The 72089-nt window shown below is 39.2% G+C and overlaps 2 protein-coding genes and 1 long non-coding RNA gene across 6 annotated transcripts in view; 2 read left to right on the plus strand and 1 right to left on the minus strand.

Annotated features, from left to right (window-relative positions):
- Positions 1-17970: 17970 nt before the first annotated feature.
- LOC145781847 (uncharacterized) lies at positions 17971-30682 on the plus strand. 4 transcript variants are annotated; one of them, XR_014290792.1, is made up of 5 exons: positions 18035-18078; positions 19658-19772; positions 29155-29221; positions 30036-30145; positions 30610-30682. It is a non-coding gene; the product is annotated as an uncharacterized LOC145781847 (long non-coding RNA). The 4 variants fall into 4 exon arrangements; XR_014290794.1 differs by lacking the exon at positions 19658-19772 and having other exon boundaries at positions 17971-18078; XR_014290793.1 differs by lacking the exon at positions 18035-18078 and having other exon boundaries at positions 19651-19772.
- Positions 30683-30916: 234 nt separating this feature from the next.
- LOC145782578 (phosphatidylinositol 4-kinase type 2-beta-like) lies at positions 30917-56013 on the plus strand. Its single transcript, XM_082594390.1, has 9 exons — positions 30917-31059; positions 31322-31405; positions 42394-42538; positions 50459-50599; positions 50907-51035; positions 51784-51928; positions 53261-53425; positions 53994-54127; positions 55243-56013. The coding sequence occupies exons 1-9, from the start codon at positions 31022-31024 to the stop codon at positions 55462-55464; spliced, it is 1203 nt and encodes a 400-aa protein (XP_082450516.1). The 5' UTR covers positions 30917-31021; the 3' UTR covers positions 55465-56013.
- Positions 56014-62963: 6950 nt separating this feature from the next.
- LOC145781791 (A disintegrin and metalloproteinase with thrombospondin motifs 6-like) overlaps positions 62964-72089 on the minus strand; it is a 14865-nt gene continuing 5739 nt past the window's right edge. Inside the window, exons 7-21 of the mRNA XM_082593462.1 lie at positions 71515-71558; positions 70834-70939; positions 69763-69909; positions 69508-69649; positions 68677-68784; positions 68047-68256; positions 67836-67938; positions 67558-67694; positions 67321-67444; positions 66110-66193; positions 65650-65813; positions 65205-65473; positions 64563-64767; positions 64263-64442; positions 62964-63742 (exon numbers count right to left, since the gene is read on the minus strand). Coding sequence (XP_082449588.1) covers positions 63476-63742; positions 64263-64442; positions 64563-64767; positions 65205-65473; positions 65650-65813; positions 66110-66193; positions 67321-67444; positions 67558-67694; positions 67836-67938; positions 68047-68256; positions 68677-68784; positions 69508-69649; positions 69763-69909; positions 70834-70939; positions 71515-71558 — 2290 coding nt within the window. The 3' untranslated portion in view covers positions 62964-63475. The remainder of the gene's footprint in view (positions 63743-64262; positions 64443-64562; positions 64768-65204; positions 65474-65649; positions 65814-66109; positions 66194-67320; positions 67445-67557; positions 67695-67835; positions 67939-68046; positions 68257-68676; positions 68785-69507; positions 69650-69762; positions 69910-70833; positions 70940-71514; positions 71559-72089) is intronic.

Raw genomic sequence — 72089 nt, forward strand, 5'->3', positions numbered from 1 at the left:
TCACCAAGCAGTTAGACAGCCTTCATCTTAATTCAACTTATAAACAAACCATTCTCATACTTAAACATATACTTAAATATAAACTATCCTTATGTACGATAAATAATAACCTAAATAATATATATTACCACATTGATGACCCCGCACGTAAGTAGGTTTTTAAAAATAAAAGTAAGTTTACAAGATAACCAAAAATATGGAGACTCTGGTAAGTACATTATGCTACAAAACTTTTATTTCAAGCTCACAATTATTTTGTAAAAACATGTCACCTTTTATCATTTCACGCGTCGATTTTTTAACAATTTTTCTGTAGCGTATTGTAGCCTACTTTTTTAAAGCACCATGCCGGCAATTTATTGCTTGTTAAACGTAACTGATTTTTCTTGTTCGCTCAATAAAGCGAATCGTTCAACGGCAGACTACTCCTTTCAGCAGCCGATGTCGACAAATTATTTAATTTTATGCCGAAACGCCAATTGCCAATGTAATGTTTTTAAACGTTGCTTAGATAAAGCCTACTAATTGCCAACAAGTTGCCTTTGCAGGGAAACATAATTATGTAATTTTTTGTAGTATTATCGCAGGGTCAAATGTTACTTAAATACTTAGCTCATTTTAATATACTTTTTTTGCAACTAGCATGCAACTAGCATGCAACTACATGCAACTAGCATAGAGATTACGAGGTTCGAACCTCAATCTCATTTTTCTACAGACGTACATGTGCAGGCACAGCTCTGCAAAGCGTTATGGTGTCGCTTCCAAGCAACCATCCGTGAGTTTGTGCGTCTTTTTACTCCGACAAGGAGATCTCCGAATAGGAGAAATCATTGTGAAGACTTTAATTCACAACTTTGCCACCCTTATGTTCTCAGCTGAAGCATCAGTTTGTATAACTCTGTGGCGCAAAGACAGGGGAAATTATGCGAAGCCACCCAAAGAGGTTGTAGTTTTCGTGTGCCCCAATTTTTTTTAATATTACTAGGAGCTAACATGATTTAAGAAACGTTGTTTCTGTTTTTTGTTTCCATTGCACTACTGTCTATGCGCAGTTTTGTTTTTTTTACCCTGTAATGGAACTTTTTGTGTAAGCTTGCTTGGCATTTGGACATATATTTTCTTTTGTCTCTTGAGAAGGCAGAATCGCTGTCACGTGTTCTGGTGCTGAGATCGACAAAACAGCACTATCCATCACACTTAACTTTTACTCAGCAAAACCATCCATTGATGACATCACTCGCCTCGACTCAACTGACACTATATAATTTCTTTCATTTGTAATTGTGTATCGAAATATGGCTGATCAACGTTGGATAACCGTCTTGTAGCATATTGCTGAAAATCTTCCCGACAACCCATAGGGTTGACTGCAAATCTTAGTGTTCAGTGTTCACGTTGGGTGAACAGTTTTCGATGTTTTATTGTGTTACTGTATAACGTTTTTTCTTAACAGTGCTATTATCCCCACAAATGATGTCACACGCTGTGAACAACAGTGATGGACCTTCGAACCCCGGAAATGTAGCTAAACAACAACCTTATCAATCAGTGACGTAATCCGGCGAACAGTCGACGGGCAGCTCATGTGATTCAAAGCTGCAATATCTTTCGTTTACGTTGTATTTTAATATTGTAATTACGTAACTTTTTACTGTAGCGTTTGTGTCTTTTTAACAGCGCCAAGCTGTTGTGCTAAGACGAATGGTCTTAAGGATTGTCCACTCCAGCATTCGTCCATTTGTTTATTTTGCAGTCTGCAGAGCAGCAATGTAGGTTATTTTTGTTTGTTCTAAATACATGTGACTGTTTAATCAACCATGCAGTTCCTTGCAGGAAAGTTGCAGCTTCTTCCAGTATAGCCATTTCAAGTACTTTGGAATGAGGTGCACCTCAGCCACTTTGGCAGCTCTTCGATGTCTGGCTATATAAGATGGCCTACCTGCGTTTCAACAGTTTTTGCCTCCACTGCAGGTTATATTACTTCGTTGCAGGAAAAATGCAAATATTGCATTAATACGAAATCGTTGTCTTTTTCTCCACTGCCTGCATCCTTTCCAATGCAGAACCAGACAACCAGTGGTTGTCAATTTCAACCTTTCTCTCTGTATAGGTTGTCTGCTAAGCGTTTTTGTTTATTGTGTATGGTTGAATATGACTGCGAGTGGCATGCAAATGCGCGCATCTAACGGTTGGCATGGCATGTTACTAACCTATTTAACCTATGTTGGGCAAGCATGCATATGCCCACGAAACATTAGTTTACATACTGTATGAAACAACCGCATGGTTTTGAATCATGTAGCCTACTGCACCTTTTTTATTTCTGTGTTTTGTTTGCAGTTGCTGAACGACTGTTAAGACTTATGAACATTTACGATTTTGTGAATGGTATTTAGACCTGTCGATGCCTATGTTCTTTTGTTTTAATTAGTTTTGTTCGCCTTTCAAATCGTATCTTTACATGTTGTACAGGTCGACTTATAAACCAAGTCGCTCAATATTTTAAAGTTGAACTTGTAATCAATTTGCTTTGCCTTTTTCAGAAATCTTACACCACATTCATTCATGAACACCAGAAGGACGTGATTATGCGTACTGCCGCCTGAAACGAAAAAATGCTCCAGAGCCACCTGCACTCGACTCTCTAGCGCCTCTCAACGAATACAAAAAGCCAAATGCCAACAATTAAATGCTACGACGACCTCAATGATCTCTAGCAAACCAAAAGGAGACAAGGCTGCTGCTGCATTTGCATCAACTCAATCGGCATAGTCTGCTTTTCAACAGAAAGAGCCAGACAAACAATGAATGCCTGCTACGGTTTGCAACGGCGCTCACAAACAAAACAACCAATTCTTTTATGCGGTGGACTCTTCTTATACAGCACAAACTCAGACATTCCTTTGCGGAAGGCGGTGGAACCACGCAGAATCACTTCGCGACACGATATCACAAACACAACACCACATTATCATCATAAACACTAAACATACCTATTTCATACTATGTCTGTTACAATTGTGTTAACGTTTTTAACTCCTTAAATTTGAACTAAACTTGGTACCCTTGGTTCCAATTTAGCCCAAATTTGGGGGGGCCTCTGTAGCGATCCATTATTTCATCGTATAAGTTTTCCTGCCTTTTACTAAAGTTCTGTAATTTTCCATGCAACTGCTCCCAAAGAAAATAGAAAAAAGGGCGCACACAATAAAATGGTTTGTTCGTCCTTTGACGAGAGCTTTATCACATCAAACCAGCTCAATTAGACAAAGAGCTCTATCACATCAAACCAGCTCAATTAGACAAAGAGCTCTATCGCATCAAACCAGCTCAATTAGACAAAGAGCTCTATCAAATCGGACCAGCCCAGTTAGACCAGTTCAGCTCTCAGAAAAACATTAAATTGATTGTTTAATTAAAATGTAATAACTCGTGATAATGTTTCATTATTCTGCAATTTCATTATTCTGTACTGTTTAAATTCAAATTGTGTTATAGACCTACAACATTATACGAACACCTTCTGATAACTTGAAATTATAATTCGAATAACAATTGTGTGGAAGTTAGATTTCATGGAGTCAGATAGCCAAACTAGATAAGTTAGATAAATAGAAATTTCACCAAGCAGTTAGACAGCCTTCATCTTAATTCAACTTATAAACAAACCATTCTCATACTTAAACATATACTTAAATATAAACTATCCTTATGTACGATAAATAATAACCTAAATAATATATATTACCACAGTATGTTTGAAAGACAACTGCGAATGTGTTGCTTTAGTTGTTGAATAACTATCTGTACACGCAATTAGAATGTATTGGAACTTGATTATCGCTCTGCGTGGCGCAGAATCGAATGATAAGTTTTTTGTCACGCACGTTGGAGAGAGGGATATTACAATGATATTGCAGATTGTCAATTAACTTCGTATTATTCTGGACGACAACTGATCAAAATCCTACACTGTTGCCAAACAGCCCTCTTGAATTAAATATTTTTATTCATTCGCAGGAATTCAGAATGATAAAGATACGCAAGAAAAAGCTGCTGATGTGCAATGAATTATCCATCTGTCAATACGATTTGATGTGGCTTGTTTCTAATAAATGTGAAAATATAAGAAGCTCGTCTGTTACTTTGCTTTGTCACAAAGGGAGTAGTGTTGCTTATAAATCCATGTTGCTGCTGTTCTTTCGCCCAAGGATTAGCTAGGTTCAACAATAAACTTTTGGTGATGAGCGAAGTTTAGGTACAGAGACGTTTGGCAAATGTAAATGCCAATGCTGTTCAGATGTTTTATGCACCAGCTAGCTTCGCATGGCCAACCTTGGTCAAAGCGCGGGCATCACAATAGTCAATAGGTCAGATGAAGCAGCGTCATGGTGCATAAAAGTCAACCAGAATTTAGGCGCCAGATGAAGCAAAATGGTGCACAAGCCATCTTGCCAACGTTGGCAAGATGAAGCAAAATGGTGCATAAAACATTTTGCCAATGTTGGCAAGATACAGAAGCCAACGTTGGCTAGATGCAGAAGTCGACGTTGGCTAGATGCAGACGCCAACGGTGGCAAGATGCAGACGCCAACGCTGGCCAGATGCATCCAAATGGTGCATAAAACATTTTTCCAACGTTGGCAAGATGCAGAAGGCAACGTTGGCAAGATGCAGTAACCAGCGTTGGCAAGATGCATAATCCAATGTTGGTAAGATGCAGAAGCCAACGGTGGCAAGATGCAGACGCCAACGCTGGCCAGATGCTGGTCACAGCGGTAAACCATAATTTCTTCGTGGGAAAATTGTAACTTAAAGTTCCCGGATCCTTTCGTCTGCATATAATGACCGAAGAAACACACACTTGAACTTCTTTTCAAACAGTGTATTTCTGTAAAAATTAGCCCACGGCTACCAAAAACGAGGGGGTGCAACGCGTACACCACTGAAAACTGTCACTACAGAACAGATTACTTGGATAAAAGACGAAACCTTTGTCCAGCTAGCAAGCACTAAGCCAACAGTTAAATGTGCGGCCAACTTTCAAACAATCATTTTACGAATGACCAGAATAGATATCAATATCTCAAATTCACGTAGAAAGTAACTGTGACGCAATAAATGAAAGACAATTATGAAGTCATTCCAACAGGTGTTTAAAGCTGATGTAATATTTCCTGTTTAAACAGGCCCAAACAAGTCCAAACAAGTTTGACACAAGTCTATGAACGATGGTGCAATTTTGGCACATTTTCTAGCAACTTCCATGACGTAATATTCAGTAGACTTGAACGGTTTTATATGACGTTTGATTTGTACAGAGATTGGCCGTAACATAGCGGCCCCTAGTTATGACAGTCTAACATGGCATAACTAAAAAAGAATTGAAGGACAATCGTGAGCCAATGAATAAAAACACATGATACACAAATTGTTTGAATCACTCACGTTTAAGTTAATACGCAAATACAAAGGGCATGCAAAGAATGAACAGCAATACGAAATAATACACGATACATGAAATTGGTACCATAGGTACACGCTAAAATGACGCTATATACAATGGTTGCGCTAATAACCGACTGTTCCGGGCTCAGACAAGGGTCGGCCACCGCAGACAAAACCAAGCTCAAACCCTAACACTTAGGTGTTCTTTACGGGGGCGAGGCACGAAATATCCCTCAACACGTAGTCTACTTTTACTTTCCCCGTACTCTCATCATAGTTGCAGACGGCAACTTTGGCTCTACGAACCACAGGCTTCCCTTTCCTAATTTGTGGAACTACCTCATGCACCCTCCCAAGTTGATACTTCCCACGTTTACCAATGTCTTGGAGAGAACCTACCACTACAAGTTGACCAGGCTCCAAATTCTCGGCCATTTTTAGCCATTTTTTCCGGCCCTGAAGACCTGGCAAGTAAAAATCGATCCATTTACTCCAAAACTGCTGAGAAAGTGACAAATTGAACCGATAATCCCTTCTTAATTGGTCACGATCATGTGGTTGCCCAACAGCACAGTATGGGTCTAAGTATGGGGTCAAAAGTGAGGCAGGGGTGATGACAGTAAAATCCCTAGGGTCGTCACTCAAAGGTACCAAAGGGCGTTCGTTCACGATCCGAACGGCACTACCTGTGTACGTAAGCAGTTCAATAAAACTGGGCTTACGTATTGAAGAGTCCAAAATGTGAAAAAATGCAATTTTAAATTGTTTAACCATTGCCTCCCAGGCGCCACCTTGCGCCGGAGCATACGGAGGTATAAATTCCCAGTTTATCTCTCTCTGTCTCAGGGCGTTGTGAAATTCAGCTGATTCTATCAACTCGGGTAACTTCTTAGATGCTGCCTGAAAGGTACTTCCATTATCGGAATAGATAGCATTAACCTGCCCACGTAAATCTGTAAACCTTGTAAAGGCAAGTAAAAAATCACTCAGCGACAATGACGTAACCAGCTCAACATGAATAGCGCGAGATGCCATACATGTGAATAAGAGTCCCCAAGCTTTTTTGTGACTCCTACCTTCAACAAAGGTCAATGGTCCAAGATAGTCCAAGCCGCAATCAAAAAAGGGTTTCCTATGGGCAGTTGTGCGAGACAAAGGTAAATCAGACATGAGCTGCCTTATAGGCCGAGCTTTCTCAATCGCACATACACCACAATCATTAAGATACCTCTTCACGGAAGCATTACCATTAGCGATCCAAAACTTCTGTCGCGTAGACAACAAAGTGTGCTGTACTCCACAGTGCGCATTTCGATTATGATGCGACAGTACAACAAGCCTAGTGAAGGGGTGCTTCGAAGGCAAAACAATCGGATGCTTTGCTTCTAGAGAAATCTCGGGAGAATTACTTAAGCGCCCTTCAATGCGGATTACACCACCATCATCTACACAAGGTCTGTACTTTTTAAGTGAACGCAATCCTTTCAAGCGTTCCTTCTCACGTTGCGAAGCGCCAACACTACCCCGCTTTATCACTTCCTCAAGTGCATCCGGCGATCGTTTGGTCATTAAATGTAACACATCGCCATACACGCTTTTCTGAACAAACTTCACAGTTAAGTCTAAGGCTCTATTAAGATAAGAGGCGTCCAGTTTTGGCTTCATAAAGCTACGCTTTTTCGTTTTACAGCACAAAAATTCAACAAAAGCAACCAAATAAGCAATTCTCTTTTTCATAACATACAAAGAAGGTGCGGCCTCGATCAATCTGTGAAGGCCACCCTGTCCAACGTCAAGCGACCCCTCTTCGTCACGAAGATATAGGCTATGGACAGGTACTGGAGTGGGGTTTTCTACAGATGGAATTTCTTCACACTGATAGAGAAGACTAGAACCATTTAACCACAACTCTCGAGACTCTTTCTTTGTAATAAGATTTGGCCTTGTGCCAACATCAGCTGGGTTCATATCGGTAGGGCAAAAACGCCAATCCTGGGCTCCAGACAACAATAAAATATGCTCAACTCGACGCGTAATAAACTTATTCAAACGTAAATCAGGGTTCTTAACCCACTGCAACACAGTCCGAGAATCACACCAAAAATACTTACTGCAGTCGGGCATCTTCAATGCCTCGTAGGCCTGCTTCACGAGTCTTGCTGTATTTAAAGCGGCAACAAGCTCTTTCCTAGCTATCGGCCAAGAAAACTGATTTTTTACAACAATGGTAGATTTACCCAGAACGAAAGACACACTCGGAACTCCGTTAACCAGTCTACGTAAGTAAACAACAGAAGAGAAAGCTTGATTCGAAGCATCACTAAACCCATGCAATTGATATGAAACAATATCATCAGGACTGCACACACCAGAGTTTGCAAAATACCATCTCGGTAACGAAAAATCCTTAAGCAGGTCCAAAGAGCGAAGCCACGACTCCCACTCTTTAACAAAGCTATCAGGGACCTCGGTGTCCCAATCAAACTTGTCTATCGCCAATTGCTGAAGTATAAGGCGTGCTTTTAGAAAAAATGGCGCTCCAAAGCCTAGCGGATCAAAATTTTGTCCAAGCTGACTGAGCATACTTCGGCGCGTGTGTTTAGCTAAGGGCTTTAAGGAACATGCGATACGCATCTCGTCAGACTCGGTTTGCCACACACAACCCAATGTCTTCGCTGATGGCAAAGTCATATTTTCAGTCTGAAAGTCAATGTCACGAATCAAAGGTGAAAGCATCTCATTATCCAAATTTGACAAGACAATCATAGACTCCTTGTTAGCACTCCACTTAACAAGTTTAAACCCACGGCTATCAAACAAAGCAATTGATTCATGAGTGATTTGCTGAGCTTCCTCTAAGCTATCAGCCGAAAATATAAAATCATCCATGTACATATTATTTGCAATATTGCAGAGAGTCAATTCACCAGCACTGCTGGGATTCTGCTCGATCATTTTCTTTATAGCCAAGCAAGCGATATACGGGCTACTCTTTATTCCCCAAGGGTGTACACAAAAACGAAATGGTACAATCTTTCCACTTTCAAGGTCATCATCTTCAAACCACAATATGCGAAACAAATCCCTTTGCGACTCAGGTAACTTTATTTGAAAGAAGCATTTAGTCACATCAGCCATGAGACCAAATCTACCAAGCCGAAATCTAGCCAAGACATCTACCAGAGGGTTTAACAAGTCAGGACCCGAAAACATTACATCATTAACACAAGTTCCTCGAAATTCAGACTTGCCATCGTAAACAATGCGCTTTTTTAATTGTGACGTCACAAAGTATGGTAAATACCATTCAAATCCCTTGACATTTCCTGCTTCACCAGCACGCTCAATATAGCCATTAGATTTAAGATCTTTCATGGTGTCAGTAAGGAAATCACGAAGTTCAGGTTGTTTTAAAGCCTTCTTTCTTAAAGCAGCAGCTCTATCTGACGCCAACACAAAATTGTTAGGTAGATCAATATCTTCCTTCAACGGAACAGGTATCTCAAATCGACCATCTTTCAACTCAATATTCGGTTCGACAAGTTCTCTAGCCAAATTATCATTGCGAGACAATTCACAGGTTTCATTTTGCAAAGTCAAATCCTGAATGACTTTATTCAGGTCTGCTATTTCCATATCGCGAGACTCAATTTTACGCTGAAAGCCAGAGATGACATCCGACTCTGAAGACGTCTGCACTCTGCACACTTTAGCAACGCTTTCAACTAAGGGTGACTTACCACCACAAGCCAACCAACCGAGAGGAGTGAGCAAAGCATGCGGTTCACTACGATTGTCACCAACACGCTCTTCTTTTGCACACATCAAATAAGCGTTGTCGTTGCCAATCAGTACATCTACAGTACTACAATCATTCAAATGAAACATATTCACGTCATGAAAATGACGGAAACCACTTAAATCTTGTTTATGGGGTAAAGTTTTAACATCGTCAGCCCAAGCTGGGTTAACCACCGAGGTTATATCACAAAACAGTTCATCAGTCTCTAACGACTGGATGTTGAGTTTAACAAGGTCAGCACAAGTAGGTTTCTGACCAGCCAGAGTATCCATTTTAAACGACGCTTTATCATACGGTTTAAGACCAAGTTCGCACACCAAGTCACTCGAAACAAAGGTCAACTGCGAACCAGGATCATGCTGACAATACACCAACTTCGATTTGCCAGTCATTGGATTCAAAACACGAGCAGCAGTAACGCGGTTAAAGGCTGCTTTAACATTTCCAATCTTAACATTACGCACAGGAACTCTGGCACCAGCCTCATCTTTATCGACCAAATCCAGAGAATCACGTGACGTCACATAAAAATCATGCAGAAGAAAATAGTGTTTCCTATCGTTGGTAGGTCCACACTTACGACAGTTATTTGCATGATTACAGTCTCTAACCATATGCTGGCGCAAACAATTCAAGCATTTGCCAGCTTTCACAATGACATCTCTCCGATCTTTAGGTGTCAAGCGCAAAAATTCTTTACAATTAGACAAAAAATGATATTCAACTTGACCACGTGACGAACAACAAAAACACGCCGGTATGTCACTATGTCTGGCCACACCGCCGCGCGGTGCGCCAACAGCAGTCGAGTACTGCGAACTCCCTGAAATCACATTATCATGGGGTTTTACCGACGTCTGCCTAACCGGACATGAAGGCAATTTTCCTTTGCCAAACTTTTTAAAATGCTGCGACTCACCAGAATCGCCCATTAGCATAATGCTAAAATCAGTCGACTTGCGCGTTTCCTCCCGTACTACAAAATCAAACAAACTCTGAAAAGTAGGTTCCTTAGTGCTACCATACTGATCACCTAAAAAGTCAAGATAACGCTGCTTAGCGTCAAACGGGAGTCGTTTAGCCAAATCCAAAACAAAACGTCCTTCTAATTTATCACGCTGACCATAAGCTTTCGCGTAAAGCAAACACTGCGACAATTCATCTTTAAACTCTTTCAAATCACTGGAAGAGATAGAAGTCAATTTGCTACCATAGCGATACTTTCTAATTTCTGGTTCTGCGAAAAGACCTCCACGAACTCCAAAACGTTGGGACAAGCGAGATAACGACATTTCTATCCTGTCTTCCTCTGACAAGCCAGGAGTGTCGGAAACCAAATTAGCAATCGTTTGTGCAGCTGTTCTAACACAAGCTGCTTGCAACAAAGTCAAACGAGTTCCCTTAAAGGGCGAAGCTGCCATCAAGGCCATAACACGATTTTTAAAGAAGACAAATGGCATATTATTACCATCGTAACCAATCAAGGCCGCCTTATCGAAGAACGTCCTACTATTTTGGTATTCAAAAAAGCAATCCTGCTGTTGAGAACTCGATTTAGCGGGAGAAGACAAGCTATATCCCTTAAGGGGCTGAGTGGGCTCAGTCACATGCACAGCCCGATCACGATCCTCACACACGTTAAAATCAGGAGACGCGATACGCCTCTCACAACCACCCAAATTACGTGTAGCTGGGCGATCAAAAACTAGCGGCGCAGAAAACTGTGAAGGGGGCAAAGCATTACTGCTAATGGCGGCCCCGTGACCTGTACGCTCTGGGGGAGGAGTTCGGTTGTAATTTGCAGGCCTTGGCTCTACAGCCTTCGGAAGACCCTTAGCCGCGGCCCCGAGACCTCCTGAAACAGCTGGAAAACATGTGGATTGTACAGGTCCACTTACGGATTGAACAGGCGTGTGGAAAAGGTTAGGTAAATTAAACTGTGATTGATGTTCACTTCTGGAATGCCTAGAAGAGCCCTTCCTAGAACTACGCCGGGAGCCCAACTCAGAACGATATTCAGCTAAAACTACCTCTTTACGTTGTTCGGCCCTCAACTGAGCGTCTTTGAGTGCGAACTCAGCAGCTCTAGCTTCGGCTCTCGCGGCGGCCTCAGCAGCTCTCGCTTCGGCCTCAGCTCTCGCGGCAGCCTCTGCTCGTGCGGCCTCAGCAGCTCTCGCGTCGGCCTCAGCTCTCGCGGCAGCCTCAGCTCGTATGGCTTCAGCAGCTCTCGCGTCGGCCTCAGCTCTCGCGGCAGCCTCAGCTCGTATGGCTTCAGCTCTTGCGATGGCCTCAGCAGCTCTTGCTTCGGCCTCAGCTTGGATCTGGAGCTCCTCTCGTCTTAACTGTAGGTTAATTTGTGCAACTATCCGTGACGAGCTCTCAGACATCCTAGTGCTTACATTTGAGGCGCTATCCTCAGGATGTATGTCAGCATCCAACCTATCTGAGAACTCACTTTCTTTTTGTTCGAAGTTATTTTTTAACGAGTTAAATTCGGGATCTACCCTATCACGAAGTTCTGCCAAGATTGCAGAGTTAACAATTTTACTCAAAAGAGCATGGAAATGCCGTAATTCCTCTTCTAAAGTAGATAACTTAGATCTAAAAATTAACAGTTCCTGCTTATCACTCAAAGAACCTAGGGCTACAGAAAGTTTCCCAATTTGAGTCAAAATATCCCGTCTAAGATGCCGGGCCTCTCGAACTGACTTAGCCTCATCGTTAATGGGTCCCTCCCCAGAATGGCCTGCCCGACCGCAAAGAACATCATCAGGCTTAAACTCAGTCGAGTCGACGGCGGTCGAGTCCCTGTCACCACCGAGTGTAGACATATTAAATGTTAGGGCTAAATTTAACAATTAAAAAATTAAGTTACACAAACACACAAAATTACAGTAGTTATAAAAAACTTAACTGCAAAGACCGTAAAAATACAAAAAAGAATTTAAATGCACGATACCGTAGCTGTACGAGTATGTGAAGTCCAAACGTCCACAAAACTTGCTTGGATTCTTCCACTTGAATCTTCAAGCACAGATGGATTGCCTTTAATCTTCTTTCTTGCCAATGAATGTCAAAGTTATTTTTTTTTTTTTGTACCAAACTGAGAAGAAATGTCTTTAATTTTCTTTGCTTCTTTAGACTACCAACCAATAAGATCTTCTTTTATTATTTCTTTGCTTCTAAGTGCTTCTTGGCCTACCAACTAACTAACTTCGTCTTTTTTATTTTTTATGGTCACAGCGGTAAACCATAATTTCTTCGTGGGAAAATTGTAACTTAAAGTTCCCGGATCCTTTCGTCTGCATATAATGACCGAAGAAACACACACTTGAACTTCTTTTCAAACAGTGTATTTCTGTAAAAATTAGCCCACGGCTACCAAAAACGAGGGGGTGCAACGCGTACACCACTGAAAACTGTCACTACAGAACAGATTACTTGGATAAAAGACGGAACCTTTGTCCAGCTAGCAAGCACTAAGCCAACAGTTAAATGTGCGGCCAACTTTCAAACAATCATTTTACGAATGACCAGAATAGATATCAATATCTCAAATTCACGTAGAAAGTAACTGTGACGCAATAAATGAAAGACAATTATGAAGTCATTCCAACAGGTGTTTAAAGCTGATGTAATATTTCCTGTTTAAACAGGCCCAAACAAGTCCAAACAAGTTTGACACAAGTCTATGAACGATGGTGCAATTTTGGCACATTTTCTAGCAACTTCCATGACGTAATATTCAGTAGACTTGAACGGTTTTATATGACGTTTGATTTGTACAGAGATTGGCCGTAACAGATGCATCCAAATGGTGCAAAAAACATCTTGCCAACGTTGGCGTCTGCATCTTGCCAATGTTGCGGCCACCTTCTTGCCAATGTTGCCCCAACAATCAATGTTTACTGGGCTACTGCAAAAAAAACCAACTTTGGAGTAAAACTTGACCGGCAGTTGACCTACAGACCCCACATCGAGTCACTCCATGCCAAAGTTACCTCGCGAAATAACCTCTTGAGAAGCCTAGCAGGAACAGGATGGGGAGCCCGAGCATCAACCCTGCGTACAAGTGCACTAGCCTTAGTCTACAGCTCAGCCGAATATGCCTCAGCTGTGTGGAACCGCAGCAGACACACAAAAAAAAAGATGGATGTATGCATTAACGACACCTTGCGCATCATCACTGGCTGTCTCCGTCCCACACCTACTGCTTATCTGCCAACTTTGGCTGGCATTGCTCCTGCTCATGTCCGTAGGGAAGAAGCCTCTCACAAACTGGCTTTGCATGCGAGACTCGATCCTCAACACCTTCTCCACAATCACTCCCAAACAAATGGACCAGTCAGACCTCAAAGCCTATCATCAAGGCGCCCATTCCATCGATATGCTACACAACTTGTGGATAAGAACTTCAGCTGCATGGAAACATGGGCCCAGGAATGGAGCGAGCTGCCACATATTCCTCCCCAGTTTTCAGTTATACCAGCACTCTCCATCCCTCCTGGAGCAGACCTTTCAAGAAAGGCATGGGTCACATTGAACAGGATCAGATGTGACGTTGGCTGCACTGGAGCTAATCTGTTTAGGTGGGGGTTGCATAATTCGCCGATATGTGTCTGCGGAGCGGTAGAACAAACAATGCAACACATACTCCACGAATGTTCCATCTTACGGCCCCGAAGTGGAATCACTGGTATTCGACAACTGGACCCAACTACCGTATCAGGCATTGCCAATCTAAGCTACTACAAGTCAAACGAGAGAAGAAGAAGCCATACTGTAGAGTGTAGACTATCGAAACCAAAAGTAAGCTACGCTGGTTGGAAGCTATGCTAACGATTTTGTTCGATAAATTAGGCTGGCATCCTCATTATCTGTTTCGTTAGCGTATACAGAATGTCAGCATCCATCATCACCATAAAAAGCGTTTAAAAACAACTAAATAATTCGAGATCAAAAGCAGCTGCGATAGCGTGGTGAATAAGCTACTCAGTTGGGCTTAGGCATTTGTAAATCTGAAACATAAAAACTTGTTGAGCCAACAAAATGTTTCAGGATTGTAATTTGTAATTACCGTGTTGAGTTTATTCATATGTATCTGTTTGTTATGTTGATGTAAACATATGTTATTGATTAATTTATGACTCCAGTCATGCCAATGCAGTTCGTAGCCTACAGATGTTGTATTTTATTTGTAATCGACTGAACATATTACTGTATTATCGTAATTTTCTTCCTTGGGTAGTCATAGCTAAATGAGAAAAGGTTACAAAGGCTAGTTTCCTTTAATGCTGTACGTACTAAACAAAAACGTGATTGACATAAGTTATGACCACTGAACCGTAACATGGTAGTGCCACACACTCTATCAATGGGCGTGGACATTAACATAAAAATGTCACAATGCATCATTTTAATGTTTGTTCTTTGATAAAAATTAAATGCCCCCCCCCCGAAAATATTTGCTGGTTGCGAGCCTGCCATAACTCATAACAATGTGCAAGCTTTAAGTTTAACTGAAAGCTGATCTGTTACCCTTTCCAGAAGTTAAAATTACTTGTGTAAGTTGAGTCTCTTTGTGTGATTTTAAGTTAATTTTGTGTTGTTTTCACCACGCAATATAATGGACAAGATTTTGGCAATTGTGCTGGAAATCCGACGAGCATCTGGCAACACAAGATTTAATAAATCCTGCTTCGGTGTTGGAAGACTGCTTGTCTAAAAAAAAAGTTGCCAGATTGGGCTACTTATCGCGAATTGGGCTACTTTTAATTCGCTTTGCGACTTGAATTTAAAAGTTTGCAATTTTTTGACATTTGCGACTTTTTGGGCTACTTTTTACTTCCCTTAAGTTATAATGCCTAACAAAGACGAAAGTGGAAAGAATCACAGAATAATCGACTTGCATCACGTCTCTCACTTTCGAGCGTTTTTACGTTTTTCTCTTCTATCTTTTTTTGGTAAAAATGGCGTGATGTCCACGTGAACTGTTCCTAGCCAATGGGCGACTTGCTGAGTTACCCAGTTGTTTTGTTTGTTTGTTTTTCATATCTTTATCCTGCATTGCGGGAAAGCGGACTTGAGGGTGAATGCATCGGTGCACGCTTTCCGACGTACACCTGACTGCAATGTCTGTTTCCTGGTTGTCTACTCTACTTATGACTTAAATTTGGTACTACCCATTACTCGAAATCGATCACTGGTAGAGGCAATTATCGTAAAGTTTGTTGCCCAGAAAAACAACAGCAAGTGCGGGTGGCTGGAGTCGAACATGCAGGCTCTCGACTCTGTCTCGACTGCGAGCCCAACGCGCTAACCACTCGGCTACTGCTGTATTGTAGGCTGTAGCCTCTATCCGGTTCTATACGTTTGTTAAAATGCAGAAGTTTCCCAGGGGATTTTGTAAGTAGTTGCTATTGTTAGACTTAGAGAGTGAATTTTGTAATAGACTTATTTTTCGGAGTTAAGAGTTGGGTTTAAGTTTGAATTAGTAAACTTTAGACAAGATATGTAGGCCTATAGTTTAATTAGACAAAGACTAGAGGTGTAGTGGGTAGTAATGTAGCAAATCTTATTAGCCTAATGTAGGCTAGCTGTGACAGTCTTATAATATTTTAAGTCAGCAACAATGGTAGCACAATAAAGGGAGCTGGTATAAAAGTCCCCCCCCTGGTAACTCATGACAAAGAGGAATTGACCAAAACATGTGGATTGAAGTGTGTGAACAGTAAAGCAAAGGTGAAGTAGTTTTACCCTATATGTTTGGTCAAGTCCTGTCTTTGTCATGAGTTACCAAGGAGGGGGGGACTTAAATACCAGCTCCCAATAAAGCTAATAGAGTGACGTTAAAACTAATTTTGTGACAAGTTTTCCTCTGGTTAGCGCTACCCAGCGCTAAACTCTTCTCGTTAATCTTTATTGTTGGTGTAAGCATTATTTTGCATATATTTCAGCTCTTGTAGTTGATAGTTCTTGTGATCTTTCCGATTAGCCTACTGACTGTGAATATAATCTTTTTTCTGTTTAGGTAATTTAAGGTTGTAAAGTTTAATTGTAAAGTAGGAACTGATATACTATGCAATGTTTTACAATTGGGACATGTTGGAAAATTATGCAACATATGTACAAAATGCAATTTTTCTTGAAAGAAAAACATCGTGCAGAAATTGGACTACTTTCAAATCCATTTTGCTACTTTTTGTGAAAAAAATCTGGCAACTCTGGAAAATAAATGCCTACTATAAAATACAGAATATAAGAGGAGCCAGTTTACCTATTTAAGTACCTCTGTGACAGTGGGTAGTACTAGGCCACCGCACCAAAGCTTTGATTAAAGAAGCAAGCAACAACACCAGAAATCAAGTAAATTGTGCATGCAAAATTGTTAAGGCCTATTACAAAAATATATTCAGTAAGCAAATCCGCATATAGACAACACAACCTTAGACATGAAATATTTTCCAATTTTGCTAAAATCCATTCTTTATTTCACCTTACAGCACTGAAAGCAATATTCATTAAAGAAAGTGGCTGCATTTACGGCGCCGTAAATACAGCCGTTCCATGCCTTTTTTTTAATCTTTACGTCGCTTTTACCGCGCATGCGAGCTGTTGCTGGAAAAAAGTGCGTATATAACTTCTAAATTCAACTGCTTTTGCCAAGTGAATCAGTGGCGCGTGCGTTCTTTGTCTGGCTCATACTTGGAAGGATATGAGTTCAATTCCACCAAAAGGCAATTTTTTTTTAAACTCAATTCTAACCCGAAGTGACTCAATCGTTAAGCTACGTATTTTTGTGGCCGTTCAGTTTAGTTTGTTTTTAGTTCTGACAATCACAACGAAAAGACAGTATATATATGACAAACATAACAGAGGTATAGATTTTTTTTTACTCATTTTAATTGTTAAAGAAAAAAAACTCACTAGCCTTTTTTTCTCTGTTTTAAATTTAAAAAAATTGTTAAGGTGTTACGACAAAAATTACCTTTCGGTGGAATCGAACTCATATCCTTGCAAGTATGAGCCAGACAAAGATCGCACGCGCCTCTGATTCACTTGGCAAAAACAGTTGAATTTAGAAGTTATATACGCACTTTTTTTCCAGCAACAGCGCGCATGCGCAGTAAAAGTGACGTAAAGATTAAAAAAAAGGCATGGAACGGCTGTATTCACAGCGCCGTAAATGCAGCCACTTCCTTCATTAAAACGTTTGATCCACACTTATGCTCGCAAAAAGAATTTGTCTATGATGGTATGTCTTAATAGCTTCCTTAATCTAGAATTACTCTACGTTGATTATCCAAAATTAATTTGCTGTATTCTTTTTTTCTATCTATATATTCCTTACTACATTTAGGTATAATTTGTTTTGACGACAAGCCTCTGAAAAGAGTCAAACGAAAACAACTGCAGCTTTGAGTTATGAAAAACAGTCTATCAAATTTCTGAGTTTTTTTCTATGGGAAAGGGTTGTGCATCTCTTCAACTCCCCTATTTTTGACACAAGTGTCAAGCATTCACTGTCTTTTGCTCATTGCAAATGTGATTATTTGTTAGTTTACATATCATTTAGTTGACTTCTTTGTGAGAGCGTGAGTCATTGCATGTGTAAAATACAATGTTAATATAGCAGTGTTTCTGTTCATTTATTTTTGGAAAGGTCTTGGCTTTCAACATCAGATATTTTGTTTAAGCCTTGTTTTGTGCGAACAAATTATTACTGAATTTTTCAATGAATAATGTCGACTTCAAAGAAGACATTTGGCAGCAAATTGAAGAAAGAAACAAAGTTTATAACAAGTTTTCACAATTAATAAAGCTGTGTAAGTCTTCCATGTTTTCTATGAAACAGCTAGGTCAGGGTTATTCAACTGGAAGATAGTTGCAGTCTCTTGATTTTAGCTTGATGGGCTGTTGTTATACCAAATAAGCAGGTGCACTAGATATTTTTCATGCTTCTATGTCACTATCTACAAAACTATGGTAAACTACTATACTAGATTGTATCTGTTTACTTATTTACAATGAAATCTAGTAAGAAAAAGTCATTTCCTGGGAACTTTTACTGTCAATCTTTAGGCTCTGCTTGCTGCATCAAGCACTTTGTTTATAACCGCTGCATCTTATTTTTGTACTTAGATTGCTGATGTCATTATTTCATTCTCAGCTCTAATTAGGTTCAAACAAATTCAGATTCATTTCTTATATACTGTACTTTGAGTATATTATTACAATTTAAAAAGTTATCTGCATAACAATAATGTACAGTCGTTCATTAGCAATGAAGATTATGAAGTTACGTTTGTAACACACATAAAGTGAATAGCCTACCGGTACTGAAAAGTTTGAGTGTAATAATTGTAATTACAAAGTAACAAGGTTTCCCTTATGCAGTTTTATTGTTGTAATATCATAACTTGTCACTTTAACATTACAAACTTTGAATTTTAATGCTTTAATGACCTTATATTTCACAATAGAATCTTGACAGTATTTACAACTCTTTTAAGAATCACACAATTTCAATAAAATTGAAACTTGTGCAAAAGTTGAGCAAGTGAGAACAATATTGGTTATTTTTCCCAATGTAACAAAGCCCTGAAAAAATCACTTCACTGAACCTGAGTTTTAAAATAACAATATTGTGCCAAAATTATCATATTTTCACACAAAGTTAGTTGATCAATATTTTATGATGTCTGTGACAGCCAAAAGGTAGAATTTTTAGCCTTGTTGAAAGTTATGGTAGATCCACAATTTAACTTATATAACTCAGCAGTGTCTAATTCAAAAAGATTTTTGTTTGTGTTGTTACCTGATCTTCGTAGAATAGAAGTCAGGCACTTCACTTCGGGTTTTTTTTTTGCTGAGACTTTTCTGTCATTTGTCTGAAATGACTTGAAAAAATTCGGTCATTTTTTATTTATTTTGGTCATTTTTTCTGATGAAAATATTTCTTTTCAAGTAGCTGATACCAAAATTTGCACTTCCTGGCTGGCTACAACATTAACTTTCACTGAGAAACGTTGTCGTGTTTTATCTCGAAAGGGACATTTTGACCGAATTGACTATATATTTTTTCGGACATTTTAATCGAATTGACTATACTTTTTTTCAGACATTTTGCTAAAAAATCGGTCAATGACCGAAAAATGACCGAAAAAAAAACCCAGCTTCACTTAATCAGTATGCTGTGTAAGTGTGTATGTTACAGTTAAGATCTTGTTATGATGTGTGAAAGTCAGTTGTCCTCACATTTCTCCACAGTTACCGGTATACAACAGGATAAAAGTTGTAATTATTTGCATGAGTATTCATGTTTTGAATTGCATCTTGCCTAGAACTTGATGGCACTTCTAGCTATGGCTTTTTAAGCTAAATATTTTATAATGATATTTTTAGATACAGAAGTATGTGAAAGTAAAAAGACCCTGGAAAAATCAATCTTGAACTATAAAGATGAGATTGAAAAAGTCAAACATGAAAATCATCTTCTTCTTACTAATCTTGACCTAGGGTAAGAACTCTCTTTACTTTGTGAAGAAAGGGGCGTTCTTCCCGGCTATCAGCACAAGGCTGAGCACTCACTAGCAGGGATGCCAGCGACAGATTTCCAATAAACTTAGATTGTGTGCTAAAAAAAACCCAGGTCCAGAAAATATGTAGCAAAGCGGTTAAAAAAACCTGCATGTGCTTTTAGCACCACTTGCTTTTCATTATTTCATATCTATTTTTGCAATCGCACTATCAGGAAATGCTTTCCTAGGCTATAAACATCAACAAGATGATTAATGTGAGTGAATGGTACATGATGCTCAGAAAAATAACCAGCAAGCAATGCTTCTGCTTTGGCAATTTGATCTGACCGCGTGGCTAAATTTTGTGTTAAAAAAGTATTGATTTTCACATGAGACTTAGCAGCACTGTAGTTTTGTTTGTGTTTTTCAGTCTTGCTGTGAGCTAACAACATTAATATATTAGCATTTTTCAGTATGGCTTTGCAACATTTCAACATTTACAATATTCATAACTGTTGTTTTTATTTGAAGCATCTTCTTTCATTTGCAACCAATCTTGTCATTCAGGAACTTTTAGCCAGTCCTTTTTGAATGATTGTCCATGTCCATAGCCACCGGCGCCGAGTCCCGGGCGGGTGGGCCGCGCCCGCCGGACATTTCAGGAATTAAAAAAAAAATTAATGCAATTTAAGTCCCAAAATTTCTGTAACCATCTGCCACCTTCTGATCCTAGCCTACTTACCTTATTCGCAGGGTTTTGTCGCCATATGATAGCCCCTACTAGACCTACTAATTAAGCTATCAGTTTTCGTCAATTATTGCCATTGTAACATTCATGCAACGTTAAACAACGTTGATTCGCCGTTAAGCGAGCAAAAGTGTCCGGCCGCGCCGTTTGTCTCCACTCTGCCACTCGTAGCCCAGTGCTATAAATTAAATAAATTGCGCAAACATGCGAGGAACTTCATTTGCGGCAAAAGTCTGACCTCAATTTCCACTGCTTTTACATCGTTTTAACATCGCCAGATGTTTTATCGTTGTAAAAACTGTAGCATTGTTCTTCAAAGGAGTAATTTTCTCTCAAAAGACGTTATCAATTAACTCTGCTGCCAAAATGCTCTATTTTGTCATCTCAATCATCACAGTTGCGTCTGTTACGTCACTGATAAGAAATGTGCACACCTGTTGGTTTGGCCGGATGAAACCGTTGGTTGTCATTAGTTGCAATTCAGCTCCTTCGTTATATAACTGTTCTAATTGTAAATCCAATGTAAGCTCGGTTCAATAGCGCAGTTTATCGCTAAATGGCTTCTCGGGAGCTGAATTGCCGTGAAATCGCTTCTGCGTTGCATTACAGCATCTTGTTTCTTGTCTGTGCGCCCGCTAGGAGTGACTAACCCACCGATGTATTGTGTGTGTGTTATCGTGTTGTATCAACAATAGTAATGTAATTATGGAACTAGTACAGTATTGCAGTTTTCGTCCCGCAACCCGCACATACCAATCACAAAAAATATGCGGAACTGAATTACCAGGACCAGACATTGTTGCGTACCAATTACATTTATTACTTGTTTCCAAATCGTGTTAGTGGAGACATATACTTAAATGTAAAACTAGGCTAGCCCAACAACCTCGCAAAATCGCCCTTTTGAAAAACACACAAAATAACCTTCATGATGTGACAGCGTGTTCGCCCAGCTATTTTGAAAACTCGGCGCCTATGTCCATAGCCTACCACAATTTTTGCTTCTTTTTGGGTTTTTCATTTTCATCACAGTTAATAACATTAGATCTACACCAACAGTCGTATTTGAGTCTTATAGCTTAGGCAGCCTAATACCAATACCCCTGAGAAGCGTAATAAATGATGACAACTATATGTAACTTATCAATTAAAACCTGCTCACAACAACTTACTACACTACTGTATACCAGCTGTACCTCACTGACTAACTACAGTAGCTGATGCAAAAAACATTACCTTAAAATCATTTTTGTGTTGCAGTGTGGACCATTTACCGAGGATCCCACTGCTTTAATACCGTGCAAGCTCTGTACAAAGTTAAAAACCAAAAAACCTAGATTTACCTAAATTTGAAAAAAAACAACTTAAAACCCAGATGTGGTCAAAAAAACCCAGATCTAGGTGGAAAAACCAAGGTCTGGCATCCTTGCTCACTAGTACAGCGAGCAGCTGCGATTCGCCAACCATAACGGTGTAGCTTCCACGCTAGCCATTCAGACCATCCAATCAACAATATGTTTCTCGGCAGCCGATTTGTAGCAAGAATTGACAGCGATAGACACGTGTTTCGCCCATGAGGCTGGGCTCATCAGTATCGCACCGTATTCTGCCAAAAAATTTATTCGACCACCGCTTTACCAGTCAGTTTAACTCTTATCTTTGTGGAAACAAAGAAAGAGCCAACAAAACCAGCAGGCGCCAGGGCAGAGGACATTGTGAAGAAAGGGGCGTTCTTCCCGGCTATCAGCACAAGGCTGAGCACTCACTAGTACAGCGAGCAGCTGCGATTCGCCAACCATAACGGTGTAGCTTCCACGCTAGCCATTCAGACCATTCAATCAACAATATGTTTCTCGGCAGCCGATTTGTAGCAAGAATTGACAACGATAGACACGTGTTTCGCCCATGAGGCTGGGCTCATCAGTATTGCACCGTATTCTGCCACAAATTTATTCGACCACCGCTTTACCAGTCAGTTTAACTCTTATCTTTGTGGAAACAAAGAAAGAGCCAGCAAAACCAGCAGGCGCCAGGGCAGAGGACATTGTGAAGAAAGGGGCGTTCTTCCCCGGAATGGCCCGTTTCGGCGAGTCCGATTCGGCGAGTTCCCTATTCGGCGAGAGCCTTTTTCGGCGAGTGCCCTATTCGGCGAGTTTTTGAAATTTTTAAAAGGAAATTATCGGGTACCGTAGCCTAATTACAATTGCCGTTTTTACATCGTTTTAACGTCGCTAAACGTTGAAATCGTGCAGAAAGGAATAAAAAGAAAATGTTTGAACTATTAAATTAAAATTCGTCATGTCAGTTCAGTTATTTTTATTTTTGACCATCATATCAAAAACAATACACGTCAACATAGCAAAGGTAGAAGCGACAAAACGCGAACGTTAAAACGTGCTTGAATTCGTCATGTCAGTTCAGTTATTTTTATTTTTGACCATCATATCAAAAACAATACACGTCAACATAGCAAAGGTAGAAGCGACAAAACGCGAACGTTAAAACGTGCTTGAATTCGTCATGTCAGTTCAGTTGTTTTTATTTCTGATCATGATATCAAAAACAATTCACGTCAACATAGCAAAGGTGTAGAAAAAAGTAGAAGCGACAAAACGCACGTTAAAACGTGCTTGTGACCGAAGTAAGTTATTGAGTTGAAAGAAATTTGGCAAGGTTGCATCACCTTCAGGAAAATTTAAGATATGAAGGAAAAATAAAACAAAGAAAATGTTAGAAAAAAAATAATGTTTATGTCTATAAGTTAGTACTTTTGAATAGGTAAAATCATAGGCGCCTAACTATTTTTTTGGCCGTGGGGGCGAAAGCGTGGTTCATCAGCAGCAACGTAAATTCAGCGAAATGTCACGCAGATGGATGACGTAATTATGTTGTCACACTAGGATTGCTTTTATTGCCACACTCGGAGTTATCGCTGCGTTCGACCTACCGTTAATTATTATAAACAAAGCTCGACCAAAACACATGCTATGCGTCTGCGTTGGCTAGCGGTTGATGGACTGCGACTCTTTAAGCTAAGCACAACATAAAGTTTAGCAACGAACTAGATTTATTAGCAGAAACAAGAGACGAAAAGGTTTACTAAAAGGTATACTGTAAATGGAATGAAAATACAGTACTAACTTGATCATATGCTTGAAAATATACCTGTTGAAAGCAAAATCATTCATGTTTACATCAACTCAACAGCACGTCACCTTTAATAAATTTAAAAGTTACTGACATCCGTAAACAGCCCTTGAAAAATAGTTACAGAGAGACGTTTGATTAAGTTTTCGACTTGACATTGCTCCCTTTTCATTACAATATCGCAACTTATGGTTGACCAGCTTTCAAGTTCCAATTCGCTGTAATAAATACGCCCGTTTTCGTGTTGCAGATGAAACAAAAGATGCGCATATTCCCCGCCTTTGATCGGGTTTCCATGGCAACAGACGTGTGTGCGCCATGCAGTTTGCGCGAGTCCGTTACTGCGTTGATTATGCCGCTTGTGCTACTGTGCGCAATGCGGTTTGTACCAGCCCTTGTTACGTTGGTTAGTGGTAACCTCGGGCCGAGACTTCAAGTTCATTTTCACAGCAACCGATTCACTGCGGCGACAATTCTCTGCAGAGGTTTCAACTTTTCAAAGCGACAGCGAGGCTGTTTGCAAGCGCATTAAGTTAAACGCACGCTGCGTCAACGTAGCAAATTATGTTGTTTTTGGGTGCATTCAACATCTGATGACATTGAATCGACGCAAAATGGTAGATTTTTGCTATGTCACAGGCAGCAAAATCAGTCATTTTTACATTGATTCAACGTCTGCAGACGTTAAATCAACGTAAAAATGACAGATTTTTTTGGCTGGGGTGGGATTGTAGCATCGCTACTCGTTCTAGTGATTATTTACTGCAAAGTTGTTGCGGTTTGCATTTAAAAATGTTTTCCTGCTGCCGATCGCTAGTTCATCTATTGTTTTATGTATCAATGCCGCATAAAAAGTTGCTCCCACGCGGAAATATGCGTGGGGGCCTGGTCCCCACGGCTTAGGCGCCTATGGTTAAAATGATTAGTTTGGATCAACAAATGTGTGACCTACACTCCTACAGCTTAGATTGAAAGGAAATTATCGGGTAGGCTACCGTAGCCTAGTTATCCCGACCAGCAAAAATTTGTTCCAAGAACCCAGTTAGCCTAACAGTTAATTTTTACATTGTAGTAACAGAATGAAAAGGCTAACCAAGTGTGTGGCCAGGGCTGCGATTTTTTCTTTCTTGTCGAACGACCAAAAATTCTACGCTTGTTTGTCGAATAGTAATATAACGTCACAAGAGTCAGATTATAAGCGTTTGGTCGCGAGTTACCGCACAAGTTGTGTGGTATCAGAGTCACTTACTTTAAGTTTTTAATCGCACGCTGGTTGAGTGATTCCATCTACGACGGCAAAAACATTGCCGTCGCCAAATCAACACACCTTGGATTGCTGCGACAATTGCCGTATGCTTTAGTGTTTAATCAAACGAAATTTTATGCGCTTCTTCATCGCGTGTCACACGCGGCAGCCCAGAGCATCACGCAAGTTATTTTATGCGCTGACAATGCTCTTGTAAACTGTAAAAAGTTTGCCACCTTATGAATACTGGCTTAATTGTTACGCAAATGTTATTCTTTCATCGAATGCTTATTGTTTACCGGTGTCGTTGCGAATATAAATCATCGTGAAAGAAGATACAGTTAAAAAGTGGAATTTACCTGCTATAGATTATCAAACAGAAGGAAAAGTTAGTGTGGTATTTTGCAAAATTCGTAAAGAATTTTATGACGGAAACAAATCGAAATTAGAAAAGCTACGGGGTCAAGTTAAAAAAGTAATACGAAATTAGATAAACGGTTCTTCGGCAGAAAAGAAAAATAATGCTTCTGATCATATGGCATTGCGCGTTCATGAACGGGCAGTTTTGCGTCTTCAAGTATTCCAGTGACGATGCGACAGCTTCATCCTCCCATACAGCGTCTTATGATTCCGATTCTGACAGCTAGTTCTTTATCAAACAGACTCGTGGTTGCTCGCAGTATCTCAATTGTGCCGAAATTATGTTAGTGTAAACGTAAACCGAGGCAATCATCTCGCAGTGAGATATTAATTTGTTACCGGTACCTGGTTGAACAATTAACGTTATTTTATGATAATTCAAAGTCGCTAGATGTGGAATTAATGTAAAACAAACGTAAATTTCTTCTTGAGCATTGTTATGCAGGCAGCAAAATTCGTTATTTTTGCATTGACTTCACGTCTGTAGACGTTGAATCAATGTAAAAATGATGATTTTTGCTGTCTGGGTACGCAATGTAATCCGCCAGAAAAATTAAATAGATTTGTGCTGACTCGAACGTTGAATCAACCCAAAATTAACTTACTTTTCTCCCTGAGTTATTTAACGTGATTTAACGTAACAGCGTGCGTATCGCTACTTTTGGTATTATTACATCACTACAAATCAAACAGTGCGGTCGTGACTCGTGGTAGACTACTCTAGTATATTTTTCGCTTCTCGTTTTTTCGATTCAACGTCTGCAGATGTTAAATCAATGTAAAAACGACGGGTTTTGCCAGCTGAGTTGTGTGCTTTTGTGAACGCAAATGCAAAATCGCCCATTACGTAATCACAGAAACTTTTTTAGTGGATGGAAGTCAAGTTGCAACCCTGTTTATCTGTCTACTATTCCTTATTCACATTGCAAAACATTTCTGCAAGCTTGGAACAACAAGTGCATAAGTCAGACATAAATACAAACTTGCAAACACGTTGACAATTAAAGTAGCCTACTTCGGTTATTTTATCTATAAAAGAAACCTGTTGTGTCGAATAGCACGAAACGTGTGTGGCGAAATGTTTGATGCCAGGCGTTGGAACTTCGATCAAAGCATTCTCCCGCAGTGTTCAAAATGGCGGCGCTGACGCCTTGGGAGTTTCTCGTGTGAAGCGTCACTTTTAGACCTTGCTTTGAAGTAGGCTACCTGGCGCAAGAAAGTTTACGTAAGTCAGCACTCTTATGATTGCATCACGTGATGCCCCCCCCGATTGTTCCTCGACCTGACGACGTTTAGTCCTCTCTCAGTTTTTTTTTTCCTTTTTATTTTCCTTTTTTTTCGTTTTTTTTTTCGTAAGGCACGGCGTTTGTCGAATAGTGATGGCGCGTGTCGAGTGACCTCGTCACCGAAAAAGGCAAAAATCGCAGCCCTGGCTATCGTTTTAACGTCGCTAAACGTTGAAATCGTGTAGAAAAGGGTGTTTTGCTGACTAGGATACGTTGAAACTGAGAAACATTCACAGAAGCCCTACGATACGTTGCATTTTTAAGATAATGTATTCAGACGTTGAATCAATGTACAAATGAAATGTTATGCTAAATGGGTTCTTGGAACAAAGCGTAGGGCTTCTGTGAATGTTTCTCAGTTTCAAAGTATCATAGTCAGCAAAAGCTTCCTTTTCTACACGATTTCAACGTTTAGCGACGTTAACACGATAGGCCACACATTTGTTTAGCCTTTTCATTCTGTTACTACAATGTAAAAATGAACTGTGTTCTTGGAACAAATTTTTGCTGGTCGGGATAACTAGGCTACGGTACCCGATAACTTCCTTTCAATCCAAGCTGTAGGCCACACACTTGTTGGTCCAAACTAATCATTTTAACTATTCAAAAGTACTAACTTATAGACATAAACATGATCTATTTTTTTTTTTTTTGTAACATTTTCTAACTCAATAACTTACTTCGGTCACAAGCACGTTTTAACGTTCGCGTTTTGTCGCTTCTACCTTTTTCTACACCTTTGCTATGTTGACGTGTATTGTTTTTGATATCATGATCAGAAATACAAACAACTGAACTGACATGACAAATTCAAGCACGTTTAAACGTTCGCGTTTTGTCGCTTCTACCTTTGCTATGTTGACGTGTATTGTTTTTCATATGATGGTCAGAAATAAAAACAACTGAACTGACATGAAGAATTTTAATTTAATACTTCAAACATTTTCTTTTTATTCCTTTCTGCTCGATTTCAACGTTTAGCGACGTTAAAACGATGTAAAAACGGCAATTATAATTAGGCTACGGTACCCGATAATTTCCTTTCAAAAATTTCAAAAACTCGCCGAATAGGGCACTCGCCGAAAAGGGCTCTCGCCGAATAGGGAACTCGCCGAATCGGACTAGTCGAATCGGACTCGCCGAATCGGACTCGCCGAATAGTAGCAGACCCGTTATTCCCGGCTATCAGCACAAGGCTGAGCACTCACTAGTACAGCGATGGAAGCACTCACTATGGCTAGCGTGGAAGCTACACCGTTATGGTTGGCGAATCGCAGCTGCTCGCTGTACTAGTGAGTGCTCAGCCTTGTGCTGATAGCCGGGAAGAACGCCCCTTGCTTCACAATGTCCTCTGCCCTGGCGCCTGCTGGTTTTGTTGGCTCTTTCTTTGTTTCCACAAAGATAAGAGTTAAACTGACTGGTAAAGCGGTGGTCGAATAAATAATTATCTTACGCTGCCTTCGCCTTGTAACGCTGTTCTTGCCCGCTCGGATCAACCTCGCTCTGCTTTCAACGCATTGATCAACACGATGCAGCCTCAAAATTTCCACCCCAATTTTCTACTTTTTTCTGGTAATGTAGCCTATCAGTGCCTCTGGTTTCAATCGCTAGCCTCCCCGACCCAGCTGGGCGAACCTGCGTCAACGTCTGGCCAGTGCACATCCGTGCTCGCCGAATCAAAGCTTACTCTTCTCCAGTGAGTATGTATTACATTCCGACCTATATTTTTTGTTTCTATTGATTGATCGAGCCTCTGCTCCACATTTTTGTTTGAATTTTGTTTGCCACGAGAGCCAAATTATCCTTAAATAGTTGACTCTCTTCCTCGTGGTAGACCCCAATTTTATCCGCTCTGCCTACTGGCAGACCGGGTATAAGAGTCAAGTACCTGCGCCGAGGTCGCGTGAGGGAGACGTGGGCGCCGCCCGGCGGTCAATTACTGCCGGTTCCAGCGTCCACACGTGACGGGTCGCCCGGCCCGTCGCAGGCCATCTTTCTGGGCAATGCAGAAAGAGCCTGTCTCCCTGGCCCGCTCCGCCATTCTAAATTTGCGGACGGGTCATGTAACGTTTTCGATCCACACTCTCCCTCCACAGGTACCTCGACTCCCCAGCCTGGCCCCCGCGACCTAAGCTGGTGGACTTACCCCTCCGGGTGCATCGTCACCCCTAAATCACGCCGCTCCCCGCCGCCGCGGGGTGTGGCAGGCCGGTTTCTGAAAGTCTTCGACCTGGCTATGTTTGTTTGTGCTCTCTCGCCGTGTCAATTATTTGTACCCGTGCGCTGTTGATGCAAATAAAACAGTTTAACACTACGGTGCGATACTGATGAGCCCAGCCTCATGGGCGAAATACGTGTCTATCGCTGTCAATTCTTGCTACAAATCGGCTGCCGAAAAACAAACTCTCTTTACTGTTAGTCTGTTATACCTGTATTGGGTTTTAAAATAGCTTAAGCAATAAGCATGAATGATAATATCTATGAACTTCGTAACCTCTACTGAATAATGAATATATACCATATCTATCATTTAGAAGTCATAATGGACAATCGAGTGATGCACAAACTGCTGCTCTGCAGCGCAAATGCAACAAATTACAGGTGAGATAAATTATCAATATGAGACCAGTAACTTAACATTTGTTTCTCGTTAAATTTGCGATTTCTTGTTAATCTATAGCAGTGGTTCTCAAACTGTGGTACACGTACCACTAGTGGTACGCGGGAGCTTTCCAAGTGGTACTTTGCTATGCCACACTTTTGTTGAAAATGCTCTCAGAAGGCACCAAATTCAAAGTAATTTTTCAAAATTTTCTGGGGGAGGTCCCCCAGACCCTCCGCCGCTGTGTGTTGCCTTCGGAAAAGTCAAACCTCTCCTTTCAAAATTCCTGGCTATGCTACTGGGTGGTACGCAGCGATAGTGAAAGTTGCTAAGTGGTACGAAATCACTAAAAGTTTGAGAACCACTGATCTATAGCTATTGACATTTGGATTCTGTTATCATTTGTCACTTAATTTGACTACTCGAATCAGACTTCATAATTGATTTTTTTATTAAATAAGTGTTAAGTTTCAGGCAATGTGTTCATCTGTTAAGTGTTGTATATTGTAGCAAGAATAAAAATTGACTCAAGTTTCAATCTTTCAGCTGGCAGCATCAGTAATAAACTGATTCTATCACAGGGTTCTCGGTTCCCACTTGTACCCCGGTGAATAGCGTTCTTACTCTTGTAGTTAAATAAGAAAAATTAAGCCAACTGTAATCAAGAACGCAAAGTAGGAAGAAATATTTTCTTGTTTTTTCTGGCTATCAGCATCATAGTGATGCTGTCTGCCCAAGACTTGTCATCGGCTTGGTTAAAATCATAATTGAACAATGTTCCTTTTTAACTGATTTGTGTCACATCGTAAACAGAATGAACTCACAGAGGCGTTTCGTGTGCAAAGCGACCAAAAGCAACAAATCTTTGAGCTCAATTCACAATATCAATCAACGGAACGTCAAATGGTGGAAAAGAGAAAAAGGTAGGCTATTCGGTATTCGGCTACAGACTCATAGTAACCAAAGTCTGTGTTTTGTAAAACTGTACGTTGAAACATATTTCTTGTACTTTTGCTGAAACCAAAGTTTGAACAAATTTTCTATGCTTTACTTTTTTTTGCTGTCATTAATAGCCTGTTTAAAAATCATACACCAAATTTTAACTTGTATAATGTATATACATCATCATGGTATACTGTTTTTCCTATTTGTGCAATTCTTACATCTCATGAGTTATTCCATCAGTTTTCTGTAGGCTGCACTTCATGCTAAAAGTATTGCAACCACCGTTTCTCAAATGAACTTCTTGGTTGAATTCAACCACAACCTCACAGCAGAGTTTTAATTACGCTTAAACATAGTTTCCATGTTGTTAAATGTTGTGATAAGAGAAACTTTTGTTGGATGGTCTGTGGCATAATGGTCACAGTTTTCTGTATTTTCGAAGACTACTAGAGAAAGAGAGTGAAACAAATAAATTGAAGAAGCAAGTGGCGTCTCTGCAGCGGAAAGAAACCGAACTGAAACAGGCAAGTCGTTTCTAAATCCAATATAATCTTCTGTAACTTCATCTGGAAGTTGGCAGGACTGCTTTACTTATCACATTTGTTGGCGATTTCTAGCTTTTTCTCGAACCGTTTCCCATCAAGTAAATCAACCATTTTTACATTCATTACAACGTCTGTAAACGTTAACTGATGTTGTAGTGAATGTAAAAGCGGCTGATTTTCTTGCTGGGTTTACTGCAGGCCAATCAAAGCTTGAAGGATGAAAATAAAGCTTTAAAAATAGCGGAGAAGTCTTGCCGCGATATCCTATTTGAGTGCCAGCGTAACAACAAACACACAGCCCAGACCTGGATGAAGTTGGAAAACCTCGATAAAAGCAACAAGAGGAAGTGAGTTTATAATGAAGGTTTTTTGTCCTTTTTATTACATTGATATCATACAGGGTACGCTGGCGTCTTTTACTTGTGTGTGTATTACTGTGTATGCGACATTCCCATATTGAAGTGTGATTGGCTGATTGCATTCTATTGCCACCTCCGCTGCATTTCGTGCTGTTTTCGAAATCCAAGTTACATCAGTTGAATTCCGCCCTTTATTAGCTTCTAAACATTGCCGTTGTTTCACCTGATACAAATTGTTGGTTTGTTATAGAAAAGACGAATCCCCGTCCAATTCCACAACTACAACTACATCCTTTTCCCGCCCTTCTACTTCTAATGATTGTGTCAAGGACAAGTACGTACAACACATTAAACAAGATAGTAAAAGTTGCCTTTTTTACATCGTTTCAACATCGCCAGACGTTAAAACGATGTAAAAACGCAACTTTGCTCATTGGAATGCACCATTTTGCTTGTTAGGTCTCGCAGCTCGAATATAGTGATTGTGTTGCTCACCTTTTATAACATCTCTTTTACACATTGACTCAAGAACACATTACACACACACATTACCACATTACACTACACATTACACATCTTTTACACACCATCGCTCTCTCAGTTTTTCTTAAAATCGCCAATTCGTTTTCCCGTAAGCACCATGTCTCACTTCCGTACAGCATTGTAGATTAGGGTGTTTTTAGCGTAATACACAAAATTCTAACCATTGTTAATATTATAAAAAATAAATCAATAGTTTTTTTTCAAGTCTAAACCTTAAACCATTTGACCAGGTTAACACTCACAATAGTATTTCAAAATTTTTTTTAATATAATATAATTTATGTTGTGGAACCGGTTTTCTTCCTATAGGATTCATCACCACAACTGGATCGAAACGAAAAAATTACAGAAGATTACTATTAGCACAACTAGCCCAAAAAAAACGCAAATTTACATGTTAAATAAATAAAAAAATAAAAGTCACTGAATGTCCAAAACCTTCATATCCTTGCTTTATTCTTTTTCATTTCTTTTTTTTCTTCATAGTATTGCTAAATATACCAAATACAGAAAATATTGCAACAATTTGATACGGTAACTTACTAAAACTTATTCAAATAGAATCTAATATTAATGTTAATATTAATGTACAGGGTGGTGTTCATTTCCTTTCAGTAAAAAAATCCTTTTGGCAAATTTTTGTTGAAATCCGTCGACATTTACTACTTGCACAAGGAAGCTATAGTTTAGGTTGTTTAGCCTATAATCTAGCAGCGGAATATAAGCAATTACCGGTACTTGTAGGCTACCTCACTTCACAGAACAAATAATGTAAAGCATTGTTATGTCACAATTGCAACACCTCGTAAAACTGCAAAAATTACACTGTCAAGTCTGTTGTGCTGTTGCATTTATTTCAGTTTACTAACAGTTTGTGGTTGTACAATGGCTGTGACAAGGTCTAAAGATAAAATTTGGCTGGTAGGTAGCAGTTCAGGTCATTTCAGTGCTGTAAAATTACCATCGAGGGGAGAAGTGCTTCAAGTTTTGTTTGATTTTCATTGTAAAAAAGGTTTTGATTTGAAAAGTAGTGTCAAGAACACAGTATCTTTGCTTTTGCCTATTTGGAGTCGAGCACAAATTCCAACACGCCATCAAAACCATGTGATTAATCAGGTGAAAAAATTACACCAGAAATGGCAAAACTTGAAAAAACCTATCAATCGTAAGAGTGCGCTTGAGTTAGTCAAACGGACAGACTTTAAGAAATCATTGGATCACCTATTCGATATAGCACACAGTAATGCTTTTTAAAATGATCAACATAGAAAAAGATCGCCAGTTCCTTCTTGCCCAGAGAGAAGAGGGGTGCCTAGGTTCCATGGTTGGCGTTGATATAGTTCTATGCAGGAGAGACGAGCGAGTGAGGAATAGAGCATTAAAGGAGAGAGAGCGAGTTGAGGCGGAAGCAGTTCGTGTTGCCGAATCTACTAATTTAACCATACTGGAATCCAGTGATTCAGAAATGGATACTCAGCAAGAAGATAATCTCGAGTCTCGACAAGTCTGGAGATGGGCGTCATCCATCAGCTGGTGGATCAACGTGCTCCGAACAGCCTGGGTCCAGTGCTGCAAGCTGTCTGCCGAAATTCCGACGAGGTAAAATTGCTGTAGTAACCCCCGAGATAGCAGCAGCATTGGACAGGACCAATACTACCTCGAGGAAGGCCGTTCATATTTTAAATGCACTGGCGGTGTCCAAGCAATTGCTCCATCCAACCGGTGATCTGATGATTAGCTCAAGTTCAATTCACAAAGCTCGCCAGATCTATTGCCAAAAGCTGTCGGACGAAATTAGGAAGGCTTTTGACCCTTGCACCCCACTGACCATACATTGGGATGGGAAGATCATGGGTGATTATGAGCAATACAATCACATCAAAGTAGACCGTTTGCCAATTTTAGTGTCTGGCAAAGACGTTACCAAACTTCTGGCTGTACCAAAACTAGAATCGGGAAAATCAATCGTCGAAGCTGAAGCAGTGGTCTCCGCAATATATAGTTGGGGCATAGCGGATCTTGTACGTGCAATGTGTTTCGACACAACCAGTGTCAACACTGGCTGTCAGAACGGAGTCTGTGTTTTGATCGAAGCTTCTCTCAAGAAACAACTCTTGAATTTAGCCTGTCGACATCACATGTCGGAGATTTTCCTTGAAAAAGTTTTCTCTCTGGTAGATGCTGTTTCTAAGTCCCCAATCATCGACTTATTCGCTCGGTTCCGCGACTTCTGGCCAAATATAGATCAAGCAAACTTCAGCACATCTCTGGACGATCCTGCTGTTTCTGATCAGTTACAACCTGTCCGCGCAGAAATCCTGAAGTTAGCGGCCGACAAGCTGGATCTCAATCATCCTCGGGACGATTACGCTGAATTATTAGAACTCAGCATCATATTTCTCGGAGGAGTGCCGAAGAGAGAGAGAGGTGTCAAATTCCGTTACCCTGGTGCACTTCATCGAGCCAGATGGATGGCACGAGCGATATATTCTCTTAAAATATGGCTGTTCAGGAAGCAATTCCAACTGGACCTTCGTACCACTGGCCGAAGACAGACGCAGCCCAAAACGTCCAGTCAATTGCTACGCATGTGCTTATTTATTGTGAGTGTTTACATAGTAGGGTGGTCCTTATTTTTTGACTTTTGAAATTTTTAGGTCTCACCCTCCCAAAAGGTTCCATTTTAGATAAAAACACCCTGTGTGAAATATTTTTGAAAAATATTAATGTTTAGAGGTTCCTCAAGGCCCTAGAAATTTCCCCATACACTATGTATAGGGGGTGTGATGCGGTATGAAATAAACTTTTTGAAACCCTCTAAACAACTTTGTGCAGACATGAAAACACCTGAAAGCACTCTTAATCACAGTATTTTAACAGCAATCACAAGACATAATTGTTCCACTCTAAGACACAAATTTGTATTGCTTAATTCTCAAAAGACATAATTGTTCCACTCTATGACATAAATGTGTACCGTATTGCACAATTCTCACAAAACACAGTTGTATTATTAGAAGACACAATAGCAGGCCTCGAAAAGCATGGCGGACATGTCCGTCGTCACAGCATGTGATGTTCGCGGGAAGTACTATCTAGATCGGTCATATTCAACGAGCAGTAGGAGTACATAGCTCAAGAGAATTATGAAGATTCTTCCACTGATGAAGAAGCTGCAGCGCGTGTTAAAGATATTAAGGATGACCTTATTCAGTTCATTCATGTAGTATTGGCCAAGGAAAAGCAACCTCGTGATGATTATCGTGAACTAATGGAAATCTTATTGCTTTTTCTTGGAGATACTACACTGGGGCAAGCTAATTTTAAGCACCTGGTGCAAGCCATCATGCACGGTGGATGATGAAAGTGATATACACCTTTAAGGTTATTTCGAAGTCAATTTCACCTGACGTGCCGTGAGCAAACGGTCTCCATGACCTATGTGTGTTTTTTACACGTATCTATATCAAGGCGTGGATAACAGCTCCTTTGGCTATAAAAGCTCCCAACAATGATTTGTCCTTATATAAAGAATTAAAACTGTTAACAAAATTTTTAACATTTGCCTGTATGTCCAGAGCTCGAAGGCATCGATCCGTTTCTCCATTTTTTGTGACATTGTCCAAGTTTCAGAATTGTATAATAGGGTCAACCAGATATAGCATTTTAAGATCCTGAGACGAATTGATAAATTTAAACGTTGATTGGTTAAAATCATCATCATCATCATAATCCATCGTCGGTTTGTTCCCCACTAGTGGGGGTGGCCGATTAAGGATGACCTTATTTTTCATTTTTCCAAATGTAGTTCTTGCAATTTCTATCCGTCTAAGAATTTCATGGTCACACCTCCCATCTTCAGTTATTAAATGACCAAGATATGAAAAAGATTTTACTTTTTGTATAATTTCATTGTCAATTATAATTTGGAGTACTGGAGTGTCTGGTGATTTTGAGATTATCATGGATTTGGTCTTTTTAGCGTTAATTTTCATATTAAATTCTTTACCAATTGAGTTAACATTGTCCAATATTTCTTGAAGATCTTCTTGTGATTCAGCCAACAGAACAGTATCATCAGCATAGCGTAAATTTGTTATATTCAAGCCGCCAACTTTTACTTCTTTCATATCATCAATGGGTCGAAAAATCATTTCTGTATATAAATTAAAAAGACATGGAGAAAGTACACATCCTTGGCGTACTCCACGCTTGATATCAATTCCTTTAGACAAATCTTTTTCCATGCGAATAAATGCTTTTTGATTCCAGTACAAATTGATAATAAAACGTAAGTCTTTGCCATTCATACCAATATTGGACAAACAATGAATCAGTTTCTCATGGTTAACTCTATCAAATGCTTTCTCATAATCAATAAAACATGCATATACATCTTTATTTACTGCATTGTAACTCTCACAAATTGTTCTGAAGTTAAGTATACCCTCTCGTGTTCCTTTACCAGTTATAAATCCACTTTGAGTCATGCTAACCTCATTCTCAATAGATTTTCGATTTCTTAATAAAATTATTCTCAACAAAATTTTCAGTACATGACTGATCAAACTTAATGTTCTAAAGTCACTGCAGTTCTTTGCTTTGGATTTCTTTGGTAGTCTGACAAAAACAGTTTCATTCATTTCTTTAGGTATAAATCCAGTCATATATATTTCATTACATAATTTGTGTATGCGTTTTAAACTTATGCCATTGAGTAGAGCTCGACCGATATCACTTTTTCAGGCCGATACCGATATTTATGAAATTTTTAGGCCGATACCGATATATATCGGCCGATATATATCAACTACAAAAAATTTGTTACCAACAAGGTTATTAAGCAACAAACCAGTCCAAGAAAGTTTATGCATTGGTTGCTGTCATAGGCGCCGAGTTTTCAAAATAGCTGGGCGGGCGAACACATACTGTCACGTCACGTCGTGATCACCAATAATAATGTAGAACTCCACTGTTGTTTTCCTACCACCAAGGTCCAAGATCTAGGCTTCCTAGTTCCTACTACTATAAATTGCAAATATCTAGCGATAAACTGCGCTATTGAACCGAGCTTACATTGAATCTACAATTAGAACAGTTATATAACGAAGGAGCTGAATTGCAACTAATGACAACCAACGGTTTCATCCGGCCAAACCAACACGTGTGCACTGTGCAGTAGTGCACAGTTTAATATCAGTGACGTAACAGACGCAACTGTGATGGTTGAGACGACAAAATAGAGCATTTTAGCAGCAGAGTTAATTGATGACGTCGTTTGAGAGAAAATTACTCCTTTGAAGAACAATGCTACAGTTTTTAAACCGATTTAACATCTGGCGATGTTAAAACGATGTAACAGCAGTGGAAATTGCGGTCAGACTTTTGCTGCGAATGAAGTTCCTCACAGGTTTGCGCAATTTACTTGATTTATAGCACTGGGCTTACGAGTGGCAGAGTGGAGACAAACCGCGCGGCTGGACACTTTTGCTCGTTTAACGGCGAATCAACGTTGATTAACGTTGCATGAATGTAACATGGCAATAATTGACGAAAACTAATCGCTTAATTAGTAGGTCTAGTAGGGCCTATCATATGGCGACAAAACCTTGCGAATAAGGTAAGTAGGCTAGTATTAGAAGGTGGCAGATGGTTACAGAAATTTTTGGACTTAAAATTGAATTAATTTTTTTTTTAATTTCTGAAATGTCCGGCGGGCGCGGCCCACCCGCCCGGGACTCGGTGCAGGTGGTTGCTTGCTTAATTACGCCGCATAACTTCAACCGAAAGAGGTCGTGTGGCTTCTTGCGTCACAATGCTCTGGGCACAAATCGGAAAACTTCTACAATGACGCTACTATTTTCTTCTGTGCAAAGTTTCACTAGGCTTTTTTCTTTGGGTTTATTTTTGCAACTTTTACAATGACGCTACTATTTTCTTCTGTGCAAAGTTTCACCAGGATTTTTTTCTTTGTTTTTGCAACTTCTACAATGACGCTACTATTTTCTTCTGTGCAAAGTTTCACTAGGATTTTTTCTTTGGGTTTATTTTTGCATGTCATGTGAACGAAAGTTAATTTTCCCTGGACCTTTTCTTTCTTACTGTAATACCAAAACTTGACAAATTTTGCTGCATCTTGCTGCGATAGCCTACTCGTATAATCTAATTTTGTAACGAATCTTGTCTTATCAATATCACTCGGAGATCAAAGCCAGTCATTGTGACGTAAGACTTGAAATAAGCTGTGCGTGGTTAGTGTAGAAGTACACCCGCACTCCCATCGATTCTTAGCGAAAAATTCACCTTTGTTACACTGATTAAATGTCATCAATCGTTGAAGCAACGTAAAACTCGAAATTTTTCCTGCTTGAATGGAAGCTAAGGGATACAGCATTAACATTTTCTAGATGCGCGCACTAGAATGGGCGGGAAATTATATTCTCACAGCAATTGTTTGTGCTATGCAAGCACGTTTGAGCAACTTGTGTTTCTTCTAAAGGCATGTATGGCTGGTTTTGAGTGTGCTCTTGCTAGCCGATGTTTATCGGCGAAAAATAGCCGATACGATATATCGGCTACACCTGATATCGGCCGATACATATCGGCTGACCGATATATCGGTCGAGCTCTACCATTGAGTGCTTTTAGCATTTCTGGATAAATGTTATCCTTTCCTGCAGCTTTATTACATTTCAGATCTTGAATGGCCTTCTCAACTTCAGATATCAATATTTCTTCTCCTTCATTGTTGGTAATTTCAGGCATACATGTTCTATCATCATCATATAATTCTGTTACATACTCTTCCCATCTACTCTTTATATCCTCTTCCTGAAATAACATTTTTCCTCCACTATCCATGATGCAGCTGTTTGCTTGTTCAACTTTCTTCAAACATGTTAGCTGTTTAACTTTATTGTGTAATTTATGTGACTTATGAGATGCTTCTAGATGTTCTATTTCACTGCATTGATTTTCCCACCACCTTTGTTTAGCATCTTTGCATAATTGAGATATTTCCTTATTTAAAGCTTTATATTTCTTGTGATTATTGAATTTGTTTTTCTTTCTCTGTTGCATTAATTCAAGTATCTTCTCAGTAATCCAAGGCTGTTTAATGTTTTTCCTCTTTGATGGTAACATGTTGGCAGCTGCATCATTTAAGGTTTCTTTAATTTCATTCCAACTTCTATCTATAGTTTCTTGTGTAATTACTTGAGGAATTTCTGTTTACTGCAATACTGAATTTCTCTCGATATTGTTTATTTTTAAGCATGTTCATGTCGGTATGTTCTGACATATTTGTTCTTTTCACTCTTTTTAGCTTTATTTGGATTTTCATAACAACTGGATTGTGGTCAGACATTATGTCACATCCTGGATACGTTTTAACTTGTTTTACTGCATTTCTGAACCTCTGGTTTATCATAACATAGTCAATTTGATTCCGAAATTGATAATCTGGACTTTGCCATGTATACAACCGCCTAGCAGGATGTTGAAAAAGAGTGTTCGCTATTACTAAATCATTAAGTTTACAAAATTCCAGCAACCTTCTTCCACGTTCATTTAAATTGCCAAATCCATAACGACCAGTTGTGGGATATTCATAATGGTCACCCACTATTGCATTAAAATCGCCCATTACTACGTTAACTTCTCCACTTTTAGTATATTCAAGTACATCCTTTATTGACTCATAACAGAGGTATGACATACATACATAAAAACATGAAATTTTCAGAGGCCTCGAGGAACCTCTAAACGTTAATATTTTTCAAAAAATTTTTTACACAGGGTTTTTTGTGGTAAATGGAACCTTTTTGGGGGGTGAGACTTGAAAAATTATGAAAAAATTTTTTTAGCCCCAAATATGGACCGCCCTATTACATAGGCCACTGGTACAGCTGTGATTCAGCCATACAGGCACCTCTCCACAACCTGAATTTTATGAAGAACTTAACAACGTATGATGGAGAAGTATCTCAATTAGCCTTCAAGGCTTACTCCAGACACCTGTGGTACTTGTCGGAAGGTCTCATTGCCTTTGCACTGTTTGACAGCAGAGTCACTGACATTAATAAGAGGAAAATGGTTCGCAGTATGGCAAACAGTCATGGATCCGAAGATCCGCCAAACCGGGCCGTGGTACCGATATTGCTGAGAGAAAACTGTCTGATTTCTGCACTACTGCAACTGAACGATTATTCACAATACTTGGTCTAGACAAAAGCTTCTTAACCCTTGATCCTAAATACTGGGCTGAAAATGAGGCGTACCAGAGTGCCAAGGAAACAGTTTCTGCCCTGAGGGTGACAAACGATTTGGCAGAACGAGGAGTGGCGCTCATGACAGAGTTCAATTCGACAATACGACATTGACCAGAGATGAGGAGCAGAAACAGTACGTTCTGCAGGTAGTGGAGCATCATCGAAGAAAATTTCCCGTAGCCAAAAAAATTAAAAGCCATGTTTGGATGGTCTAGCTCAGATGTATTTAAACAATTATATTGTACTCGAGTATGATGCATTCATTGACATATTTGCCAAGCGCAAACTCTAAGTTTAATGCGATGGCTGTCATTGCGAATCGTCGAGAATATTCAAAAGATATTCGAGGTCGGAAGGACTAACTTATTGTTTATGTTCCATTATTGTTTATGTTCTGAAGTGTTTGATATCTTTTGTTGGTTCATTGATTGGAACAGTAACTTACTTCTGCGGAATCGTATTTTTGGCGATTCTGGACCGCTACACGGCTGACTGACACAATGTATTGCCCCCCTCCCCCCTAATAAGCTTTCTAAATACGCCACTGCTTCTGATCATCTCGGTTATGGGTGAAACACGGTGTAAAGGTTGTTAGAGGAATAGTTGCTTTGTTGCTATATTTGCTTTGTTATCCTATAAACGTGCCTGAAATGCGTGCATATTAAAAGTACTGAATAAAGCTGGTTATTTGGTTGCGTGTTGTAAAGTTGCTTGTTTTATTGATTTTGCGAATTTTTCAACCTCCTTGCGCAAGTTGTAAATGTTGAAATAATTTCTTGAAATTTGAAAGACATTGTTTTCTTACCAATTGTAACAACCTGGTGCCCTGTACAAATCAAACTTACGATATGAGAAAATTAAAAACACCCTATTGTAGATCTCACACAACTAGTATATATATTCTTCCTCTCATTTTCAACGGAAATCTACCACATAACAACTCTCGACACTCTCTGAATTTCACCAAACCTTACTCTTGCAGTCACTGCCGCTTCACAACCACCACTTGCACAGGGGCGGCTCGCTAGTGTGTGGTGCGGTGCTGCAGCACTCCCACAAAAGTTTTTACGAAAACTTTCTCAAATATCTTAGCGTTTCTTCTGCCCAAAATGTAGTTTATGTTATCTGTTCATAGAATTGCCGACTGTGTAAATTATATTTGGCAACTCTGCGTGCTGTGAAATATTTTGCCCAAGGTTACAATAAAACAAACACTCGATCGTGACGTCAAAGAGCCGCGTGTTTTCTTGAGTTCCCTATGCAAACAAATAGCAAACGCTTGTGCTGTGTTACAAACAGTACAATTCAAGGTTGCCAGGTTGGCATTTTTTATGTCGTTTGGCATGAAAAAAACCTGTTTGGCAGTTTTTTGACCTTTTTTGTTGTTCTTTTGCCCGAAAAATTTTGTTTGGCATTTTTTGATTTGATCTGTTAAACGTTGTTCACATGACTAATTGTGATTGGCAATTTCAATAAAACTATGGACTATGGACATTTTTATTTCCCTCCGTTGTCTTCACAAAGTTTTGCGTTAGTGACATCATACAACATCGCCAAGCATGTCAGTTCACGAAGAATGTAAAGCTAAACAGTATACAGTACAATTGACCAGTATGCTATGTTGCTATCCCAAATGGAACGGCAAGTATTACGTTGTGAAATTTCACTACGATGGTTGCTGCAAGCAATTAGGATTTGTTAGGGAGATTTGACGTTTTAAAGCTTGGAATAGCTTTAAGAAAAAAGTAAAGCTGATATTCTTAATATTAAACAGTTAAAAAGTTTTGAAACTGCAGATAGTTCGTATGTTTTCGTCTGGTAGGGTACTCAAGATTCTGCAGGATCAATGGTAGGCTGGCTTAACAATTTTTAATTTAGCCTACGTATGTTAGTCACTTTAGAAACCACTTGTTTGGTTTTAAGCTTTTCAGCTGTTGTTTATGACTGACCAGTCAGGCCTGTAGGCTAATGAATATTAATATTCTACTAATACTAACATTGTTTTATAATGTGAGTTACATTACCCTGTCGTGTTCAGATGCTGCGACAGCACAACAGCTAGAACGTGTTATTCACATTTGTTTGTTGATCGTCCCCTTCAAAATATTACACATTTGCGCAACTCTTAAATAAGCCAGTTTTATCTTAAACTTTTATTACAACTTTGAGCTGAAAATACACTCAGAATGCACCTAATGAAATGTAATGTTTCAAAATTTTCTGTGGAGGCCCCCCAGATCCCCCGCTGTTGGGTTCGCCTTCGGCGAACACGCAGCACTCCCATTTCTAAAACTCACCAGCCGCCACTGCACTTGCATTCAATCTATTTCCTAGATAGCAAAAAACTGCATTTGATGTAATTTGCTCTGCTTGGCTTTTTTGCTTGGCATTGAGCATTTTTTGTAGCATTTATTGTTTATCTTTCTTTTTTACAGAATTACGTTTGTTTTTAAAAAAAGCGACGCAATGTCTCTAATCGTTTTTCACATTCACATTATTTTCATTTCAGTTGCTCTGAGTTTATCAACGAATTCCTCGACCATCCGCACGTTGAAAATGTGCTGGTTGCCCAGTGCTCTTCAATGCATAGCAGTCCATCTCCTAGAAAAGGTCGAGATTGTTACGAAAGTTATTTTGTGAAAGATAACAGTGGAGTAAGTACAGACGGAATGATGGTCAAAACAACGTATATTCTATATGCAATCAGGGCCTCCGAGAGTAGTCAGCACTGGTCGGGAAACAATACGAAAAATGGGCCCCATAATATTTTTTTAGCAAATATACAACTAATTTGTATCTTGCGTTGCATGTTCGTGTTAATCTGAAATTAGCCTACTTCCTCAGCATGAAAAGAACTTCCTTCAATGTAAAAATCATCAATAATAATCACTGGATTATGCTTGCAGCAAAAATGCCATTGAGGCAAACTATTTTGTCTAGAAAGCTTTGTAAACACACAATAGGCCTACAGGCAACGAAAATAGTTCAACCAAGCATTTAATTCAGGAGTGTCCAAACTTTTTCCCACGCGAGCCAGATTTGATAATAAGTGTTCGCGGGCCAAACAGCCACAATAATTTTTCTAAAAACTGCAAGTTGAATTTATATGATTTTTGTGTGTCTGCAGGCCAAAAATAACACATTGTACAACAACAGGCGCGGGCCATACAAAAACGTCTCGTGGGCCGGAGTTGGCCCGCGGGCCGGACTTTGGACATCCATACAATGCAAAGTTACGGATCACAGCATCAAATGATAAAATTTTGCGACGTCTGAATTGATGCACAGCATGTAGGCCTATAGTTAGGCTTTTCAATCGGTTTTTAGTCATAGGCCTACTGGAGCGCAAATAATTCTTTACAAATTTTAGTAATTGCTAAAATCACGTTCTCAAAGCGCAACCGTTGGAGGTAGCTACCGGAACACAAAAAAATCATAACAAAACTATTTGGAAAAACCTTTCGAAAGTTGCAATCAATGATTCCTTGTGTAAAGATTATGGGGTGGTTCCTTCTGGTTTGCAGCTGAAGTTTGCTGTGTGGCTTTCTGTCAAAAGTACCAACTCATCCAAAATGTCTTGAAAAATGTCGTTGTTGTAGCCTACAAATGGTTTAAATTTGTCCCACATGCCCACAACTGCACAACAGACATACGATGAAATTTTCATGGAACTTCAAACTCATCGACGATATGGTTGAGTTTGTTGATACATTTGTCAATTCCAACAACTATCGAATCCTTTGTAATGTACGGTCAGTGCTGGTCTTTGGGGTTTGCAAACCGTGCAGTCGCACAGGGCCCGCAAATTAGGGGGCCCGCAATTTAGCCTACTCAGAAAATGCAGTAATTTTGTCATTTTCAATGGAAAAATTCAACAAGTGAATTCAACAAAGGAATTAACAACAAGAAAACATAGAGATTCAACGAGTGCAACCTATTTCGTCCCCTGAACATTTCGTACCCTGAAAAGATCAAGAAAAAAAAATAACATAGCCGAAGTTGCTGATCGGAGTTGCCTCAAACATTTCAAAACTTCTCTCGATCTTTTCAGGGGATGAAATTTGATTTTGTTACACGATTTCAGGGTACGAAATCGGGGTACGAATTTTTCAGGGGACGAAATAAGTTGCATCCAGACTCAACATAGAAACATAGCTTTATTTCCGAAAAATGCCAAAGAAAGCATGATCTTATCCTTTTGCTATGCCACCGGACAGCACCATTTTACAGTAATATTCATACCCAAATTTTTGTTGAACATGCTCTCAGAATGCCCCAAAGTCAAACTAATTTTTCAAAATTTTTTGGGGGAAGCCCCCCAGACACCCCGCCGCTGAGTGTCGCCTTCGGCGATCACGCCGCCACCTCCTCTCCTTTCAAAATACCTAGCTACACTACTGAGTTGGATCATTGTCATTGGGGCCCGCAAAGCATATTCCGCACAGGGCCCGAAGTACCCTAAGACCGGCACTGGTACGATAGAATACATTTCCTTCGAATGATTCAGCTAGTTACAGTGAGTGGAGTTATAAAAGCGTTCTGACCTCAGGAAAAGAAAATCATTTTCTTTGCTACTGCAACTTTAGCTTGCGAGTAGTAGCCTACTCTTCTCAGCTTTCTCTTACTTAGATTACATCTTCCTTTAATTTCATTAAATTCATCAGTGAATCTTGTTTAGGACCGTAATCCACATAATACAAAGCAGTCACAAACTTAAAACTGTTAGTTGTAGGCTACTTTAGCATTGACTCAGCTTCCGATCAAGCTCTTGTTGGTTCCAACTTGATGCATTTAAGAAACGTCATTAGAGCTTCAATTGCAAAAGGGTAATGTAAAGCATTGGGTTTGCCTGCACCACGCCTTGATTACCCTCTCGAAGTCAATTTTCTTTGCAAGATGATAGGACAGCTTACTTTAGATTTTTCAGAATTTTTCCTCTGACTGGGCTATAACTTTAAAGATGCAACAAGCTTACAGATAATCAATTACTCAAAAATGATAAGACATTTGAACAACGCTGTCTGTAGGCAACATTATGAATTCCAACTAGATTTAGCCTAAGCAGCAACATCCATAAACAAAAAATTCAAATAAAGAAAAAACTCACTACCTTCCAAAATCACATCATGAGAAGCATGACCAAGAAAAGGCTACTTGACCACACGAAAACAGAAGATCTTTTAACTATGAGAAAATTACATCCAATTGCAGCAATAATAAAATCAAAACTGTTCGTCCACACTAAAAGATCACAATTCGGAATCAGCAAAGTTTGCACAGAAGGAAAAGTAGAAGGAAAAAGAAAACGTGGCAGACAACCAAAACGATTGCAAGACAATATCCAATCATGGACCGGACTCAACTTGGCGACACTGGGCGAGCTGGCTCAAAATCGCCAATCTTGGAAGCAAATAACTCATGTTGATGCGCAATCTGCTGCAGGCGGAGATGATGACTGATGATGATCCATAGGCCTAAACAAAAAATATACAGGATTTACTTTCTTTAATCGTGCTTGGACTGATACCTTTAACTTTCCCAGATAACTTATGTTGGATACAACATCCTATGCCTGGCCAACGCAGATTTTGAAGTTAAGGTTCAGTTGTCAAGCAAAAATAGTTTCCGCTTAGCTAAAACAGCACCAGTTTTCAAGTTGACGCTATCAATACAATCGAAACCGTTCAGTGATACAGAAACAGGGATATCTAGAACAACGGGATTGCCGACTTTGCAAATTTCGATAAAGCGATGGACACTAGAACTAGAAGGGTCAGCGCTGTTAACGCCCGAAAATGAAAAAGGCGAAAGCGCGTGTCAATTACGCTGTTGAGAAGTCGCCTTTTCTAGATATCCCTGCTGTGAAGCTAAAATAAGGTTTTGAAAGTGGGCACTCCTAGGCATCTTCCCTAGCAACGCCCATAGCAACAACTAATGGCTGGCCTTGTCTATAACTTAAGACAGTGTGGTCCAACTACAGGCCCGCGGGCCGCATGTGGCCCGCGGATAGAATTTTTGCGGCCCGTGAGCTTACACAGTATTGATTTAATTTGTATTTATGTTACAGAAAGTAATTTCAATCAGAACAAGTATAACATTTGGATAAAAAGTGTCAAAAATTTAATTCAAAGTTGTAGACAGCAGGGCCTATACTGTTTCAACCTGTCAGGTCTCGTCAGTAAAACTGGGCTTCTTAAAGGCTGATATGTACCTAGTGTTCCGGATATTTTTGTTTCCTTTAAATATTCATTTCTTCGGTCTTCGGAAGGAAATACTATCATTTCTTCAAACAGAACAATTGGGTGAAACACAAATGTACCAAACTCAGTTATGCGACAAAAACTTCCTGTGCAATCTTGCTTTCCTTACAGACATGACAATGCACTTGAATGTGTTAAATCTAAATTTGCAGAGGCAAAAGTAAACTATTTCACATTTAGTTGGATACATTGAAGCTTTCCAGAGGAAACTGCGCCTTTTTGCTATATGCTTGAAAAATAACGACCTTTCACACTTTGATTCTTTGCATGCACTTGTGGTAGATGATTATGAAGTGGAATGCTCCCGTTTTGTGAAAGATTTTAAGGATTTATCTTGTGAATTTGAGAATAGATTTAAAGCTTTTGATAGATTAAAACCTAATCTCCATTTGTATAACAATCCTATGGATGTTAATGTGGAAACACAGCTACCAGAACTTCAGCTCGAACTCTGCGAGCTTCAGTGCAACCAATTCTTGCTGTCAAGGAAAAATGAAACCTCAGAGTGCTTCTGGAAATTAGTCAGCAAGGATAGATTTCCCAAACTGAAAAATTTTGCATTAAAAATGCACTCAATGTTTGGAAGCACATACATGTGTGAGAGTACAGTTTCTAGCATGTGTGAGTCAAGTCTAAAAACAGAAATCGAACGATAGACGAAACACTGGAAGATAGTCTCCGACTTGCTACCACTAACATTGAAATTGATGTAGAAATGATAGTATCAGAGAAACCTCGACCACAGGCATCTCACTGATAGAGATTTGCAATAAATTTATATTTGCTATTGTTTAACAATTTCGATTACACACTCACTATCATTTTATTGGAAATGGCCCGCAAGTTGTCACGTTTTTGTAAAGTGGCCTGTAGGTCAAACGTAGTTGGACCACGCTGACTTAAGATCATCGTTTTAAAGCAAACTTTTGCTGTTAGTCATCCAAGACTATTGAGTATTGAACACAGCTTTAGGTTTCATATTTAATTGATTATTGCATCATTTTTGGGCAAGTTTTAGTCATCAAAAATAGGAAATAAAAAAAAACATGAAAAGAAGTAAGAAAATTCAATTTCGTGGTATTGCTAAACAAAGAAAGTTGGATAAGGTTGGTTGTAAGTCTAACAATGGTGGTAGACTTGATGAACTGTTACTGTAACACAAGTGTAACCTTTCCTGTAACACCAGAAAGCCATCCAACAACAGAAGATCAAAGCCCTTTTTGCCAACCTTCTACTTCAGCAAAAAAAATTAGGAAAACAAGACAGTGGCAAAATCTGCATATTCAGAAATCTGCCAAATACTCAACAAGTTTTGACTTGACAAATCAAGAAAAAGAAGCTTTGACACATCCAAGGCCAGGAGAAAAACATTAAAAGCACTTAAGAAAAAATTACAAACCCAAGCAGAGGCAAAAAAAGTGTCTAATTATGATAAAGGAGGCTTTAAGGTGTTGAAAATGTTTATTGTTGTTTTTCGTAAAATGTGATTTTTGACATAGTACCAAAATTTAATCCCAAATATCTCTTTCATTTATTTGCCAATCGCTTTCAAATTTTTAACACTATCAGACAGAGTAAACATGCAAAGCCTCTGGTCAAAGAATTTTGGAAATTTTCTCCATGATGCTGTCGGCACCCATTTGTTTCATGTCCGAGGATCAAAAATTTTTGAAAAAATGCAATAATTCGAATAACTTTTTATTTTCTCAAAATATCTTCATTTCCTTCCATAGAGCTTCAGTCTTGATACTTATAAACATTCTGTTCAAATTTGATTCAAATCCAGTAAGTGGTATTAAAAATATTTGTGTTTAAAATTTGTGTATTTTTCACCACTTGGTGGCGGTTTGGGAAAAAACGGCAACATTTTCAAATTTTTTTTTGCTTTTTTTAAATTATTTCATCTTCAAGCATCATTTTAAAAACAAGAAATGGGTTGTATGTTGAGAAATCTACATTTTAGTTTGTGCAGTAATGATGCAGTAACCCTCCTATTGTCCACTTCAAAACAGAGTCAGCAATCCCGTTGTTCTAGATATCCCTGTACAGAAATCATTTCAGCTTCAGATTTTACGTCTTGAAGCCGTTCAACATCGCCTACCTTAACACGAAAATGATTTGTTCTTGATGAGAAGCATCGAGAGTGACATTTAGGCTACAATGATTGAGAAATACTTGGAACTACGCGCTTCATTTAAGAAATTGTTGATTATTTAGTTGGCATATTTTTACTTTGGTACTAAAAATGGCCCCCCTCAAAAGTGCAAAAACAAAAAACTACTCGTTTTTCCTTTACAATGTTTTGCTAAGGGGGAAACTGGCCCGACTTCCCCCCCTCTCGGAGCCACTGTATGCAATGCTTAGATTCTTCGTCTTCAACTTTCTATCAAGACATATCTAGGGTCACTTTATCCATATAATGTAGCTCTGTGGCTTAGCAGTTGTAGTGTTGAATACAATTAAAATATTTAACATGGTACAAAAATACACTGCGCGATTTGAGAACTTATCCTCACGTTTTTTGGTTTTTATGAATTTTTTTACATTTTTCAAGAAAAACACAACAACACAAGTTACAAAAATCATACCAGAAGAATAAATAATTCAACAAAGTTAATCACTCTCGTTAATCTTGAAGTTCAGTAACCTTAAATATTTTATCGGATATCTTACAAAACCGGGCAGACAAAAATACTTAAATACACGTGGTATAGTTAGACAGAATTGACACTGCTCTGTATAAATACAGTTTTTCATATGCGCCTTTTAGCCCCCGAAAGTTTAAGAGAGCAGCTCATTTTAAAGTGCCCCTGACAGGTTGGATCCAAGTATAGTAACTTTTTAAAGCATTTCCTAGCGCAGAATTACACTTAGCAAACTTTTTAATCTTAACCTCGTAGCTCGACTGGTTAGGGCGTCATTTAATCAAACGACTGCTCCGCAGCGCCACCACAGGCGAAACTCCATATTCACTGCTCTGGGACGACTTTGGTGGTGTTACGTCATCCTAAGTGGACGTCGTTAGCAACGGATGAAACAAACGCTTCCTAGATGTAATTGGTGGATCACAGTTTGGTCGGAGTTGGTACAAGCGTTGCTTTTTTCGAAGATTTATTGTTTTTTGCAGTTTAATAAAACTGTACTGGATACGTTCCTACAAAACCTAAAATATACTTTAAGTGAAAAATGAAGAAATCGTACGAATCATCATTCATATTTAATTCATCATCACTATTCAAAAATAAATGAAAGTTCTCTCTCTCTCTCTCTCTCATAATGTGCCTTCAGTTGGCCATTGAAATCCTGTGTAACGGCCATCTGGATCTGGAAAATTGTTTCGGATTCGCCAAACAATGCATGACGGCATCACAATCCGATTGTTGCTTCCGAGAGCATCACCTTGTAGTATACACTCCAACACATGCCTGTAGGCATTTTTACTTTAGTGGTATTAACAAAATCATCTTCAGTGAAGTGAACATATACGACTAGTTTTGTATGGCCCATCCCACTTTCGAACACTTGAAGAAAACTTTGATCATTTTCTTCTCAGTAGGCCTACCTTGTTTTGTGGGAAAAGAAAGCACACGGTCTTTGTCACTGACAATGTCACATAAACAGCAATTTGTAGGCATTGCCTCAACCATAAATTAAAGGTGCTGTTTGTGAGATACTGTTGTTACACTGCAAATGGCTATAGCCAGATTAGGACAAATAAAAAAGTATGAAAATTGTAGCCCTATGAAACTGCAATTTCAATTGAATTGAGATGCTGTTTGATAAAAGTAAACTCAACCTATTAGATCGAAACCTGATAGTAATAATAAGTTCACTTTTTCATTTCGGTAATTCTTAATTTGCACATGCTTTAGACCAACAGAGCCCCACACATTCACGTTTTGCATTAGCCGTACCATACTTTACCAAGTCATCACAGAGAAAGAATGTATCCTTCCCGCTTACTGTGACGTCACAGCGGTGTTGCCGTTTTTATTTTCGCAATTAAATGAGTGCCAGATTCGCCGATGTCAACGAAAGTTTGCAAGCGTGTAACTTAGTAGCCTGTTGATATTTTTTACGATTTGCTGGTCAGGGAAGTTTGTTAGTGTCATCTTTTTGGTATCTTAGGTAAATTTAGCGAATTTATTTTCCTGTCAGAGGCACTTTAATATTAAATATTACTTTTACAACATACAAAATAAAAGTTTGAATGGTTAGCTTTTAAAGTCGTACATATCTCTTCAGAGTAAGCTACTATTGTAGCTTTTCAGTTTGCCAGTCCATTCTGAACTGTTTCTTGTTGACTTCCTTCAGAATGTAATCGCTCGATTCAAGCCGCACGCTACAAACTCTCTCGAACCTGACGGAATTGTTCCTGGCATTGGCTACTTGTCCGAAACCGCGGCTTCAATTGTTGATTCGTGTTTGAACTTGAACATTGTACCTAAAACTAAGGTAAACATGGTTGTCTTCTGCGTGGCTATAAGCTCAGTATTTAGTTTAGATAGAAATCAGTCATACAAAACGATTTTTCTACGTTTTTTTTACAATGATGTTGTTTTTTAACTGAGAATGGTTTTTAAGTATAGTCGACATTTGCATGTTATTTTTCATCTCAGACAACAAAATCCGTCATATTTACATTGATTCAACGTCAAAATTGCGGATTTTGTTGTCTGGGATGAAGTCTTCTTCGCGGACAACGTATCGTGCCATTTCATAACAGAAACTTGTAACCAAGTACAACATTGATCTTTGCCAGGTTGTGCACCTGATAAGTGCATCTTTGGAGCGGAAGATTATTGACAGGGACAGTGCCCACGTGATGCACTACGCGACTTCGGAATTTCCTTGTGATAAGAAGTACAGCCAGAAAGGTCTCACGCGAAGGGTTAGTGCTTGCTATCTTAAAAACGTTGGCAATTGGCTGTATTTTCACTTGCGTTTGTTGACGGAAAGTTTAGTTACAGCTTGTTGTTTTTAATTCTGCACTTGTCGTCACGAGGGCAATACCCGGTGATCAAAAATTTGTATTTAATGAACCGCATAGCAAACAAGGCAATATCCATGCCCAATACTTTTACTAGGTGTCGAACCGACTCCTTTCCGAGCGTACAGGGGCTGTCACCACTCGGCTACTCGCAACAAACTCTGCTCTACTTAATGCAGAATTCTATTGGTTAATTTTATCGCTTTTTTATTCAACTGGTAGCGTGTTGAAGATCATATCAATTAGCAAGCACATGTACATAATAATAGTATCTACAATATCCTAGGCACAGGCAGGTTTCAACAGTGGATCATTAACGGATGAAGCAAATCGACCGATTAAGATGTTTGTTTGATGGGCTATTTTTTCCTTACACAATCCTTCTGATTAGAATTACCGATTACTGATCCGCCGATAAATTTTGCACAAACTGATTCTCGATTAATTAATCAGACAACTAGCTTAATCGGCCGCTGAAGAGATCCAACTCTTAATATCAAGCGTGGAGGAATGGGGTTTCTATTACCAATCACACCTGTTGCCCTCACTGCTCAGTGCTCCCCTTTTCTAATTCTTCTCCGCTCAAAACTTCACTTTATTTTCCTATCAAGCATGTTGCCGTATTTGAATTGTCGATAATGCAATGCAGGTGGGCTTCATGCAGACGTTTGTAAATGGCTACGAAAACGCGGCCTATTTGATTGAAATCAACCGATATCCTTCTGAGCACAACAAAGAATATCAATTCCAATTTGAAAAACTCGTCGTATTGGACTACATCATTTGCAACACTGGTAGGTGGTAGGATAACTTCCCAGACAGCAAAATTCTTCAGTTTAACATTGATTCAACATCTGGAGACGGCGGCCGTCCACGTTTACAGACGTTGAATCAATGTAACACTGACGGGTTTTGCTGTCTAGGTTTTTGATCAATTTTTTTCTTTAGCCAAAAGTTGTTTATACGTGGTGACCGTGTGGATGCAAAATAACAATGTAGGAACATGATTCATGACGTTTTAAGAAATGTTCCTTATATGACACGCAGTAATGAAAGTCTTAGCCAACTCACGTTTACGTTGTGCGGCTGCCGCGTTTCGTCATTTTGCAAAGTTATGAGGGGGGGGGGGGGGTAATCGGCTTTTTTTCAAAATCCAACTTTAGCCCTGGTTTAGAATAAAACAGGACATTCTGCGACCTCTAGAAAAAAAGTTGAAATTTTCATCCAAAACATTGTTTCTTGACCCACAAGCCGGGAAGAGCTTTGGCACCATGGTTTTTGGTTAACCTGTAGGCCTACACAGGTGGAAGCCCAGACAGCTGTTAGCTCAGCCAGCCATGGATATTAACTACCTTGGTCCTTTATCCATCCATGCCGTGGCATCCATGCACATTTGACTTGTTTCATAATAACAAGTAAGCGACTGCCATCACTAACTGTTCTAACAATAGTAGCATCCATCGCCAATTTGCATACATTAGGCCTACTCCTGGACATGATCTACAACGGATCTTGTCATTAAACTTTTCACAGTGTCTAAACAGTAATTTTATAATACAACATATAACATTATTAAACGGCTGTAAAAAAAATATCCATGTAAATATTTCTATGAAAAATCCAACGTTGTTGTACAAAATTGTATAAAAAATGTTGTTGTATAAAAAATATACGGGTTGGACACAAGTTTCAAACATTTTTTTCTAAAGGTCTTAGAATGTCCTGTTGTATTCTAAAACCAGGGCTAAAGTTGAAATTAAAATTAACCCCACCCCCCCTAGAATAAGGTAAAGACAGGCAAAATAAGTCGAAGTGAAATATTGTAGTCGATTGCACTGCAGTAGCAGACTTACCTAAAGTGACCCAGACAGCAAATAAAGCGTTTTTTTACATTGGATCGACGTCTGCAGATGTTGTTGAGTCTGCAGACGTTGAATCAATGTAAAAAATAGTTGATTTGTTATCTGGAGACTTTAACGCTACGCAATTTATACTGAACAAGTAATCAAATCAGACGTGTATACCCTGTAGTGTAGACAAAAATGCTACGTTTATCTAACGAAAGACCAGAATAGTTTTCTCTGAGTCTCCACACCTTTATAGAGTTCTTTTATCTCGCTTTGCAGGTCGCCGGAAAGAAAATTGGTTGATCAAGTTTGACAAATTTCACTGCCATGAAAACGAAAGTGACCACGATGAACTGTGGGCGAGCCAACCACGTCGTGTCAACATAAAGGCGTTGGGAAACAACCATGCCTTTCCTTTCAAGCATCCAGAGCCTCAAAAGTCCTGTTAGTATTATCACTTGTGCATTTTTCCTAGATCTAAGGGTTCTTCTCCGGGGTAAATTTACTGGTGTCGGAAAAGTAGACTAGATGATGATTACACGACTTTTCACCCAAAAGTATAGGGTGAAAGTGAATGTATTTTTGGTTCGTTGCGTGGCGAGTGGTGAGAACGTCTGCGCAATGTTCGAAAGGACGTAGGTTCGACACCGCTCCAAAGCTAACCGCTATGTCTTGGTAAAGATACTTAATGGCATGCCAAAATAATGGGAGCAGCTGACTCGAAGACTAGATGTCCCTTCGCTGCTTCCTTTTGTCTGCTGTATCGCATCTGTGATCGCAGTGTTGGCCTACTATTTGTTGTTGTAATGGGTGCAAAATGAAACATGATTATTATGTGTTATTTATGATTTATTGTTACTATTATTTGAATCATCGGCAAAGGGCAAACGAGAGTAAAATAGGCAAGAACCCTGTTGTAGATCTATGTAGTTCCTAAAGGACACAAAATGGTGACATGTTTTTAGTCATTTATTAATGGTTTTCATTTGCTTAAAATTTTGTTTGTTAACAGATCCTTACCAGTGGTGCGAACTGCCCGAAGCTCAGCGTCCTTTTTCTAACGAAATCAAGGACCTGGTTTTAGAAAAACTTTCAAATATTAATTTTATTGAAGAGCTTTCTTTGAAGCTATACGAACTGTTTTCGGTGAGTAATCATTTTCTATCCTGCACACTTGCACAGACTTGCGCGTATGTTCAAAACTCCAAAGCAAATATTTAACCACTGAAATGCCAGTTCTGGGTTGACGCAGGATGTCAGAAGAAAGTAACCGTTGGGTGTCGTATGTGACCATGCCGATGGGTAGCCACTTTAACAAGTCGAAATTCTGCCACTGAAATTGATTAGGATGAAACCGCTAACCAATCACAAGCTACGGTTTAAGTGACGTAAAAAATGGCGAAAAGAAGATGATAGAAAGCAAATTAAGTGATGGATTTTTTGTCAGCTGGTTGGCTTAGGGGTTAGGGTTAGGGGTAGAAAATAGTCATTTCATTGACGCGGGTTCGATTCCCACCACTGCTATTGCTCTTTTTCTTCTCTAATTACCAAATAAAGTTCAAAACAAGCATTAACTCTCCGAATGAGTGCTAGAAGGGTCACAATTGGACAGTAGCCTCTTATAACATGTTCTGATTGGTTGGCGGTTGCATTGTAGTCATTCGCAGTGGCAGAATTTCGACTTGTTAAAGTGGCTACCGCCGATGTGACTTGCAGCAACTTAGGATTAAGATTAGAAAAAACTTTCAAGCTTTCGTCACAAGCGGTGTGGGTGTCACCACTGACAATGCCAGTCTCCGTGTCACACCGGTGTAGCGATACATATCAACTACATTTCAAACGCCACTTTATAGTCACAACTGAATGCTCAACAACGACCGAAGAGTGCAAACAGGATGTGACACCGGCACCAATTGTTTTCTGACGTTTCACTAGTTAGTTTTACCGTCTTCTTCAAGAAAGGCTACTAGCATATACAAATCGTAGAAACAAGAAAATGAATCGTTTTGATTGGTTGATAAGGAGGGCACATGTACCTTGTTTGTAACAAGCCATGGAGTGGAAAAGTTTCTCACTTTAAACATATGCTGTCTGGTCCCTAGTCATTGTGTAGCCGCCGCTTATCAAAAGAACTACGTATATCCCAGACAACAAAATCAGTCATTTTAACATTGATTCAACATCCGCAGACGTTAAACCAATGTAAAATGGCGGATTTTGCTGTCTGGTACGTTTGTGACGTTTTGTTTTTCGTCTTGCAGCGAAGCCGATTGTTTGATCCAAATTTGTTCGAGAAACAACTTTCCGTCATGCGGGGACAGATTCTGAACCTCTGCCATGCGATGAAGGACGACATGTCTCCTGTGCAGTTGGTAGAAATGCCACCGGTGGTCGTTGAAAAAAGAAGCGATTTGAGTGTGGTCAATGGACATAGAGATGTATTTTCTCAAACGTTTGCTAAGTTGGAACGTAAAAATATGTAGTTGTTCGCAAAACAAAATTATTGCTTGAAATCAAATTTCAAGTCAAAAGTTTTTTAGATAAATTCAATACATTTGATATCTCTACCATGCTGTCCGAATCGAGTTCACCTTTCTGCAAAAATTGCCATCAGTGTTTTGCGATGGAAACGTTGCCAGCTGTGCAGCTTCATCGCCACTTTCTCTTGCCCGTCAACTTAGTTGCAAACCGAGCGACTTCGTTTTTCTGCAACTTTTTCCTCGTATCGAAAATCATTTGTGTTGCTTATTCCCCTTTGTAGTTGTTCTTTGTTCGAATGTCGGTTGCTGAGTCCGATGTTGGCTTCAATTTTCTTCTGTCGCATTTCGTTTGACAATTGTCTTCGCTTTTTAAGAGAGTTGTTGAAATTTTTTATCATGTTTCATATATTTTTAAGATTTTGCTGAACTTTTTCGTTTGAAACTTTTTCTGTGTTTTTCTTTGCAAGAAAATAATACAATATTATTGAAATCATCAATCAACATTAAAAGTATTTTCACTTCTCCAAACATGATTGTACAATATTGTTTTTCAAGGTCTTAAAACTAGACTTAAAACTGCACTACTACTACTACTACTAAGGTCCACAAGCAGGTAGCCATTTAAACATGATAAAATCCTATCGAAGTTCAACCACGAACCAACCAGAAGTTGCGTTGTTCGTAACGTCATTGCACAAATAATCATGACGCCCTTTAAAATAAAACACCCTGAACCAGGCAGGCTCATTCAGTGACTGTGTGTTTCGCTATTTTTACATCACGTACAACGCAACTTCTGATTTAGTGAGGTAGATAACACTGAAAATACTTCATTTGGTGACACAAGCATGAAAATTGGCACACATGTACTTTGGACCATGTAGATTTCAAAAGTTTAATTAACCAAACGAAAATTAAAAATGGCGGCTCGTGACGTCAAAATTCAAAATGGCCGCCATTCCGGTCCAGGACTGACGTAGGAAAGTTGCTTTATGAAAGCAATGTAGATGTGTCTCATTTCTTACTACCTTGAAAATGTTACTTTTAAGACAGTATGAATGATTTAAGATGGTATTCAACAAAAACAAGTGTGTGACGTACTATGGAAAGAGAAAGGGTTTCACAAATTTGACAGTCAGGTGTGCAGAATAGTCTAAACTTTGATACTTCCACCCAAACAGACTTAAAATACTTTCTTAAAAAGACAATTCATGTACAGTCAACATTTCTGTTATCAGTTATTACTACTGAGTACGTAAATCATGTTCATGACAATGATTCACATGTAAATAATAGGCTATCTATTCATGGTCACAAGGACAGGAACATAGTGAAGTGCATGGTAAATTTGCATTTTTACATTTACAGATTTTGCATTCTTTTTTGCAATTGCATCGTCTTAGTTCTTTACATGCTTCGGCTACGGGGTCTTTTCTTGTCCACATAATGTCCCATGTTTCCCCATCTCCAGATTTCCACCCCCAGTTACTTGGCGATGGCAATTCTGGACTCCTTTCAAGAGCTCGTCCCCAAATGTGTCCGGCCTGATATGCTGCCCAAAGTGCATGCAATTTCAGCGTATCTTCTGTTGGTGGAATATTATTATATTGTTTATTTTTAAGTGTAAACAAAGTCATTCTTGCAGTGTCTACCTTATCATCAGTGCTACTTTTATCATAAAGATATACCATGAATTTTTGAAGGATTGCAAAATCTTCTGCATATATTTCCTCTGGACACTGACTGAGCATCTGAAATGTTGGCGTCACATCTGGATACACTGACCACGTTGCAAAGAACGACTTCTTCCCCTTTCCTTTCATGCCTGAACAAGAGTCACGGCCACTAAAGGCATGAAAGAACAACAGCCCTTTGCATTTCTGTGGACCCAGGACAGAAAATATCTGATGAATAGGGGAGTCCATCTACTTTTGTTTCCTCTCCCGAAAGATATCCAGAGTTCGTGAAGTCCATCCTTGCTCAAGTTTTCAAACAAGCCAATTCCAATAACGACCACATCAATGTCATTAGCCAGGATGGCTGCTTTTTGTATAGTTTCATACTTGAGACCATGATTAAGATGAACAAACATTTTAGTATCGGCTTCTTCTTGGTTTGAGCTCAAATTGACTAAAGCGGGATTGTCATTATTAGTAACAGCTTTTTCATTCTTAGAAGCGTAAACGATATTATCCGGTGGCATGAATTCTTGGATGGAATCAGCTAAGAATAGATAAAGTTCTTTTTTATTGCCTGTATTTTGCAAAAAGTTTGGCCAGTTCTTTGGGACTTTCATCTCGAGTAACTCTCCGCCTGCTACCATTGCCCCTCTTTAAACGAGCATGAGATTTGATGCTTCCGTCCTTGTAAGTGTCAAACACAACATCCGTTCGTTTGTGCTTTCTGGCATATGGCTTAATTTTCTCCACGAAGTCCTTCTGGGCATATTCACCAAACGTATGATGTTTTGGTGTAGTAGAGTGTACTAAACATGCTCCATCTATCACCATCATGTCTACATCGTCCAGTAAAGCAGGTTGTGCAGGTACCACATTCTCTAGGCAACCCATTAAATCTGCTTTCTGTGTTTGGTAAATATCACCTCCTGAACTTAAAGCTGCTGGGAATCGTTGGTTTTCATGGCTAAAAAATTCAGGCAGATCAACTTGTCGGATCTGGCATGAAATAAAGAGCTTTGAAAAAAGGCTGCAGTCACCCTTCAATGTGCTCTGATTCCGAGCAATTGGTGAGTAGAATTTGTCTAATTCTGATGTGAAGTTTTCCAACTGATTTTTACCTTTTGTATCATAGTCTTTTAGTACATCTGTTACCTTTTGCTCTATGACATTTTTCGTATTAAGAGTAAGCAGATCTGAAGTTGACTCCTCAAGATAGGGATTGCCCATCTCTTCAATGGTTCGGGTGAGAGAAATGACGTATTTGAGAAATGCTTTCTGTGCTGATGGTGTTGCTTCATGATGATTTAGGGATACTTTCTCTCGACTTTTAGAAACACTTGCATATTCCTGTATAATTCTACAGACTTCAGGGCCTGCTACCGTCCATCGTAGCAAGGCTGATTCGTGTTCTGTGATTCCAAATATCCCTCCATCTTTTTTCATAATAGCATTATTCTGTTCATGGGCTTGGTCAATAGCAATCGCAGAATATTCTCTGTTGGTCTTCTGAATCACAAACTTCCCTTTCATGAACTGCTCATAAACATCAGGAAATTTATCTTTCTATGACAACATGTCAAGTAGGTGTATGGTCAGCCACCTTGAGTAGTGAGTTCTGTCACCACTAAAGAATTTTGGAAGGAGTATTGCCAGAGCCTCCTTGTATCCTGGAAAATTTCTTTCCCGGAGAGTGCCCACAAAACCCAGCAATGTATCTGTGAGGCATTGAATGCGGACCACATTGTTTGCACCTTGTCATTATATTCTTCAGTGAGAAGTACGTGGTCTAGCCAGTTGAACTGTCTGTCAATCAGGAATAAAGACGGGCTAGGTATTTTCTGTATGTCATACGCAGGTGGAAGTGGTTGGTTAGCGAAAAATGCAGGTTTGACAACCGTGTACGAGTCAGGCAAATCTGGTATCTTCTTTACACCTCGGATAACTTCTAGTTTGTTCAGTGGTATTCCACCAATCTGGCTTCGAAAATGTGAAATACTTGTTCCCTGGAATGAGCTTGTTGCTGTTGTCGCCGAAGGATTATGGTCAATGTTGTCAACTGCCGACACAGTAAAAGTATCAAACTTGAGCTTTGGAGGGCAAACAACACCTATCTTTACAAATATGTTGACTGTTGCTTTTCCGAGTTGGGTTGAGATCTCTAAAACTCTGTCATAGCTGATACCGAGTCCATTCTCAAAGAGTGTATCAATAAGTTGTCTCTTTCGTGTTTTAGAATACACTGACAATCCGAGGAAAACAGGAAAGGCAGGCTCTCTGTTCTTTGTATGTCTGTGGTACATTGCATCGGCACTATAAGTTGGAAAACAGTTAAATTGTATGAGCTGTGCTATAGCAACATCGGCTTTTGAAGTCCCATTTTCCATATGTGACTTGATGCCTGCTCCATGTGAAATACTGGATACAAATTGTGCAACCTCAGGCGGTACACATGATTCCATGTACTCAGCATCAAAGTTTCCATTAAAGCTGGAATGACAGTCTAACATTGATCTACGCAATATCTTAGCTGCTTTTGCAAGAACCATCGCTTCATCATACTCATTTGCTTTGGATAAAGCATCCCCAACATCTTTATCAAATGCTAGTAAGACTTCTCGTCCTTTCTTGAATGCCTTCATTCCTGGCAGATGATGAAGAATGTTTTCTTTAAGTCTGTTCAGCGTCAGAAAGGAAATTTCGTGCGTTACTCTTGGCAGCTAACCAATAGTTACGCACAAAACTTCATTTCTGACGCCCGCGAAACATAATTATTTGTAATAATTGACAAACCAACAATCAGATTTTACTACATATACCATCTCTGTTTGCTCGAAAAATTTACTCTGGTGACTTTCGAGTTGAACCCCTACTTCTGTCTCTTTTTAAATACGCTGAATTTGAGGGTGAACAGTAACAAGGGATTTTGCTGAGGCTATCATTTTTTAAGTAACATATGACCACCCTTTTTTCGCTAAAAACAGTAAAAAACGTTTTTTTTTCCTGTTTTTTTGAAGATTTTTAATGAGAGGTACAATCTGAAATCATAAACACTGGCTAAAAATGTCACAAAAAACATTTTCAAGATAGTAAGAGATGAAAAACACCTAAATTGCTCTCATAAAACAACTTTCCTACGTCAGTCTAGGACCGGAATGGCGGCCATTTTGAATTTTGACGTCACGGACCGCCGCTTTAAATTTTCGTTTGATTAATTAAACTTTTGAAATCTACATGGTCTAAGGTACATATGTGCCAATTTTCATACTTGTGTCACCAAATGAAGTATTTTACGAGAAATCTAAAGTTATCTGCTTAACTAATTGGTTCGATGTTGGATTAGATTTTATCATGTTTAAGTTGCTACCGTTCCAGCAGCACGGTCTGCCAAAGCAGCATCAAGCGGCCATAACCTTGCAATGTCAGCTTCTCAGCACCAACCTTATTACATATCGTGACCTTGCCTTCTGTCTTAGTATCATGGAGTTGCCAAGCTAAATCTTTTCCAAGTGAACTTTTATGCTTTATCTTTGATGAAGTTGATTCAATCCATAGTTAAATAGTTCGTTAATCAACGATCAATTCCTTTGTTTTGCGTCTGAGCAACGAAGTTCGTTTTTATACCGTTCAGTTAAAAAGTTCACACTTGGTTTTTGTAAAGACTTCTAGCTTTTCAAGTTATTTGTCAGGTTTGCTTGAAAAACTGAACGAAGTTAAGTTCTCCTTTCAAGGAGAAAACATCTGTGCTTTTGTTTTGAAATCTAAAATTAGCGCGTTCATCAAAACATTAAACATCATGTTCCATTTCTAATTATTTTTTTATTTTACATGAGCTGATGATTTCACCACACGAATTTTAATTACAGTATCGTTTTGAACACCTCTGATTTCTGATTTATTTAGCCAATCGCTTTGAAGCCTTCCATATCGGTTTAGGTTAGAAAGCCTCAGCCTTACTGTAGCCTTACCAACTGTAGTGTGATTTAAGTCAGAAATAGGTATTGGATACTCTTCTAATGGAAGAAATATTGCCATTCCTCGTTTGAAGAAGTCTGTTTCTTCCCGCGTGACACTTCGCTTTTGGTTGACTAATGACTATCCAATCTATCTTAAATGGAATCCACGTGAGAGCGCTAGTGTGTCACAAGTTCCACTTGAGGAAGCATGTTGCTCGCCTGCGACTGTTTGAAGCATCTGACTATTTGCAGAAACTCGAACCGTCAGACGTGGAGAGGTCGATGAGCTATGCCAGTGCTTCCCAACCTGGGGGTCGCAGAGAGTATATAAATTTTACGTAAAGTACAACTGCATATTAACACGTTTGTGCAAGATGCTGTGAAAGTTATTAACTTTATTAAGAGTTGCGCACTCATTACCAGTATTTTGAAAATTTATGTAGTGAAATCGAATCGGAGTTTAAAACTCTTTTGCTGCATTATGTAGGCTACGTGGGTTTCAAAGCTTCAAAAAGGCTAATAGTATTGAAAAATTCAATCGTGGTTTTTTCAACGGAAAAAAGTTTACACTTGGCTTTTGTAAAGACATCTAGCTTTTCAAATTATTTGTCAGGTTTGCTTGAAAAACTGAACGAAGTTAAGTTCTCCTTTCAAGGAGAAAACATCTGTGCTTTTGTTTTGAAATCTAAAATTAGCGCGTTCATCAAAACATTAAACATCTGGAAACAGAAGATTGAAAACAATTTATTCGAAATATTCTCATTTACTCAAAAGTTTTTGGCTAGCAATGATGTGGAATCAAACGTTATAAAGCCTCTGGTTATCGATTATTTGTCAAATTTGTTTTTAGTTGTTTAAAAAGTATTTTCTTCCAAAATTGGACAATACCGGTACCAAATTAAATTGGATTCAAAACACATTTGCAATGCAAAAACAAAGTACTGAGCACCTCTTTAAATCTCAGAAAGAATTTGCAGATCTAGCCTATCCATTGACTGTAAGTTGTAACTTGAATTTCTGGAAAAAAAAACTTTACACTTTTTGGCTTAATCTAACGTTAGAGCTGAATATCCATAATTAAATGACGTAGCAGTAGGCTAACTACACTCCTGCCGTTTGTCTCCACGTATCTGTGCAAGTCAGCGTTTTCAACCTTGACGGCAATCAAAAAAAAATACCGTTCCAGTCTAAACTACATTGCAACCGCCTTGTAGTAGAACAAGCAGTTTCACCCAGTAGCGTAGTCAGGGATAGCAAAGGAGCAATTTCTCTCCCCCCCCCCGAAATATTTTGAAGAATAATAATGTTACACTTTGTTGTAGCATCATTTGACAAAGTTTCACTATTGATTTAGGCTGAAAGTACTCTCATAATGCGCAATTTTGAGGTATTCTTTTAATTTTCTGGGGGAAGTCTCCCTTTTGTTTACTCGTTGCCGGGCTCAGTCGCATGTGCAAAAATATTTATTTGCCTCCCCCAAATTTTTGTGCTGGCTATGCCTATGGTTGTAACCTATTCATTACATGAAGTAAATATGTTTTGGTTATGTTTCCAGAAGGCTTCGCGTACCGGTGGCTTGTTTTCAGTTTTTGTTCGATTTAAGTCTAAATATAACAAATGTAAGCTATCGTATTTCGCATTGTTTATTATGCTAACCTTGAAGAGTCGAGAAAATTTTAGGAGATTAAAAGAGGTAGCAAGCAAAAAACTTTGGAAAGCCCTGAGCTGTGCTATATACTTATAAAGCGAATATTTTTTTTTCACAAGACCGTGATTGACAGGCACAACCAACTGACTCTGACTCTATCATTTCTTCGATGTTGAGACTCAGGTTTGGCTGCACTGCAAAGGCTACAATATGAATGCTTCATTGTGAAAGACAAAAGATTTTTATTCAATAAAACAACGAATTTACTGCATTTACGATCATGTAAGATGTGTGCGACAAGCTTTGTTGGAAAAGGCGATGTGCGCTATCAAACTTTGCTTGACATGGTAAAAAATGCGTTAATAAATAATACTGAAAATGTGCAATAAAAATGCACTTACAAAGTTTAAACCAGCTGCATTGGTTGTGGCTTCACAAATACTGGGTAAGCGGTACCACAAGAACACTAATATTGTTCAGACGTAGGCTACATATCTGTATCCAGGTTCGGCGGCAGCGAGCATAGACTTGCCTCATGTTGTACCACACAAGGTTCGTTGATGAAAATACTGCTAAGGGCACAATGCACAGTTCATCTGCCACAACGCAGTTCTATTAGCCAGGATGTAGAGCTTTTCTTTCAGTTAAACCATCCTTTTGGTTGCTTCGTCTTATTGCACTCCCTTGTCCTCCTTCTTTATCAAAATCCTTGCACGACTCCAAACGAAGCTCACTTAAGCTTTCGAGCAGGTTTGACAACATATCCTTCTGAAGTACGATCGTTTGCAGAAGTTTAGTTTCAAGACAAACGGACAGTAGGCCACTTTCTGATCATCCACACATTGCTCTGTGTTTGCAGAACGATTGCATTGTGATTCGCAGGACTTGGTGCCGATTGGTTTGTGCGGAAGATAAGCGCATTCACTGGATGGCCTCACAACCTTCTGGGCAGCGCAGACAACTCTTCGTCGCTTCTGGCCGCGTCCACATCGCGAGGAACACTGAAAAAAATAATCAAATTATTGTTGAGGTTTTGAATCCGTCATATCAATCCTTTACTGCAACTGAGTGTACTTCAAATCTACCACAAAGTTCAACAATCAACGCGGTATTCGGATGTTTTTTTGTTTTTTTTTCAACCATCGCAGCAAAGATAGTTCACCAGTGCCTACATTACGGGACACGCAGCTCCGCTTTTTCGGCAACATTAGAAGGGTTAATTGTCAATTTGACAATTTCTTACACCTCTCTAGCAGCTTGCTTTTAACAAAAAAACTTGAATTACTTGAAAACCAACTTCACTCCTCTTATATAACTTATAAAAAGTACTATATTTTGTAAATCAGAAAAAAAACGTAGCTCTTCTAGTGCGGTGGATAAGCCAAAAGCGGGTGTAATTTCGCATCCCTATGATCTAAAACCCCTAGCAATTCGAGCTCATCTTTGTTATTGCAAAATAAACAGAAGAAAATTGAAAAAGCCACATTAGACTATCACGTAAAGATGGAAGGCACAACTTACCTGCGACCATTTACCAACATGCCATCTTGCAGCTGCGCATGCGCGGTTGTTGCAACGTATCCTGTGATTCGGTTTCAGCATACTGTCGCATTTGCTTTCATCTGAGTATCTAACTCTGCGGTCACTCGACATGCAAGATACCGCCCTGGTCTTGAAGCCAACCCCACAGTTCGGTCTACACTGTAAACGAAAAGAAACGGTTATACTACAAACTAAAAAGGTCTTTTAAGTACAAAAAAAGGAAAGGAACACGAGTATTACATTAGGCTACATGTACTAGCAGGAACCAACATCGCTTACCGATGACCAGTTCTCAGTGTACCACTGCGGTGGGCACGACTTTTTGTTGCATTTTTCACTGGCTGATGGCCGCCTTCCTGTACAATATCTTCGGTTGACTATTTCGTCTTCTGTCTGTGACATTTTCCTCATGCACACGACTTTTCGAGTGCGATGACCTCCGCCGCAAGTCCGACTGCATTCCGTCCAAGATCCTTCGGACCAACTGTAAAAAAAATTAATTTGATTCAAAAAATCATCGTGGTGGAAGTGGAGTAAAGCCGCATGTTGTTACCAAACCTATTATGTTTATTTGTCAAAAGTAGCGTTGACAGGGGGGGGATACTTTTGGACTCGGGATGATTTTAGAGGCCCGTAACCTTTCCAAGAGGTCCGGGAACTTGACGAAATCACTTAGTATTCGTTGGATATAATGCGCTTTTCTTAGTGTTATAATGCGCTTTTCTTTTATATAATGCGCTTTTCTTAGTGTTATAATGCGCTTTTCTTTTATATAATGCGCTTTTCTTAGTGTTATAATGCGCTTTTCTTTTATATAGTGCGTTTTTCTTAAAAATTTCTTGAAGTTTGGGGCTCGAGGATCTCATTGGTACCGTACCTACATTATTCTCTAGACGGTCATAATCATCAGTGCGCACTTACATTGCTGGGCATGGTTCCAAGTTGCACGTTTGCTCTTCCTCGACTGGCATGGTACTCTGGTCACAGTAGCTGTGCTGCACGACCGTGTTGTCGTCCACACGCAAGCAGATGACAGGACGACGTTGGCTTCCACCTGCGCAAGAGGCAGAGCAGGTGGTCCAGTCTCCGTGATCCCACAAAAAGGCGGACTCCGAACCTCCGCCATCTTGCTTCTCCACAGGAACGTTGTACTCGTACTTCAGGCCTTGGTTTTGCTCTTGAAGAAGAACCTGAAAATTGGAAGAAATCAATGTTTGTTACACTGCAAGCTTAAACATGTAGAAATGACAAGGCTGGTGATGTTTCTTAAACCTGGGACTGGTATCTTAATCTTCTCGAGAAGAATGTCACTAAAGTAAAATCATGTTGTATAAATTCGGTACAAAGAACAGCTCCTGTAACTTACCATGACAACTAAGTCTTCAGTGATTGGCCCTAAAGCCTGAAGGGATTCTGGCTCATCAAGAGGTCGTTCATAATTGAATGTAGTTCCAGCAATTTCAAACTTGCGAGGCCAGTCAATCGTCCACCCGGTGTTGATGTAGTCCATGTTGGCAGCACTTTTCAAGGCTGAAACATAATGAAGCTTATAAATAAAGTTTGTCAAGTCAATCAATGAAGTGTGTTTAGTAAACACACTTTAGGAATTGGAATCAGAAAACCTTGAAAATCACGCCATAACTTGCGCGATGTGTTAATTGAACAGTTCAGTTACTTAAATTGTTTAACAAGGCCTCAGCGTCTGCTAACGTTGAATTAATATAAAATGAGTGGATTTCGCTAACTGGAGATATAATCATGTCTGGTCCCCTTCAGTTTTTACGACCACGATGATAAGATATAAAGTATTGCTACTTTGGACTCACCTATATAGTTTTGTCTCGACGTGACTAATTCTTCGATGAAGATATTGACTGATCCACTCGGAATGGTAACCACGTCATGGTATCCTAAAGAACAATAATATTTAAGATTTTCTCAATTCAACTAAAAAATTAGGCTACGCCACTGAATAAAGACAAAAATTATTTTCCTTGAAATTGTCTAGCTTCGTACAATCAATCATCTCTCGAGGTTATCCCAAACACTGACTAACGTTTCGTTTTACCAAACATTCAGTTTTGCGCAAAGTTGAAGTGCTTTGAGACCAGAAAGTTTTCATATCTGTGATATTCGAAGAAACGCAGAATGCATGTGTGTAGGGTAAAATTAAGAGCTACATCTAATCTGCATCTTGAGACATTGGTGCAACGCGCATGTCAAACACGTTGCAACCAAGTTTTAGTGCAAACTTTTCGAGCGTGTTATCGTACGGTGTCAGCAATTGTCAAAATTTAAACGCATTCGAAACAACGGTCGAGTTGTTTTTCTTTTTTACGAAATCACTCGTCTGCTTTTAGAATGCATGTGAACAGCCGGCCAAATTTAAACATTTAGTCGCAGAAAAATGACAGTTATAATCGATTGGGGTCATTTGAACTTGTTAGAGAATCGCTCATTTTAAAACTACGGCACAGCAATCAAGACAATATTCGAAGTTTGTGATCAAGACGCGCAGTAAGTCCGTGTTTTGTGGAAATAAACCAATGTGAGCAAAGCAATAACCAAGACTGCAGATTTATGCTACATTGCCGCAATAAACATACCCAGGTCAGCCAACTGTCATTTGACTGAAACTTTATTGTAGGAAATGCAAATAGAACACTTTTATTTTGCTTCGCACATCGACTCAATTAAGTTGAATTTAATTTGAATGAAAATATTTAAAAGTCCGGTTAGGTTTAAGGCTTCTCGCAAAACCATGGTAAACTTAATATTGTTAGACTACAATTTTGAATGGTTTTCTTGTCAGCGCGGCTACCGCTGGCAGTAATCTATTGCAAGCAATTACCGCTAGAAGAAAAAAATAGATTTCAACTGGGTGGAGCTGTAGGCCCATCATGCCCCAAAATGATTTGGAAGAGAAACAATTACAGTAGACTACGTAATATATTGCCTCTGGGGTCAAAGTATTTAAGACCACTTTTGATTAAAAAAAGTCCATTGATCTTTATTAGCTTGACATTTGCAAACTTACGTCCGTGTCTAACAGGGTCGTTAAAAACTCCAACTTGAGTCTGGCAAGTGCTTCCGTCCCCGCCGCACACCCGGCATTTGTCTTCTATTGCGTTTGAGTTCAGTTTATGGTCGCAACCTACAGGCTGTAAAAGAAAATCAAGTTGTTATCATCAAAACAATGAAAATGCAACGATTTTTATGATCACAAATCGAAGGCTATTTATTTGCTCAAAGATGACAGGTAAAAGCAACTTACATGACATTCTCCGTTGATGCACATGTCTAAAGAATTGGCGAAACAACGGGTGCCATCAACGACTGCTGGAGCCCGTTCTGTGTAGAAGTTGTAGCCTTGAGCCAAGCAATTCAAAGCACAAGGTTTAACCTGTCGCCCTGAAATCACAACAGATGCGAGTTAGAAAAAAGCAGGCAAAACTTGGTAGCCTACTGGACATGTAATTGGTTAATATGTGAATTTCCACAAGCCTACAAGACAGTTGTGTTTCAAAGAAAGTCGCGGTTGCAAATGCATACCTCCAACAAAAGGAAGCCAGTTGTAATATTTTCCGCGAAACGGTTCGGTGTCGAATCTGGCGCATTGCTCGTGTCTGAAGTCTCGGCTCGAACTTGGGCAATCCTGGAATGCAAAGACAAACGATGTGATTGACTGAACAACCACCGCTTTGAGACATGAAATGCTTAAGGTCAAAAGACAGAAAGATGATGATCAAGCACAAAAACGTACCTGAGTGCTGCAAGTTCTGTATCGGACCCTTTCTCCGATGCAATATTTGCCACCGTGCTCTGGGACTGGGTTGTCGCAGCTTCTTGATGAAGAACTGACGCCCCCTCCACACGTTCTTGAGCATTCAGCCCAAGCCGTCCACGTACCCCAAACACCATCCACAGCTTCAGCTCGATAACCGAAAGGAACGCAGTCTCCTCTGTAACACCACTGAAAAAGAAAACATTCTAAATAAAGAATGTGTTTGATGGAAAACACATTCATGCCAAGAACGAACAAATAAAAGCTACAATTTTTTGAAGAGGCAAGTTAAGACGAGTGAGCAGTTGTGAACTGAGCAAGTGACAACTGAATTAGCAACACTTCAGCAAGTGGCTGAAGTTGGTAAACGATGAAACAGAAAAAGCAACAACTGAGCAAGCCGAAACTTGACATGTCAAAAATCAGCAAATTCAATTTAGCAAGCGATGACCAAGCAAGTCCGACGTGAGCGCATAAAACTCATTTGCTGACTTGGCGGTAGCTGAAATGTGATTGCTGAGTTGAAACACTTGCTGAGTGGTTGCATGCCGAGTGGTCTGACGACCAGTTAAAACATACAAAAATGCAGTTGAGTTTCAGTGAACTTACCCCCCGAACAATCCGGTCGGTGGTGCAGCTTGTCCCCTCAGCGGCAGGTACGCTGTTGGTGACGCAATGATCATTCTTGCTGAGGCACCAGAGCTCTCGGCAAGCATCCTGAAGAACAAAAGTCTAATTTTAACAACGATTTTCGTGGCTTATCCTGTTTGAAATGTAAACTCTTTGTTGATGCACCAACAGCCCTATAACATTATGCACGTTTCTGCATGAGAAAGAAGCGATTGTTGAAGTAAACCAGCCGCCGGTAAAAAGATCCATATAAGGACATGGTCTAGCGGTGCAACGTCACTGTTGTTGTCAAAAATACTGAAACACGATTTTGGCGTGAGAGTCTGCCAAGTGAAGAGACGAATGCAACACAAAGAAAAACTTCCCAAAAATAAAGACCAAAGCACATCTAAAAACGTTTTTGTAAACGTAAAATATCGCTGAGAACGTAGTAGCCTACAACAAACCAGATGGTCTAAAAATATCGTAATTGTGATCTGTTAGAAGTTTTACAATAAGTCGATTGTATTTCGGCAGATGAACTGGTATTGTTGTATGTATAGTTCATTGATTGATCCTTACATTGAAGAACGCAATCTAGAGTAATTCTGTTCATGATTCAACTCAAACAAGCAAGTTAACATCGTTGAATAGCAACACCAACGCAGCAATTACAGTAAAATGTTGTGAAAATGGCTACTCCCAACACCTCAACAATGAACACAACATTTTAAAGAACATAAGATACAGAAAATAAAGTGGCTAAAAATTAGCATCAAAAAGTTTCGTTTGAAATAAGTTTGAAATAGGTGCAAAAAATAAATGTCTTACCCCGATTTTACACTGTCGAGATTGGGCTCCATACTGAAAGCGGCATTGTTCGTCCGCGTCGTGCATTTGACCTGGCATCTCTTCAGGGAACGTAAAATCTCGCAGAGGAGGGTTATCCAACAAGCATTTTCCAGAGCCAGAACTGTTCAGTGAAACACTTGTTAAGTGCTGGATTTCATAAATTTTTACAACGTTACTTTCACAAACGTTGGACCAACAATATTCATTGTACTCGCATCTGACTAAAGAACTTACTCAAGAAAGGCCGTGATGTATTTCTTTGAGCAACTAGACCAAGTGAAGGGGCTTGTGTTCTTGGTTAATTGAGGAGCCATTATTTGTGAGGGAGCTCTCGGTCCAGGGCCACATTCATTTCCTGTACCATCATGTTGCATTCCAAAACTGAAAAGTAACGTTGTCGATGAATATGACATTTCTTCGGCGTTAAATTAATGAAAAAATACTGATTCAATGACTGAGAGCTTTCAATATTCGCTCCCAATAACGACAAGAACGTAAGATGGTAATAGTTTTGCTCAAGCAAGCAGATTTCGATTGGTGATTAATCTGAACCAAAGGTCTTTCAATAAGATCGTGATCATTTGTTGGAAAGAGATGGTTTGAGAGAAAATACTGTTCGGTTCTAGAAACTGACCGCAGAAACAATATCAGTTCAAGAGTCTGAATATTTCTTGGTATCTACAGTCCAACAAGCGCTTTAATTTCACTAATTATAGATTTTGAGCAGCGGTAAGCAGTTTTAAATTTTGTAACATATGTCAGCTAAGCGGCGATTATAAGAAGAACCCATGTGCAAGCAAGTAAGCATACTGGTGAATAACAAAGCAAATGATCGGAAAATGAGAAAAGCTTGGAATTTTAACACTGCATTTTACGAAATGTTTCTACGAAACAATGGAAGTCAATTCATACAATTGAAAAAATTAAGTCATATTACAGTTATAATGTTTTTTTTTTTTTACAATTAGTGACAGTTAACTATAGCCTATAAAAACACGCTGTTATGAAGAATGCATTTGTTGAAAAACGCAAATGTTGCGATTAAATTGTTTGTTCGAGAAAATGTATACGCTAAGCGCATTAGAAAGCAACAAGAATACCAGAGCTGCTAGAAAAATCTAAAGTAAGGATGATTTATTTGAATGAGAAAAGGAAAACAAATTATTTTTTGAGAAATTTCTGAAAAAGAAATTTCCACATAACGAAGGGCTTTTGTTACAGTTTCTTCAAAAAACAACCTTTTTTTCCAACAAATATCTTTCAAAACAAGATTTAAAATTAAATCTAAGCAGACATATGACTTACTTGTGACCTATTTCATGCGCAATTGTAAATGCACTGGCCAGACCGATATCTTCGTTTATATTACAGCTCCTTTCCTCTTCGCACATTCCAGCAACAGGAGCCAGACCTAACAAGATCGAATCATTGTTATTGATTGAAGACGACATTTTCCGACAATCAGACTCCATGAAATGAAATATGCAAGCTTTGCATAAGATCACGTCCTGAACTCGATATCAAAAACAGCAACTCTTGGGAAAGATACAACTTTTAAAAACGAGAAAGGAGATATTGTTGAGCTAAAAAGGAGTCGAAAAAAATTGAGTGCTACATTTTATTTGTCATTTCAAAATTGATTTTCTCTGGGATTTGTTTTCAAAGTATCGTCTGCATTCGTTATGATGACATGGAAAATAAGATTTAATAAAAATAATTGGATTTTTTTAAATTAAAGGCGAGGAAGACTGTCAATTTATTAGATAATATGAAAAAACAATAGATTTTCATTTCCTAAACCAATTCATGATACCCGGCTGCAATTTTAAAAAAATGTCATTTCTGAAGAAGTGAAATGTAAAAAGACCATAATTAACGTATCACTGTAATCAATGAAATCTATTCTTCTGATAATAGTTGGTTATTGCCAAAGACGATGACTAATATGAATAGCATTTTTATTAAAAATTCGTTTAATATTCTTACCTAACGTTCCACATGGCTCGTCCTTGAAAGTGCAGATGTCGAATCTGCAAAAAAAAACATGTTAGCAATCAATAGAATGCATTGGAATGTTCTTATTATGTCAGACGCTTAGACGTGAGCAAGAGTGTTATCATTAACACGTTTTGTTAAGCAAAAACATTGTGCTCCAATCACTTTCAATGGCCTGTTTCCGTCTGCGCAGAAGTTTGTTTTGACTGTTCAGAGTGCAATGCCTTCAGTTGGTAGTTTCCTGCACAATTAAAAAGACAACTTTTCCGGCAAACGCATACATTGTGCCTTAAAATCATTACGGGGCACCAAGACGCCAATTCACTTGGAAAAGTAGATGGATAGCCCTCAAAATAAGGATCAAATTACACGTTCAGTAAGCCCGACAACAGAAAATAGACGCGCGTTTACTCATCCGTAAACAGAGGCCTTCGGGTTGGCTTATTTGATTGACTAATTTCAGAGACATGACACTTTAAACATGTCTTTGTTTAAGCAGCCTAAAAATTACTTCTCAAGAGCGTAAGGGTATAAGTAGACATAAGCCTTTAGACTGCTTTTAGACT

This window comes from Aplidium turbinatum, chromosome 13, assembly GCF_918807975.1.
Source record: "Aplidium turbinatum chromosome 13, kaAplTurb1.1, whole genome shotgun sequence".
Taxonomy (NCBI): domain Eukaryota; kingdom Metazoa; phylum Chordata; class Ascidiacea; order Aplousobranchia; family Polyclinidae; genus Aplidium; species Aplidium turbinatum.

What these genes read in the sequence shown, in the direction of transcription:
- LOC145782578 (XM_082594390.1), top strand. Translation starts at nt 31,022, where the DNA reads ATGAAGTTGGAAAACCTCGATAAAAGCAACAAGAGGAA. An exon ending in AATGATTGTGTCAAGGACAA is followed by an intron (nt 31,406 to 42,393) that starts GTACGTACAACA and finishes TTTTCATTTCAG; the next exon opens with TTGCTCTGAGTTTATCAACG. An exon ending in CTACATCATTTGCAACACTG is followed by an intron (nt 51,929 to 53,260) that starts GTAGGTGGTAGG and finishes CTCGCTTTGCAG; the next exon opens with GTCGCCGGAAAGAAAATTGG.